The following is a 72,089-nucleotide window of genomic DNA, read 5'->3' as shown; positions in this document are numbered from 1 at the left end:
GCATGTCACTGCACCCGGAGGAGAAGCAGAAGAAGAGTGAAGATCGTGTCACCCCGAGGAGCTGGACAAACGGAGGTGTGTCACAGACAAAGGAAGGAGAAGCAAGAGGACTCATAGCACCACAAGTCAAGAATACCTCCAAAGACACCAGACAGCCACCAAGGCAGACTGACGGCCCAGGCGACAGCACCAAGGGAGAACCACACGTAAGCCGCAGCACGCGCAAACAGCGTTGCTCCCATCGCTTCACAGTGAGACCGTCTAGCCCCGAGTGTCGGCAGTTGGAGTTGAGTGCCATCACTGCTCCTGACTGCAAATGCCAGAGGTGCAAGAGAAGATACAGAAGAAGCAATCATGTGGCTACGACGTCCATCCAGAAGCTTCATCTCCTAGTTAATCATCACCACCTGTCGTCCAGTCCCAATGGCGGCTATGTCATCAGTGCCATGTGCATGACACCGCACTCAGCAAGAAAACGTGGAAGTATGATCAGAGGGTCCGCACCGAGAATCGGACAACCAACTGAGGCCAGAAGGGGAAGTCATGAGTGGCAGGGCCGGACGATGAAGAGAACCCAAGCTATAACAGGAGTGAGTCCTGACACAGCGACAGCAAGGGAAGAGGATAATAGCCCGTGAAGGAACTGGCAGCCGCACAGCGGGCGTCCGAGAGTAAGCCGCATAGCCTGCGCAAACAGAGTCTCAAGCTTTACGTTCCTCAGCGTGTTCATCACTCCTCCGTCATCAAAGTCCCAACAGCCCAAGAAGCACCAGTTCACAAATCCCAATGCCTCCCCTGAGAACATGGAGGTACCTGGCCACCCCCTGCCTCAGGTGATCGACTCCCGACTAGATGCCTGCATCCATCAAGGCAAGTCATCACCCGCCATTGTCCAGATTCACCACACGCCTGGCAACGCCACCATGCCAGTCCTCAAGTGCGTCAACCGACACAATCTCGAAGACACATGGAGTGGAGTCCTATGCTATTGCCAATCCAGCCAACAAGAAAACTCAGAGGCTACCTGCTAACCCAGGTCTGCACCTGAACTGCGGCAGCGAGAGCATGTCCTGACCAAGATCCATACACCCTTGAGGTTTGTGCGAGAGACTGGCTACTGGCTCCTCGGCGGCTTACAGCTGCCCCCAGCCGGCACAGACGCAGCCCCAATCGCAGCCTATTAGCAGTCCCGTGGCATGCCCGAAGAAGGGCCTCCCCAGGCGGGAGAGCTGGAAGAGACATTGTCCCACCGACAGGTCACCGGACACAGTAAGACAGCCTCATAGAGACTTCCGGCTATACAGAAATAATCCAGTGAACTTTCACCATGGACTCCAACCATGATATTGACGCACCCAGTTAATGAACCGTTGTTAATCACCATCTACCATCCTCAAGGTCAGCGAAAGGAAGTCATCTGGGACCAAAGGACATGATTCCACAGACACGTTACTAGTGTGCCGTGGACATCTTCAAGCAAGCATTCGTGTCCTGAATCACATAGGTTAAATGATGAAGGCCCGCCGAGATTGTCCTGCTACCATTGGAGTCACCAGTCCTGGTCTGTTGTCTTCTGAATGCCTGACCCGAAAAACTGATGGACCCTGTGGTGTATATTTCATTGTTATTTCTCCCTACAGATTGAACTAGGGAACTTTTGTTTTTATTAAAATTTGGGAGGAATGTTGTGTCCTGCGAGACACGTTCTAGTGTCTCGACAGGCACAGACTTGGTAGCCACTCCCATATGGGAGTGGGCACACTCACACCCCACACCCATCCATCACCGGTGTCACGAGTGACGTGACCCGGTTAATAAAAGGGCCAGAGTGCACGTGCTCGGGGCCAGTTGAATAATGATAGACACTGTGCCCGCGTCAGTCCTTTAGAAGCATGTGGGCCTAGGGCCCACAACACAAAAGTACCCTCCTGCTCCCCCCTCCAGGTGGGGGTGATTGGTCCTGAAAAATTGCCAGGACTGCTTTGGGTACCCAGTCTGGTCCAGCCCTGCCCCACAGAACAGTTGCCCTTGCCATATTTTTAAAGGGTAAAAAGCATGGATATTCAATTTGACCACTTTGCGATCCCTGTTAGTCCCCTACGGTCCTTCTAGGGTTCCCTTGCTTTAACAGGACACAATCAGAAAGGGCTAAAAGGTTTACCTTTGCTTTTTTAAGAGAACATAAGTGCAGGGCAAATTGCCTTTAAATACGCAATAAAGGTTTGTGATTTTTTTTCTATGACTCTCATTTGTCAGACAACAGAGCTTTATGGCTTTCCTCTGCTTGAATCCAGACCTGTCTCTGCTTTCAGTTTTGTTCAGCTGACATTTAACTCATGTGGCACCTAAAAGATGGCTCTCTGACAGATTAGAAGCAGCTGTGTTGTTCTCCTCTCTACCTGTACCTCAGGAAGAAATTTAGCTTTCCACTACCAAGCACCTACAGCAAATGCTGCCTGGTAAAATGCAGGTGGGTGCTTTGAAAGGAGCTGAACAGAGTGAGATGCTGAAATGAAAGGGGCTAATGGCATGCAATGCAGACAGGTCTTTTATAATGTCTAGGTTTATTCTATTTTTTAACGCTCCAATATTCAGTGAAAACCACTTGAACGGGTTAGAGGCAGGTCACGTAGCATAGTAGGAGTACTGTGCAGGTCTACTGCATGGATTCTCTGATGAAATGATGCAGTACGTTAGTGTGCCCTCAAAGATGTATCTTGCTTAGTTCACATGTTGTCTTCAAGATTCCTTGGATGCATGTGCAGACCTAGAGGTGGCAAGAGTAGCAAGCCTCTAATGTTTCTTCTTTCACCAGTGGCGGCTGGCTTAAATAAAAAAAATGGGGTGGAAAGGTGCATGGCTCTCCATAAATTCCAGAGCATGACCGGTGCAGTACTTTTGTTTGCTGTCCATAAGCAGGAAAAGGAAGGACTTCCTTACTACTCGTGGAACGCAATTTCAACCAATCCTGGAGCTGCTCTCATGCTGTGAAGGCTTGGTGAGAGCAGGCTCACCCAATGATCATTTTGAGGCTGGGGGTCTGTGCCAGTAATCCCCAGGCTGTTTCACAGCATTTGGATTGATGATTTTACAGTGCGCATTTCGGGTTGGCCCTCACAAGATGGACAGTCAATCTGACATGTGCACTGTAGAACAGTGCTGTCCTCCTGCATGTGCAGGATTCGCCCCACCCTCGCGCTGTACACAGTGCAAGCCACAATGGTGGAAGATAAATACAATTGCACTGAAATGCCATTTTATTTATTTGTGTTTACCTGCTGCACTTGCAGTGGGGGGGCGAGGGCAACGTTCCTCCGCTCCTGAGGGGGAGTCGTCCCTGTCTTGTTGACAAGACTCCTCTTTCACTTCATTCAAGGATTCTGAGATTTGTTATCTTGGCTCAAAATTGTACCAATTATATTTTATACAACTGAAAACAATATTTTGCAAAGGCGAATACTGGAAACATACTTTCATGCTGCAATAGGGTGAGCTGGCAGGTCAGACAATTGCCTGCTTTACTCAGTGAACGTGTACATTTGGTGGATGAAACAGGCCACATGCCAGTTTTAGGGGCTTCTCACTGCACATGAACAGTTCATAGAGAACCTGGCAAGTTCCATTAAAATGAATTCTTCAGTTAGTAGTCAGACCTAGGTGTGGAAACTCATTATCAACGCTTAGGCATTCCTTAGTGCACTGACACACATAACAGATAAAACATACGTGTTGGAAACTGAGGTACTGGTTTAGGAGGGTGAAACCCTACCCAAGCAGGAACCACAATTTCTGCCAGGGTGAAACATAAGCAAACCTCAAATTAACCTGTGCTTAACCCTGTGGTTGCTTGGCACAAAACAGTCAGGCTTAACTTAGAGGCAATGTTTAAAGCATTTATGCAGCACTTCAAACAGTAATAAAGTGAAAATACAACACAAGAAAAATCCCATGCTAATTTAGAAAAATTGAGTAAAATGTTATCGATTATTTGAGCACAAAACAACCACAACACAAATGGGGAGAGGAGTTGGCCTAATGGCTAAGGCGGTCGACCTTGAATCTAGGGAACCGGGTTCGAGTCTCGGCAATGACGCTGAACATCTTGTGATTCTGGGCAAATCACTGAATCTCCCCGTGCCTAACAAAAAATGAATGTGTCCTCATGTAACGCAACTGGTGCTATGTAAAGCGCTGTGATACCCATTAGCTTTGGGTCAAGTTTGCGCTATATAAAACTCAGTTAAAAAAATCTAATCAGTAGAACCGAAGATATGCAATTTTAAAGATTTAAGTGGAAATAGTGCCTAAAAGCACAAAGCGCCAACTGTGCTGATCTGGATGCGCAGGACCAGGAGAAAGTGGCATGTCCAGGTCAACCGTGATGGAGCGAGGGCGGGATACAGGGACCAAGTTAGGCCCACTGAACAAAAGTACCTGTAATACTGGTTTGCGGAGTGTTGCAGGATCCCACTCTGAGGATGTGCTGTGCAGCGGCAGTTCAGAGGAGTTGCAAGGCTTCAATGAGAGTTCCTGATTCATTGTCTAGGATACCATTGACAAGGGGCTTACAATGCGAAGCCTGCGCCAAAGATGAATTGTGCAACGGTGGTTCCTAGGAAGCTGCAGGTCTGCGATGCAGAGTCTTGTGTCGTCGCCGAGGATGCCATCAATGAGGGGCTTATGATGTGAAGGTAGACCTGTGTTGAGGATGCATACCTTAGCAGCAGTTAAGAAGAGACTGCGGGCTACGGTGTGAAGTCTTGCATAGGGGTTGAGTTGCACATTGGCGGTCCTGAAGCAGAGCTACGAGGAGATGCTTTGCACTGCTTCGGTTATGCCGACAGGACAATAGCTGGGCTGGTAGAGCTCTTTCAGGCCTACTTCCAAGGGTCAAGGACTAGGGTGGCACCATGTGGGGGGTAAGTCTCACAGAAGACAGAATGCAGGTACTGGGTTCAAGGTGGTTGGAGCCTATTCTGTTTCTAAGGCTCTACTCAGGAGGCCAGCCAACTAGCCCTTGGAGTCACTCTGATGGTCCTGGGTTTGAGATCCAGGTCCAGTACTTTTACTCAGGCAGCAGGGCACAAGAGTAGCAGGGCAGTAGAGTAGCAGTTCTTCTTGCAATAGGAAAGCCCAGAAGTTCTTCTGAGTCTTCCACAGGTCCAGAGGTGTATTGAAGAGTTGGGTCTGAGAGTCCAATATTTATACCTGATGCCCACTTTAAAGTAGGAGAAGGTTCTGGAGGTTTCCACCCCCGGAGGTCTTTAGAATTTCCTGCCTTCCTGCCCTATCCCCAGCTTGTCTGGTGTCACAACACTTTGTGAGTGTGCTCAGCCAGAGCATGTATGATGTGCAAGTGTGGCAGGTGACAGCTTCTACCGATCATCAACATAGAGATGGCCCATATTGGCAACACCTATGCTCCTTTGTCTCACTGTCTGGGAGTGAAACAGGAAACAAGCTGCAAGCCCCAAATGATTGGGATTAGAAAATGTCAACTTTCTAAAAGTGGCACTTTCAGAAATGTGACTTAAAATCTGACTTTACCATTAAAGGGGGGTTTAAATTAAAATTCTTTCTACACCAATCTCAATATTCCTACTTGCTCCCAATTGAAGGTTAGCACTTATGAACTGTAATAAGGAAACCCAATGTTATCCTATGGGAGAGATAGGCCGTGCAGTAATGAAAAAAGGTTAAAGAGTTTTTCACTACCAGGACATGTAAAAGTTAAAAGCACATATCCACCTTTTTACCTACTCTGCCCTATGGGTTGTTTAGATCCTACCCTAAGAGTGACCTATGTACTTAGGTGTACTAAAAATTATGGTTTAGGCCTGGAAAAATGCTTACTTTGGCAAGTCGAAATGGCAGTTTAAACTGCACACACAGGCTGAGATGGCTGGCCTGGGACATAACCCCTTACAGGCGGCGAGTCTCCCTGCTCCGCTCCCCTTGCCCTTCAACGCCAACTGTGCGCTTTTACCTTAAATCACCACTGACAACTTTCTTGGGTGCCTGAAAAGGTTGCAGTTTATTCATCAAACATCAATTTATACATTTCAATAGGTCATGGTACTCATTTCTTATCCATGTTACTTCTTTAATTATCTTGTTGCTTAGCATTTTCTTGCATTATGGACCCAGCCTTCTCAATAACCTGGGAGGGGAGGGACCCCTTTTGGGCTTCTGATTCACTGGTCTAGGCTTCAGCTTGCTACCGATTTGGAGGGTGTCCGTCTGGACCTGTCTGGGCCACAAGTGCCGTCCCGCTCGCCCTGTACCCTTTCATGGGCCCTCCCTTATCCTAGAGGTCCCTGCTGTGTGGCATCCCAAGGACCTTTCTTGAGCATCTACACTACTTTCTTGCGGCTGAGTCCTTGCCCTCTTCTCCCTCAGAACCCCTGCCGTGAGGCATCCCAAGGGTCCTGCGGGAGCATTACATCTATCCTTTTATGGCGGCATGCCGCCCCTTGGCTCCCTCAGTGCCCCTGCCGTAAGGCATCCCAAGGACACTGTGAGAGCCTTCCATCTACCTTCTAGTAAGCTTTTCTCCTTTTTTACTAATTTTGTTGGGTTTGCTCCGTCACGCTCCCTACGGTTTCTCGATCAGAGGGAGCTCCCCCCTAAGATGCCCTCTGCCTTTCCCTTTGGTTATTGGAAGCCCTTCTGTTCTAGTACCCCCACAATATTCAGCAGGAACATGTCCATTCCCACCCTCGTGAGGTGTACCCCATCTTCCAGGTGGTATCCCGGGGATCTTAGGTTTATGAACCCATGCCTCACGAACCCCCACCCTTTGGCCCTGCACACCTTGGCCATGGTAATATTAAGTTTTCGTCTGGATTTTTCCACCGCCCCCAGGTCCAATGCCCCCCGCCAGGCTTTCCGTACTATGATTTCTGAAAAGATTACTTCATCGGGGCGTATCAGGCGTGCCACTGCCATTAGGCCTTTGTGCATTTCTTCTAGGAGTGCCCTCCGCCCCAGTGCTGCCAAGTCATTGCCGCCCAGGTGGATCACTAACGCGTCCGGTTTGCCACCTTATTGTAAAGCATCCCGCACTTCCCATTTCATCCCCGAGCATCCCCGCCATTCTATTTCAGCTTCCCGCAGCCATATTCCACCGAAGTTACGTCTGGCTGCTGCCCATCGTTGAGCCCGCATTACGTAGGAGTGCCCCATGATCCACACCTTCTTCTGTGAAGTGTTCGGACCTGGAAAAAGGGGGGGGAGGAGTTGGGCTTAGTACATCGTCGGGCGTATGTAGCGCTTGAATGCGCTGGACGCCCAGCGCCCTAACCCCTTGATCACCCCACTTTCCAGTCTTAGCCCTGCTGCTGTGGTGGCCGCCCCTATTCTAAATGAGTGTGACCCATACTCGCGCGCAGGGAGCCCCATTGCATCCAGGGTTTTCTTCATCACCGCTATGAACTGTGTTTGAAGAGCGGCCCTTTTCCTCCCTGCCCATCTCCCAGGTGTTCTTTCAGTAGGCACACCGGGCAGCAGTTTGCGTCTTTGGTGAAGTGTATCCTGGTTCATCTCCCCTTGCCTGCCTGGTCTGTCTTGAACCGCCGTAGCAGTATGTCCATGCAACCCTTCTGTATTTCGACGTCCCCTCTGTGTATGCATGCTGATCCTGGGTCTACCACTGATGGGGCTTCCAACTTGCTGACCCTGTATGCCCCAAAGAATACCACTGTGAAAGCTGCCCGGAATAGTGTTTCCTCATGTCTTGACAAGCAGATCCCCACCAAAGCCCCCAGCATCCCTTGCAGTATGTTAAAGTGGGTGGGGCGCCTTGCGTCCTCTGTTGCCCGCTGGATCCTAACCCAGCCCTTCATAGCCATTCTGCATTCAAATGCCTACGTCGGGTCTTCCCGCCCTGCCAATTTTGTGTAATATGCCACCGCACTTAAGTGTGCCTGGGCCCATGTCTTCAACTTTCCCTCCAAGAAGGCCCAATCAATGAATTCTAGGACCTCCTTCTGTGTGGCCCATTGTCCCCTCCCCAATACTGTCTTGCCCTTGAATGTTTCCCAGCACTTACTGTAACGGGTGCTCGTCTTTGGGGCCAGTGCATTGTTCAGTAATAGCCTCAACCCAGTTCCACCCATGCCCATGCCTCCTCTGGCATTGGGGTCATCCTTCTGTCCGCATCTGGGGCCATTTGCCTAAATTTCTCCCACTGGAAACGAGAAATGGCATCTGCAACCAAGTTTTCTACACCCAGAATGTGTCTTGCCCTAAGCGCAATGTTTTTTTTTTTTTTTTAAACCGTTTATTACAAGTCTCATGAATATACAAGTATGGGCCTACAACCTTCCGGCCGGCCGCTAGCAATGACAGGAGCATACGACATACATTTATAAAACACGTGGTGTTGCGGAGGAGCATGCTCAGGAGGTAACAACGTCAAAAGCCACATCAGCCAGACCCCACTATACGGTTTCATTTTAAATTAAGAACAACAAGAAAAACCACACCCACAAGGCAACCCACAATCCCCTAGAGGGGGGATCCCAACTATCCACAGGAGTCTAAAGAGGGGGAAGAGAGCAGAGCGAGGACTGGGGGAACCCAATGCCCGGTACCGGGGGAATGAGTCGGCTAAGGGGACGGGGCTGGCGAGGTATCAGGCAGCAACGGTGGTGCACAGATACCCCCGCGGTAGGCGTTCCAGGGGCCCCATACTTTCACCCATGTTCCAGGCTTACCCCTCGCCACATACACCACCTTTTCTCGAAACATGCACCAGTCCATGTGTTCTTTCCAGGCCAAGACCGTCGGGGGCCTCTGGGATCCCCACAGTTGAGCAATATCACGCTTGGCTATCATATATCCCAGAGTCACCCACCACGTCTGCGGCGCCGAGTAATCAGTCGGTTCCCACACATTCAATAGGCATCTCCTCGCTTCAGGCAACAGCGCCACATGCGTAACCAGTCGCAGCGCCTCATGTACACCACGCCAGAACCCTTCCACCTCCGGGCACTCCCACAAAATATGCAGAAAGGTCCCCAAAGCACCACACCCACGCTTACACAACCCATCTTCAGCATAGCCCATACGCAGAAGCTTTGGCCCCGTCATGTAGACCCGGTGGAGTATCTTGAGCTGGACGAAGCGAAGGCGAGCCGGTATGGCCACCTCCTTCGGGGAGGCCACCGCGGAGGTCCAGTCCTCGTCGTCCAACTCCAGCCCGTCGGCAACCCAAGCCACACGAAGGGCAGTCAACAGGCCCGAGCGGTCGTTAATCAGCTTTTTGTATATCAGTGAGATCGTGCTGTCCGGGACGTGCCCATCCAGCATTCTATCCTCCAGGGGGGAATATTCCGGGATGGAGGCAACTTCCGAAAAGACGGAGCCCAGCGCATGACGGACCTGCAAATACCGAAAGTATTCACTGCGCTGCAACTGAAATTCCGTCTGCAGCATCTCGAACGTTTTAAATCCTCCCCTCGTCCAGAGATCCCCCACTTTACTAATGCCTATTATGTCCCACTTCTCAAAGCCCTTAGAGGTCCACAGGGAGCCCAACCGCTCAGACGCGTATAGTGGTGACGCCCGGGTCAAACGGTCCTTCCACCCCATAGCTGCATTGGCCGCGTGCCACACTTGCACCATGACACGCGTGGGGCCCGTCAGACGAGCGTCGGGCGCGCTAGAATAGAGCGCTCGATTGTAGTCGCCACCTGGCAGGAGCATCTTGTCCATTTCGAATGCCGGGTTTAAGGCGGGCCCATATAGGCCATGGTTAATTGCAGCTAGCTGGGAGGCCCAATAGTACCGTTTAATATCCGGGAGGGCAATCCCCCCGTCATACCATGGGAGCGTCAACTTCGCCAGGGCAATACGCGGCCTCCCGTCCCAGAACAGGCGGCGTTGCAGACTCTCCACCTCACGGAAGTAGCGCGCCGGGACTAAGTCCATAGTGTTCTGCAAAGCGTACAGGAAGCGTGGCAACGACATCATCTTGAACAATGCCGCCCGGCCGAGCGGCGAAAGCGGCAGGCGCCGCCAGCGTGCGACGTCCTCCTTCAGGCGCTGGAGGGGGGGAAGCAAGTTCCGTTCGTAGCGGGCCTCCGGGTCCAGAGTAATGAATACACCCAGGTACCTGAACCCCCGCGAGGCGATCTGAATCGGACAGCCCCGCGGGAGGATGGGAGCCTCCCCAGAGAGCACATACACACATGATTTAGCCCAGTTGATGACAAGGCCGGAGTTGCGACCGAATGAATGTAAAACATCAACCAGTACTATTAGTGATTTACGTGGGGAGGCTAGGTACAAGAGGATGTCATCAGCGTATAGGGACACGCGGTCCTCATACTCGGGGGTCCAGCGGAGACCACGGATAGAGGGATGCCACCGCAGCCACTCCGCCAGGGGCTTCAAGGCAAGCGCAAACAGGAGCGGCGACAAGGGACAGCCCTGTCGCGTGCCCCGGCCCAGCTCGAACGGGGCCGATACTCTTCCGTTCACCACCACCTGCGCCAATGGGCCCGAATACAACAATTTGACCCAACTGATGAACCCTGGGCCAAATCCAAACTTCGCAAGCATCGCCCAGATGTATGGCCACTCAAGCGTATCAAACGCCATGGTGGCGTCTAAGGACGCCAAAATGGCCGGTTCCCGTATGAATGGGACACGTGCGAGCACCCCATGCAAACGCCGCAGGTTAAGGGCTGTGTTGCGATGGGGAATAAAGCCGGACTGGTCCTGATGAACCAGATCGCCCACCACGCCGACCAGCCGATTGGCCAGTACCTTGGCGAGAATTTTGGGCTCCGCATTCAGTAGCGAGATAGGCCGATAGGATGTAACCCGGTCCCGAGGTCTCCCTTCCTTGTGGATCACCACGATTGTAGCCAGACGCTGGTCCAGCGGGAGGGAGCCCAGCGAGTGGGCCGCCAGGAACATTGCACGGAGGTGGGGCGCCAGTGTATCCGGTCGCAACTTGTACAACTCGATAGGGATACCATTCGGGCCCATGGCCTTGCCAGAAGCGACCGAGCGTATGGCGAGGGCGATTTCGTCGGAGGTGGGAGTGGCGTCCAGCGACACCCTGTCCTCCCCGGAAAGGGACGGCAGCGCGATATCCCTGAGCAGGGCACGGGAATCCTCTTCAGAGCAGGAAGAGACCGGGGAATACACCTCGCGGAAATAATCCGCGAAACAGGAGACAATTTCTTCTGGCTCAGTTACACACACACCATCCGTTTTCTCAATCAGCGGGACCACACGATTCGCTCTCTCCTTTTTGTCCAACCACGCTATCAGTTTACCAGCCTTATCACCCACATCATACAGTCGCCCCTGTTGCTCTCTACTGAGGCCCCTGGCTGCCTCCGTGACGAGGGCCCTATAGGCCGCTTGCTTGAGTTGGAGGACATGTAGTGCAGCATCCGTCACCCCACCTTCTAGATTACCCTCCAACTCGGCTATTTCAGCCTCCACCCGGGTCACCTCCTCCCGCTCGCGCATCCGGGCGTGGGAAATAAGGGATAGGGCCTCCCCTCTGAGTACTGTCTTGAAGGCCTCCCACAGGGAGATAGCCGAAGGCACGGACCCCACATTCTCATCAAAATATCGCTGCAGGGATTTAATCAAGTCAGCGCGAATGGTGGGGTCGCGCAGGTACCAGGAATTGATTGGGACTACCCTACCCTCACCCCTCGGAAAGACATCGAAATGTAACAGGAGCGGGGAGTGATCCGAGATACCCCGTGCCAAATGGCGCACCTCTCCCACCCTCCCGACATAGGCCGCCGGGACAAGGACATAATCAAGCCGTGAGAGACTACCATGGGCCCCCGAGTGGAAAGTGTACTGCAGCTGCGTGGGATGTTTAAAGCGCCAGCAGTCCACCAATCCCAGTGTATCCAAGAGGCCGGATAGCCACGCCTGTGCCCGGGGGAGGTCCCTAGGGGGGTGACGATCCACAGTCCCAGAAACCACCGCATTGAAATCCCCCCCCACCACCAGAAGCCCCCCCGGAAGGCCAAGGAGGAGGCGCCCCAGGTCTGCAAAGGTGGTCGACTGCAGCCCCGGTGGGACGTATACTGACACTAAGACAACCACTTTGCCCTCCATTCTCCCCACCAAGACAGTGTAACGTCCCCTATCATCGTGGAGCACCTCATCAATTTCCAACGGGAGCGAGTTCTTTACCATGATGCCCACACCCCTTGAGCCTGACGTGAAGCCCGAGTGGGCCACTAGGCGGTAGCCACGCCGATTCATGGCACAGAAGGAATTGCCAATAAGGTGTGTCTCCTGCAGAAAGACTACATCGGGCGAGAGTCGCTTCAAAAACTGCAGGACCACACCTCGTTTGATCCTGTCCCCCAGTCCATTAACGTTCCAAGACAACAAAGTTAATTCCCTACCCCCCATCATACATAGAAGCCATCATTCGTCCCCCCGAGAGCACCTTAGAACCAACACAAAAATAGGTTTGCCTTGTGATAAAAACGAACAACACCCCATCCCTGCCCACCCACCCCAACAGAACTCCCCCCTCCCTGCACCCAAACAGCCCCCCCAACGTGCAGTGTGCCTGTCTCCCCATAGATAGTTAAACTAACTAGACCCCCAGAGGAGGAGGGAGAACCCCCAAGAGACCCTACACAACCTCCATAGGAGGGGAACTTACACGAACAGACGCATGGTCAAAAGTGGCATCATTTTCGTCCCGAGCGAGGCCTAATATTGGTCCCTCAGTCCTGATCCGGCGAGCCCTCTCCCCCCACCGCTCCATCCCCGCCCCCCCGATCCCGATCCCCAGACAGAGTATCCAGCCAGTCCCCGGCCGCTTCGGGACGATCAAAAAAGTGCGTGCGACCATCCACCTCCACTCGCAGCTTAGCTGGGAAAAGCATGGCGTATTTGAGGTTTAGGTCCCGAAGACGGCGTTTGACACCGAGGAAGCTCAGTCTCTGCTTCTGGACCGCTGGGGTGAAATCAGGATAAAAATTAACGTCCATATTTTCAAGTCTAACCGGTCCCTGCAGTCTGGAGGATTGCAGGATAGCGTCTCTGTCCCGAAAATTGAAAATCCGGGCAATGAGAGGTCTCGGAGGGGCTCCGACCTTAGGCCTTCCCCCGGGAACCCTGTGGGCCCTCTCCACAGCGAAAAATTTACTCAGCCCCCGTGGCTGGAGATGGGTAACAATCAGGTCTTCCACGAAGAGGTCCGCCGCCGCCTCCTCACGTCCCTCAGGCACCCCGATGATGCGGATGTTGTTCCTCCGGGCCCGACTCTCGGAGTCCTCCAGGCGGCGATCCATCAGCGCACTCGCCTGACTAAGCCGGCGCACCTCCGTTTGTAGGGCCGCCACATCTGTCGTAAGGCCCGATGCGGTGTGGGCCAAAGAATCGACTCGGTCGTTGGTTTTGGAAAGATCGGCCCTTACCAGGCCAACATCCACGAGGACCGAGTCGACCTTCTGCGCCAGTGTATCGAAACGCTGGCCCACCGAGGCCTTCATCTCGGCGATGGCGCCCATGACATCCCGCAGAGTCAGATCCGTGGGCAGATCGGGGGCATCAGTAGGGCCCTCAGGGGACCTGCGTGGCACCTCGGGAGATCCCTTCTGGAGGGTATAGCGGTCCATGCTGTTGGACTGATGGACTGCGCCACGCCGGGTCGATTTTATCTTTGCCCGGTCACCATCTTGTTTCGTGGCCATGGTCCCAGTCTCCCGGTCGCACCAGCCACGTCGTGAAGGGCAGGCAAGCCGGTTCACGGGCTCCGGGGGGGGGGGCCACCTCAGATCTGTGGGGTGGATCACAGCCGGCGGGCAGGCAGGGTCTCCCAGCGAGGCCACACCAACACACAAAGCCCCGCGACCCAACCTCGCAGAGACAGCAAGGGGGGTGCGAAAGCGAAAGTGAAAGTGCGGGGTACGCGAGTCGCCAAGCCCTGCCTGCCGCTGTTGTTCACTTTGTCACTGGATCGCCCCACAGCTCAAATCCGGGGTTCGGCGAGGAGAAGGCCGCAAACCTCAATCGGTGCTCACTCCGCTGTCCGAGGTCCGATTTGGAAGCGGGAAACGGGTGCCACCTCAGCTCAGGCTCACCAACACAGTCCCCTCATCTGGGACAGGATAATTTCAGGATAGTCGTAGGAGGTCGCGGAGGTCCTCGGGAGCCTCGCACCTACGCGGCCATCTTGGTTGCGCGCTAGGCTCCTCCCCCCTAAGCGCAATGTTGCCTTTTAACTGGCAGCCTACCAGCTTCCGCAGCAGGGTTGATACTGCTGGGCATTGCGCAGCTCCTGTGTTAATCACTTGTACTACTGCGTGGTTGTCAGACCATAGCGTAATTTGTCTATTCGCTAGCTATGGGGCCCAGATGTGGAAGGCTACTACTATGGGGAACAACTCTAGCAATGATATGTTCGCGGTTAGCCCGGAGTCGTGTCATGCAGCCGCCACTCCCCTGCTGACCAGGCGGTCCCTAGGATTGCTCCAAAGCCGTACCCCCCGGCTGAGTCAGTGTAAAGCTCCAGCTCGCTTTCCTGTACCCAAGGTTCTCGCCATATCAGGGTGCCGTTAAAATCTGCCAAGAAACTCTCCCATTGTCCCAGGTCCTCCTTCACCCCCTGCGTGATGCGAACCCTGTGGTGCTTATGTGTCATGCCGCTAGTTAGCCATGCTAACCGCCTGGCGAAAGTGCACCCTGCGGGGATTACTCGTGTGGCAAAATTCAGTTTTACTAGCAGCTGTTGCACTTCCCCCAGTGTTGCCTTCTTTTGTTGCCTCAGCCTCTTTATTGCGCTCAGTAGGTCGGCTACCTTCTCTGGTGGCAGTCTGCATGTGCCGGCTGCTGAGTCCAGCTCTATCCCCAGAAAAAACAGATTAGTTGTGGGGCCCTCTGTTTTATCTTGCGCCAGTGGGATGCCCAGCTCCTGGGCCATCTTTATGAAATTGTTTAGGAGAGTGGCGCAGTCATCCGTGTCCACCCTACCAATGAACAGGAAGTCATCTAGGTAATGGACACGCCCCCCCCGCCATGTGCGTGTTCCCAGTTCCCACTCTAGAAAACTACTGAAAGCCTCGAAGTGTGCGCATGATATTGAGCAGCTCATCGTTAGGCACTTGTCATAGTAGTAGCTTTCCTCCAGTTTAAAACCTAACAGATGGTAGCTGTCTGAGTGCACTGGCAACAATCTGAACGCTGATTCTACGTCTGACTTTGCCATCAAAGCCCCTTTCCCTTCCTGCCTAATGAGGTCCACTGCATCGTCAACAGAAGCGTAGGCCGCCGTGCAAGCCCCTTGCTCCAGCCAGTCGTTGATCGATCCCCCTTCTGAGTGGGAAAGGTGGTGAATCAGCTGGAATTTACCCGGCTCTTTTTTGGGCACTACGCCAAGTGGCGATACTACCATGTCATTCAACGGTGGGAGAGGGAAGGGGCCCGCCACTCGGCCCAGCATCACTTCTTTCTCCACCTTCTGTTTTGCTACCTCAGGGTTGTCTCTGACTGACTTTAGGTTTCTGCTCTCTCGTGCACCTTTGGGGCCCTTGTATAGGAATGGAAAACCTTGCGTAAACTCTTCAGCTAACAGCTGCCGGTCTGCTGGTTTGTGATAGTTTTGTAACAGATGAAGCAGCCTGCCTGTTTTTAAGGGTGTTGGAAGCGTCTGTCCTCCGCCTCCTTCCCCCCTGACCCCGCCTATCGGGGCCTGTACCTCATTTCTTTGGGCCTGTCTTTGGTTTGTCTGTCCCTGGTCCTGTAGCCCGCCTGCATCGTATGGTAGGGTGGTGTCCCCCGCATGACCCACATGCATGCTTGAACCTGCATGATGCGCCCCATGTACACTCGTCTTTGTCAAATTTCCAGCATGCCTTGCTTGACTTGTTAACCGTCTGGCTTTTCGCTTTAAAATCTTTTCCCTGTCCCTCGAACCTGCCCTTACTCCCGTAGGGATGAAAATGACCCTCTTTTGCGCCAACCCCCTCCCTGGCTGCCACCATGTGTTTGGAGTAGCCCTCCATGTTTTGGCAGTCCCAGCCTATCGTTAGCCATACTTGCATTTTTTCCCTAAAACCTTTGTCGTATTGTAGCCATGCATCCCCCTGGTACTGTTGCTGTGCCTCGTGCACCTTCTGTTCATAGAGGATTAGTGCTGCCGCGCTTTGTGGGAATTTTTCAATGAACACGCGTGTCCTGAAAGCCTTCAGCCAATTTTCTATTGATCTGTCCACCCTGGGTTTCCTCGGGGCCATCTTTTTTATCTTGTGTTGTTAGGTCTAAGCCTGCCTGTCGCACTTCGAGCAGTGAAAAAATGTCTATCAATTCCTTTCTCCAAATTCTCTCCTTTATTGTGAGTGGGGTGAGGTTGGCCAGTCCTAACATCTTTGTTGTTGTGGGAGTGTCACTTGGGGAGGGGCGCAGGTACTCGCTCGCTGGCTTCCCATTACCGTCCTGCCCCCACTCGCTCTGGTTGTACTTGGGCTCTCTCCCCCAAGGGTCCTCGTGTGTTCTTGTGTGGCCGGCTCGCCCCCTGCCTTATCGCCCTGTCCTGCCTAGCTTACCCCACTAGGCTCCTCGCTTGATGCCCCTTCTGCTTGTACCCCTGTGTTAGCCTTCTTGCTTGCCGCCGGGCTGTTTTCTTGACCCCCTGTGCCCCATGGTGTGTTTCCAGGGAATGGAACCCCCCTCCCTGGCCATTGCCACCAGGGCATCCATGGTGGTGGCTGCATAGATCCTTCCAACCAGGCTTCCCCTTGGAAATCTGGTCTTACTTGGCCTATGCCTGTCTGCCATGGTAGGTGCATGGGCCATGTTCCTTGTATTGCCACGTTGTTCCCCCCATTTGGGTTCCCGTGTTAACATTTTGCCCCATTCTGCTTTGGGCCCCCTTTTGCGGCCCCGCTTGCTGCTTAGCATTCCATGCTTACCCTGAGCGCCTTTCCAGTGTCTCTCCTGATGACCGCCGTGCTGGCCACAGACCCCTCCTCATCGCTGCTGTCGTCTGACTCCGAGCTGGCCACCTGCTCCGGCGCCACTGCGTCTCTGTTTCTGGCCCCTTCGGGTGCCCTTTCTTTTGCTGCATGTCCCAGCTCCGCTCCTATGCGGGCCGCCGTTTTGGCTGCAAGCCCCCTTTTTGCTGCCTTCTTGGCTGCGGCAGTGCCGGGGATGCTTGGGTCCTGATCCCTCGTTGTGCCTCTTCTGGCCTTTCTTTGGTGAAGCTGGCCTCTCCTGTATATCCCTGAAACGGGCCGGGAGCTGTGTCTTCCTCCCAGTTGCCTTCTTCCTGCTGGCCATCCTTGTTTTATTCCTGAGCCCACAGATGCAGCACCTGTGCTGCACTAGCACAGCTGCTCTTGTCTGTTTGTCCTTTATTCCACAGTGGTTCTCAGGCCCAGCGCGCGCAAGCCATCGCTGTTCTTGGGATGGCAGAAGTTTCGTAGTTTCGTGCTCCTGCCCCTTTAAGAGAGTGAGCTTCCTCCTGTTAGTGCCGCCCCCTGGCTCTGTTAAGTCCCGGTTACTCTCCCTTTGTTCCCGGGTGGCGGCGGGAGGAAGTGCGCGCAGCGCCGGTCGGCTTGAATGGATGGCGGGGGTGGAGGCTCCGATCACGCTGCCCCCGTCGCGCCCACGAACGACCAACGGCGTGGCGAAATCCCGGAGGGGGGAAAAGCGGGAGCGGGTGGCGCTTACTTTTTCTTGACGGCGGGGGTGGAGGCTCCGCACACACTGCCCCTGTCCGATTGAAGACGAAAGGTCGCTGCTCCCGATCCGCCGCCTGACGTCGTCCGGTCGAGGAGGATGCTGCTCCGGTGATCCCACGACGGTGAGAAGCCTTCTGGTCGCTCTGCTATGCGGAGGTGGAGGTTCTCTCCTCGCTGTCTCCCCTGAATCCGGCTACCCACTGGGGATGGCAGGAGTGGCGGCTCTGTTCACACCGCCCGGGGTCCCTCTCACCGCTGGAAGATGGCCACCAAGCCTGAGGCCTGAGGTGTCTTTGTCCCGGGAAAAGTGGCACGAAACCATCGGCTGTCTTCTTCTCCGCAATTTCCTTCAGCAGGGTCAGTAGGGTCGTCCAGCCAGCAGATTCTTCTCCTTCCTATCCGAGGGGGGGATGTGTGTGATTAACTGGGCCGTATGGCCCCTTTTATCCCCCCTCGCTCCCTAGTTCGCACCCTGATTGGGGGGGTTTGCCTTGACCGAGGGGGGCCAATCCTGGCTCCCGCCGGCCTAGCCGGCATGCTAATGGGGGCGGGGGAGGGTCTCCCGCCTCCGGACGGCGTTTTGCCTGGGCCTCTATTGGGTCCGGCTTCGCCTCCCCGGCCCGGGTCCTGTTTCAAAGGCTACTTAAGTGGGCGACACAATAAGTGCTCACTAGTGCTCCAACGTCCACTAGTAGCATTACATTTACAGGACCTTGATACATTTACTACCACTTTACTAGGGAGTTACAAGTAAATTAAATGTTGCAACTGAGTGTAATCCAATTTGACCATGTTTACAGGAGAGAGCACAAGCACTTTAGCACTGATTAGCAGAGCTAAAGTGCACAGAGTCCTAAAAGCCAACAAAAATGGTGTCCGAAAGCAGGTGGGTGAAGTCAAATGTTCGGGGATGACCCTGCAGATAGGGCCAAGTCCAACAATACGAGTCTACCTCGGGAATGCCTTAGTGCACCCAGAGCCTGAAGTATGTCTGCCTCTATATACAAAGTACTATTAAAAAATAAACTATATGTAATATAAAAAATCATTTCACAGGTCAACTTTCTTTGGGAAGCAGTCAATGTAGTTGTGTCTAATTCCATGTAAATAAACCATTCTAATGTACCATTAGAAACACAGAGAAACGTTTTTGTGATGTAATACATTGGTGACACTTAGACATAAAGTAGTAACTGAAAATATGGTGTAGGTGATATCAATTTGTGAGATTTTCAGCTTTGTCCACTGTCTGGATGGAGCCATTCAAAGGAACGAGTATTTTTATAGTGCCTAAAAAGCCAATGTGATTATTGTGCATAATGGATTTATTCTTTGATTTGTGTTATGTATGTGAGCCAGATAGGATTGCAGTGCAATGGCACAGCAGTGTGATCCAAGTTAGACTCAGAAAGAAGCAATGCGAAAGGTCAGGAATAAGGTGCCCTTGTTTCTTTTTTCATCTCAGTCAGTGTGGAAATTGGTTGTGCTGATGAATGGAATTGGGGTGTCTTTGCAGTTGCTCGTTCTCTGTTCATGAAATCAGGAGCTACTGAAGGGTGGAACTAAGCTGCATTGACAGAGCTTGCTTGTCTCTGCTCATATGGAAAAATAGGCTGCTGAAAGTCCGCATTTGTTGAACAGAGTCTTGGAACATGCTTCACATAACTACAGATTGAATGCTAGGGATGGTACCCTGACAGGTAAGGCGTAAATTAGGGTCATCCTTGCATGACCCGTCTGGGCTCCGTATATAGAAAGAAACATTGGAAATGTTTTTTGTATCAGAAGAATAATGCATTCAAGCACAGATTGCTAACATTAGCCTCTCATAGGCCTTGAAAGGAATTATAAGCAATATCATATGAATGAGAATGCCGACAGAGAAGAACTAATCTACCCCCTATAGTGCAAAGCAACTGGGGAGCCATGTTTCTTCTTAAAGCACGCAGTTAAGCACGTTGTTTATATTCATTCAGATGAACATGTCTCAGGGCAGTCATGTTCTTTAAGAAAACCTCTCTCAAAATACACATTTAGCTTTTCCATTCATGCATCCAATGCAACCAATTGATAAATGTTTCAGATTGTGATGTATCCGAGCCACAAAAGTCATTTATATCTCCAAGACCCCGCTGTGCGTCGTTTTTTGATAACATTTCTATTACTTTATAGGTGGTACGATAACACCACAGGCCGTCTGCTTGCAACAGAAACCTAGGAGAAGGCATACATCCACAGCTGCACCCCCTAGAGAAAAGACTCATCATCTCACACATCTAGTAACACTACTGTCACTAAATCCAGACTAGGCAAGTTGGTTAGTGAGGTTTGTTATATACATGGCAAGCATAATAAATATTGCAGTTATCAGAATATTTTGTCAATAAGTCTATGCTACACAAATCAGTGATCAGGCTAAGCATGATGTCACTAGAATAGACACCCCAGTTTCTTCAGTACACAGTTGGCTGCTTGGGGCAGAACCCACAGAATCTGGCATACTTTGTGAGCTGAGTGACATTCAACTTGTGTGCAGACGAGTTCTGAGGAACAGAGGAGCCTGCACACATGGTTCTACCAGGCTCTAATAGGCTAGTAATGCTGTGAGTGAGAACGGGGGGACGTTCTTTCAGGGCGCTGGCATTAGCCCTCGGGAACTCCCTACCTGTGACCATCAGCAGTATCCACACCCTGCGATGTTTAGCGCTGGGATGCTCCGTTGCTGGGGCAGCTACATGCTTTATAAATCTAGTAACATGACATTGCATAACATGTGGGGGAATATGATGATTATGCCTGAGCAGATGGAAGGGCCGTACTGCTGGCCTATTGCCTTGTCAAGGTCTATATTGTATGCACATCTGCCATACCATGGCAGCACCCTATTTAATTTACGGTTGTAACTTGAGTAGATTATTTTCTCCTCTATTATTTTTTCTGTATATTAATATTGCTTTTATTGTAGGTGTTTTCAAAGTTCAGTGATGTTACTTCCTGTAGTATCAAATGTCAAATGATTAAACTTTATGTGATGTAATCAGGGTCACAGGTCATGTGAAGAAACTTCCTCTGAAGTCATAAGCGGAGATGTCAAAGAGTGTGATGTCACTTCCGCTACCCCAGGCATTTTGTTGAATTAATGCCCAGGCAAAGAAACTTTCTTCTTTTCAAGACTTAAGCTCAATGTTCCTGAAGCCTTTTTCAAGGCATTGCCAGAATCTAACCCTGATAAAAGCATGTTCCAACAGAAGAATTTATGTTTCAAGCTCCCCAACTATTTCCCGAAGAGGCTAAGGATATTCCACTGTACCTTCTGCACCAAAATCGTAACAGTGAGCAAGTGGCATACAAGTCTTTAAACAAACTAGCCAAGTGGCGTACAAGTCTTTAAACAAACTAGCCAATCTAAAAAAAAACTCACAAGCAAAACGCACCTACTTTACTACAATATGAGATCACTAACATTCTATATGATTTGCTCAAATGCCACTTTGTAGGAACAAATGCATTTAAAGCAACACTTCTTAAAGAATATAAAAAATATTTTTCAAAATACAAAAACCTGAAACTACAGCTTTGCTTCCAAGAAAAACAAAGGTAATCCAATGGGTCTGTCACTTCAGCACACATCTCTACTGTGGATCACTAGAGTCAACAGGTCTCTCTCAGTAAATGCATCTTGCCCAGGGGTTGCTCATACCTGTGTGCCAGCAAGATTACACTTAATGAACCTGTGTGCCTTTTGTTATCAGGAATGATTGGTTCTGCCAACTGGAAGAAGGCTCTTCCCTAGGTACCATAGCATAAACCAATGGGTCAGCTCCTCAGTGCAAGCAAGTAATTCTTTTTCAGAATACCTGCATGTTTGACAAGCAGACAGACAGACAGATAAACAGACAGGTAAAGCAGAGCTGGGGATTCCAACATTATTTTGGGAAGAGTCAAATGCAAGCAGAATTGGTAAACCACTGGAATACATATGGAAAGATCCACAAAGCATTTATACGTAGAACTACTGGAGTACTCCTTTACGTTTTCCTACAACCCTTTATGGATTAACCCTGCCCCCAGTACATTTAAACCTATGCTAGTATAGGTGCACAGAGGGCACAGTCCTTTCTGCTTGTACTAAATTTAAGTGACTATTCGCTGAATATATACATTGTTCCCATTTTAGATGTTTGTGGCCTATGCAAAAAGGCATGTAGGAGTACATAAAAGAGTACTCATTACCGGAGTAGTGCGTTCCATACTTCACACTGCCTTATAAATTAGGCCGTGTACATTACAAGTTCTTTAAAAAAATATATAAACAAAGGCCTGTGATTCCTAAACGTCTACCGTAGCTCTCACTATTGTTCATCTGATCTTTAAAATTGTCTATCTTGTCATCAGTTCTCTTCCTCCTTACCCACCAACCTTTGTTTGTTCCATGACAGCTTTGATTGTCCCATTACAGGCATGTAGGTCTATGCCTCCTGCATATCACAGTCAGATGAATCCATGCATGTCACTGTGAAGCTTGGGCGTCTGCAGAAATGTTTTTGGGGGGGCATAACTGTAACATCATCCATCCTCCGACATGATGTGTGCCAGGTGGGGCACAAGAAACACTGGTGCACAGGAGGAGCCACGGGGCGCAGGAAGCAGGCCGCATGTGTTCCTTTACACCATAGGTATGTTGTGCCACATCCATCTCTTTCCTTTGTGGCCTTTGGTAGATATCACACCTTCTAGCAGTTGGCAAAGTAAAAGGCAGAGCAGAGCTGCAGGCAGGAGCAACTCCTGGTCAAAGGTGAAAAAGCGCAGGCATGCAAAGGGTTTTAAAACCTGATGTAAAAGCTTCATTGATGGATTAAGCTGCCATTGTCTGATTAGCAATTTCTAATCTGTTTTTATGTTACTACTATTGAATGCACCACATTATTCATAAACACATGATCAAGGCCCCATAACTGAATAATTACAAAAAAATAAGTAGAATCTGCATTTGGTGTTACCGTGTACAAACAAATGATAATTAAAATATTTAACAAATGTATTTATTTTGAAAATGTATTAACTTGAATATATTAAAATAAATACAATTAAATATGTTAACTTAAATAAAATAACAACTGTTCTCATAAAAATTAGAAAATAAAACATATAAACTTAAACTGGACAACTGTTACAGGTTAGGAACTGCAAACATCTACACTCTTGCTCAAATTTAACAATCACATTTTTCAATCAGTAGTTTTATAAAGTTTTTGTTCAGTGGTTAGTGATCTCGAAAAGGAAACGGTAAATGTCTGTAGTCTTGTGCGAATGTATCAATTACTTTTTCAATCAGCTGTTGTTTGTTTTAATTAATTGTTGCTCTATGTATGCTCATCATACACAAACCCGATAAGCGATCATCTGTCATTGTCGACCTCAACTAGGTTTTCGCCCTTCTCATTGTGCTGAAAGACCTTTCCACTGTACTAGTGGTCACAGGTAATACGACAGCAATGAGAATTGCTTGCTGGACTGATGGAAACAAATCTGTGAGGTTTAGCAAATCCAGAAATCCGTTGTCAAACTGCTCATCCTTTGTTGCTCAGCTCTCAGACCATGTGACTGCTTCGGCTTCCAGGTCTTCAATGTCATGCATTTCTCTGATGATTGCAATCTGACATTTGTATTGCTCAAGAGTCATTTTTGCCAGGTGTTTTGGGTAAAGGCAGAACAGACTGAAATATTTCTTGTTTTCATTGCCAAACTGGCTTTCTAATGATGCGATGATAGAGTCCATGTATTGCACATAGACAGACTGGCAATAGTATTTTTCCACAGAAGACGAACCAAAATTAGAATTAAATATTTGCCGGGTACACTATCTGGGAACACAAAGTTCGATGTTCAATTGTTCTGCCACTGTTTAAACATTTGAAAAAAAAGTCCATAAATTGCTCTTCTGATTTTTGTCTGTGATCACAGGACACCGTCAAAAGGGCTTGCAAGTGATTACACGCCTTAAGGATATCAAGCTGAACAGCTGGGAGAGCCCAGTTTACAGATTCCAATCTTGATGAGTAATTTTAAATTATGGACAAGCAAAAGAGAAAGCTCACTGTCCTTGAGAAACATTGCAATTGATCCTGATGTGTTCTCCCTGATGCTATAGTAACCAGTAAGCTTAATTACTTAAAAATCTCTTCAACGTTTGAGCTAAAAATTGTAATTCTATTGTATTTTGCCGTCCATCTTGTTTTACTCAGCAATGGCACATTGGGAATAAGAGATCTACTTTTTGGACTTTCACAGAAAAACTTGATGATTGCTTTCACTGTGCCAATAGAATTCCGTATATTAGGAACAGCATTGAGGTCATTAACAACCAAATTACATCTATGTGCAGCACAGTGAGCAATAGCAGCTTTAGGATATTTTCTCTTTATTATGGCTTGAACGCCACCTTCCTTTCCTGTCATTGTAGAGCATCCATCATATTCTTGGCCATGGAGTTTAATCCAAATTTAGAACATGTATCCATTATCATATTTGCAATTGAGATAGCATCCATTTCTTTTAAGGTTACAAATCCAAGGAATTCTTCTCTGATGACAGCTACGGTGATACTTGTGTCTACAAAACGTACTCCAAGTGACATCTCTTGGATGTTGGCACCTTCATCAGCAATGATTGAAAATCCATTTGACATATTGACTTACGATCTCTTAATGTTTCCTCACATAATGTAATCAATTGCTTTGTAACTCGAATTGCTCTGTAACATGCCTTAACTGGTGTATTTTCCAAATGGTTCTTTAGGATCATATCTCCTGCTTCAATGCAAAATTAGTACAAACCTTGCACATTTCTGGTTGCACCTTTTTCCCACATAAAGCAATGTCATGTGTGCCACAAAATAAGATAGTGGACAAAATTGGAAACAAATATTTCCAATTTTCTTCAACTTGCCTTTTTCACAGCACTGTGTATTTGGCAAACATTACTTGTTTCCGGTTTCTTTCTGATCACTAGAAAGTGATTTGCATTCACTTGTGCGTTTAATGTGGCAAGACGTTAAAACATAGTTGTGTGCACTTTCATGGAAGTCTTTATATTTAGTGAACGGTGCAGTTATGAATGCTTCTTGTGTCCCACGATGAACTGGCTGTGGAAAAACTGTGCAATACTTACAAATCACACCTTTCAATTGTGGAGAGTAGCTAAGCCATGGTGAATATTGATTTATCCACACATGACGGAAAAAGCATGGTGCACCTCAATCAATTCATACTTTTCTGGTGGGGTATACATATTTATTAGTAGATTGTATTTAAAATCGTCTGTTAGTTTTTTGATGGATTCAAATACACTCCAATATCATTTACAAGAGCATCAACATCATGGCTATATTCTGTTTGCGCTGACACTGGATCTGCAGAACTGCTTGTGCTTGGTTCTACTGCCTCCTGTTCACTATGTCTAGATTATTTTCTTGCTTCCTTAATAACAGATTCTAAATCATCCAATTTCCGTTTTGAAAAAGATTTGTGGATGTCCATTTCTAAAAAGAAATGAGGATCATTAAATACTCTGCTCATCACCAGGCTGGCTGTATTGAATAAACTGTGAGTTGTAGATGAGCTGGAGGGAGTTAAAAAATCCCTTTAATTTTCACCTGCAAGGAGAACCAAGCTTTCCTTAATGCATACTTATATTTGTAAGATGAGATTTGTGAGCTTCAAATAACTCACCTACAATGCACTATTTATTGACTACAGCCCTGTATGCAGTAATCAAAAGTTGAAAAAGGAAAAGTGCATGTGTGTGGGTATGTATACACATGCATGCACACACACAATATATATTGGATTTAACTTGCTACAGCACCAGACTGCACACGCAGCAGTTGCAACAGCACCGGATTGCACCCAAAACATTTGCCACAGCACCGGCTATAAACCCACAGCCCTTGCCTTTGGTATAACCACACAACACCAGATAATCAATCAATCAATCAGGGGAATTGTAAGCGCACTACTCACCCGTGAGGGTCTCAATGCGCTGGGGGATGGTTAAGCAGCTCCGTTCAGTCGAATAATCATATAACCCCCCATGGTGGCACAAGATATTAATATTGCTTTTATTGTAGGTGTTTTCAAAGTTCAGTGATGTTACTTCCTGTAGTATCAAATGTCAAATGATTAAACTTTATGTGATGTAATCAGGGTCACAGGTCATGTGAAGAAACTTCCTCTGAAGTCATAAGCGGAGATGTCAAAGAGTGTGATGTCACTTCCGCTACCCCAGGCATTTTGTTGAATTAATGCCCAGGCAAAGAAACTTTCTTCTTTTCAAGACTTAAGCTCAATGTTCCTGAAGCCTTTTTCAAGGCATTGCCAGAATCTAACCCTGATAAAAGCATGTTCCAACAGAAGAATTTATGTTTCAAGCTCCCCAACTATTTCCCGAAGAGGCTAAGGATATTCCACTGTACCTTCTGCACCAAAATCGTAACAGTGAGCAAGTGGCATACAAGTCTTTAAACAAACTAGCCAAGTGGCGTACAAGTCTTTAAACAAACTAGCCAATCTAAAAAAAAACTCACAAGCAAAACGCACCTACTTTACTACAATATGAGATCACTAACATTCTATATGATTTGCTCAAATGCCACTTTGTAGGAACAAATGCATTTAAAGCAACACTTCTTAAAGAATATAAAAAATATTTTTCAAAATACAAAAACCTGAAACTACAGCTTTGCTTCCAAGAAAAACAAAGGTAATCCAATGGGTCTGTCACTTCAGCACACATCTCTACTGTGGATCACTAGAGTCAACAGGTCTCTCTCAGTAAATGCATCTTGCCCAGGGGTTGCTCATACCTGTGTGCCAGCAAGATTACACTTAATGAACCTGTGTGCCTTTTGTTATCAGGAATGATTGGTTCTGCCAACTGGAAGAAGGCTCTTCCCTAGGTACCATAGCATAAACCAATGGGTCAGCTCCTCAGTGCAAGCAAGTAATTCTTTTTCAGAATACCTGCATGTTTGACAAGCAGACAGACAGACAGATAAACAGACAGGTAAAGCAGAGCTGGGGATTCCAACATTATTTTGGGAAGAGTCAAATGCAAGCAGAATTGGTAAACCACTGGAATACATATGGAAAGATCCACAAAGCATTTATACGTAGAACTACTGGAGTACTCCTTTACGTTTTCCTACAACCCTTTATGGATTAACCCTGCCCCCAGTACATTTAAACCTATGCTAGTATAGGTGCACAGAGGGCACAGTCCTTTCTGCTTGTACTAAATTTAAGTGACTATTCGCTGAATATATACATTGTTCCCATTTTAGATGTTTGTGGCCTATGCAAAAAGGCATGTAGGAGTACATAAAAGAGTACTCATTACCGGAGTAGTGCGTTCCATACTTCACACTGCCTTATAAATTAGGCCGTGTACATTACAAGTTCTTTAAAAAAATATATAAACAAAGGCCTGTGATTCCTAAACGTCTACCGTAGCTCTCACTATTGTTCATCTGATCTTTAAAATTGTCTATCTTGTCATCAGTTCTCTTCCTCCTTACCCACCAACCTTTGTTTGTTCCATGACAGCTTTGATTGTCCCATTACAGGCATGTAGGTCTATGCCTCCTGCATATCACAGTCAGATGAATCCATGCATGTCACTGTGAAGCTTGGGCGTCTGCAGAAATGTTTTTGGGGGGGCATAACTGTAACATCATCCATCCTCCGACATGATGTGTGCCAGGTGGGGCACAAGAAACACTGGTGCACAGGCGGAGCCACGGGGCGCAGGAAGCAGGCCGCATGTGTTCCTTTACACCATAGGTATGTTGTGCCACATCCATCTCTTTCCTTTGTGGCCTTTGGTAGATATCACACCTTCTAGCAGTTGGCAAAGTAAAAGGCAGAGCAGAGCTGCAGGCAGGAGCAACTCCTGGTCAAAGGTGAAAAAGCGCAGGCATGCAAAGGGTTTTAAAACCTGATGTAAAAGCTTCATTGATGGATTAAGCTGCCATTGTCTGATTAGCAATTTCTAATCTGTTTTTATGTTACTACTATTGAATGCACCACATTATTCATAAACACATGATCAAGGCCCCATAACTGAATAATTACAAAAAAATAAGTAGAATCTGCATTTGGTGTTACCGTGTACAAACAAATGATAATTAAAATATTTAACAAATGTATTTATTTTGAAAATGTATTAACTTGAATATATTAAAATAAATACAATTAAATATGTTAACTTAAATAAAATAACAACTGTTCTCATAAAAATTAGAAAATAAAACATATAAACTTAAACTGGACAACTGTTACAGGTTAGGAACTGCAAACATCTACACTCTTGCTCAAATTTAACAATCACATTTTTCAATCAGTAGTTTTATAAAGTTTTTGTTCAGTGGTTAGTGATCTCGAAAAGGAAACGGTAAATGTCTGTAGTCTTGTGCGAATGTATCAATTACTTTTTCAATCAGCTGTTGTTTGTTTTAATTAATTGTTGCTCTATGTATGCTCATCATACACAAACCCGATAAGCGATCATCTGTCATTGTCGACCTCAACTAGGTTTTCCCCCTTCTCATTGTGCTGAAAGACCTTTCCACTGTACAAGTGTTCACAGGTAATACGAGAGCAATGAGAATTGCTTGCTGGACTGATGGAAACAAATCTGTGAGGTTTAGCAAATCCAGAAATCCGTTGTCAAACTGCTCATCCTTTGTTGCTCAGCTCTCAGACCATGTGACTGCTTCGGCTTCCAGGTCTTCAATGTCATGCATTTCTCTGATGATTGCAATCTGACATTTGTATTGCTCAAGAGTCATTTTTGCCAGGTGTTTTGGGTAAAGGCAGAACAGACTGAAATATTTCTTGTTTTCATTGCCAAACTGGCTTTCTAATGATGCGATGATAGAGTCCATGTATTGCACATAGACAGACTGGCAATAGTATTTTTCCACAGAAGACGAACCAAAATTAGAATTAAATATTTGCCGGGTACACTATCTGGGAACACAAAGTTCGATGTTCAATTGTTCTGCCACTGTTTAAACATTTGAAAAAAAAGTCCATAAATTGCTCTTCTGATTTTTGTCTGTGATCACAGGACACCGTCAAAAGGGCTTGCAAGTGATTACACGCCTTAAGGATATCAAGCTGAACAGCTGGGAGAGCCCAGTTTACAGATTCCAATCTTGATGAGTAATTTTAAATTATGGACAAGCAAAAGAGAAAGCTCACTGTCCTTGAGAAACATTGCAATTGATCCTGATGTGTTCTCCCTGATGCTATAGTAACCAGTAAGCTTAATTACTTAAAAATCTCTTCAACGTTTGAGCTAAAAATTGTAATTCTATTGTATTTTGCCGTCCATCTTGTTTCACTCAGCAATGGCACATTGGGAATAAGAGATCTACTTTTTGGACTTTCACAGAAAAACTTGATGATTGCTTTCACTGTGCCAATAGAATTCCGTATATTAGGAACAGCATTGAGGTCATTAACAACCAAATTACATCTATGTGCAGCACAGTGAGCAATAGCAGCTTTAGGATATTTTCTCTTTATTATGGCTTGAACGCCACCTTCCTTTCCTGTCATTGTAGAGCATCCATCATATTCTTGGCCATGGAGTTTAATCCAAATTTAGAACATGTATCCATTATCATATTTGCAATTGAGATAGCATCCATTTCTTTTAAGGTTACAAATCCAAGGAATTCTTCTCTGATGACAGCTACGGTGATACTTGTGTCTACAAAACGTACTCCAAGTGACATCTCTTGGATGTTGGCACCTTCATCAGCAATGATTGAAAATCCATTTGACATATTGACTTACGATCTCTTAATGTTTCCTCACATAATGTAATCAATTGCTTTGTAACTCGAATTGCTCTGTAACATGCCTTAACTGGTGTATTTTCCAAATGGTTCTTTAGGATCATATCTCCTGCTTCAATGCAAAATTAGTACAAACCTTGCACATTTCTGGTTGCACCTTTTTCCCACATAAAGCAATGTCATGTGTGCCACAAAATAAGATAGTGGACAAAATTGGAAACAAATATTTCCAATTTTCTTCAACTTGCCTTTTTCACAGCACTGTGTATTTGGCAAACATTACTTGTTTCCGGTTTCTTTCTGATCACTAGAAAGTGATTTGCATTCACTTGTGCGTTTAATGTGGCAAGACGTTAAAACATAGTTGTGTGCACTTTCATGGAAGTCTTTATATTTAGTGAACGGTGCAGTTATGAATGCTTCTTGTGTCCCACGATGAACTGGCTGTGGAAAAACTGTGCAATACTTACAAATCACACCTTTCAATTGTGGAGAGTAGCTAAGCCATGGTGAATATTGATTTATCCACACATGACGGAAAAAGCATGGTGCACCTCAATCAATTCATACTTTTCTGGTGGGGTATACATATTTATTAGTAGATTGTATTTAAAATCGTCTGTTAGTTTTTTGATGGATTCAAATACACTCCAATATCATTTACAAGAGCATCAACATCATGGCTATATTCTGTTTGCGCTGACACTGGATCTGCAGAACTGCTTGTGCTTGGTTCTACTGCCTCCTGTTCACTATGTCTAGATTATTTTCTTGCTTCCTTAATAACAGATTCTAAATCATCCAATTTCCGTTTTGAAAAAGATTTGTGGATGTCCATTTCTAAAAAGAAATGAGGATCATTAAATACTCTGCTCATCACCAGGCTGGCTGTATTGAATAAACTGTGAGTTGTAGATGAGCTGGAGGGAGTTAAAAAATCCCTTTAATTTTCACCTGCAAGGAGAACCAAGCTTTCCTTAATGCATACTTATATTTGTAAGATGAGATTTGTGAGCTTCAAATAACTCACCTACAATGCACTATTTATTGACTACAGCCCTGTATGCAGTAATCAAAAGTTGAAAAAGGAAAAGTGCATGTGTGTGGGTATGTATACACATGCATGCACACACACAATATATATTGGATTTAACTTGCTACAGCACCAGACTGCACACGCAGCAGTTGCAACAGCACCGGATTGCACCCAAAACATTTGCCACAGCACCGGCTATAAACCCACAGCCCTTGCCTTTGGTATAACCACACAACACCAGATAATCAATCAATCAATCAGGGGAATTGTAAGCGCACTACTCACCCGTGAGGGTCTCAATGCGCTGGGGGATGGTTAAGCAGCTCCGTTCAGTCGAATAATCATATAACCCCCCATGGTGGCACAAGATATAACCCACTGCTTTCTCCTCCTTTTGCCTCCTTTTTCCTCCTTTTTTTTCTGCTTTCGTCTTGCTCTCCCCAATTTTTCTGAGTGCATTCTCCTGCTTTTGCTTTGCTTTTACTGCTTTCTCCTTCCTCTCCCCCTGTTTTTCTGAGTGCTTTTACCTTGTTTTTTACTCCTTTTTTTCCTTACCCCTATTTTTCTGAGTGCTTGCTTTCCCTCGTTTTCATTTTTACAGCTTCTTGTTTTTCCTCAACAGCTGTGCGCAGAGTTTCTAAACTGCCCAACAAATGTCTGAGGCAGCAAACTATGACATACAGCCAGGATTGGTTGGGGCCAAAAAGCGCTATGAGTCAGAGCCACAGAGCCAATGAGTAAACGGGGGCCTGTTGTCCAGTGTCCCTGCAGTGCACGACACAGATGCTACTACTCTCTGCTGAAGTACTGGGTAATTTAGACCCAGCGGTGCAGGGACACACACCCTATGACTTCTGGGTTCACCCTGTTCCGGACCTACAGAAACACAGAGTCTTCTGGGTGAAGTCAAAGAATCGTTTATTGGCTGCAGACCAATGACAGGTATCCTAGAAGTACAACAGCGTGTATGTTCTCAGGAGACTGCTGAAAATCATAGGAACGGACTTCATCTTAAATACGCTTTTCCTTGCCTCAAGCATACATTCCTAGGTTTTATGATACGGCAATATACAAGTGTACATTACAAAGAAAAGGCAGAGTCATGATGACCATCCCACATTCCAGTTCGGCCAGCCCACAATGATTTACACAGTAAGATTCAGATCCCACGTTTGATGTAAAGAGACCCCCCAATAAACATGAGCATCTCCTGTTTTGGGAAACAAGTCATAAAGCAGGAACAAGCAGGTGTGGAAGAGATTAGCCGGGGGATTGTGTAGAATGAAAGGGCTTTATGACAGGTCAAACCCTGATGCTAATCACAGGTGGACGGAGGAAGGGGAGCTCGTGAGACCGGTTTGCCCCGGGGCAGCAGAGCCAGCTGCCCAGGTCACAGAGAAGTCAGAGGGGAAGCCCATGTACTGTGAGGCCCGTATTAACTCCATCATAGCCTATGTGAGGGCAATGACAAGATGGCCACTGCTTCCAAAATGGAACCCGCGTAGTGAAGCTGAATAACGTGTACACAGTGCGTTCATAGCTAGAACGATATATAAAGCACTCGTACATGCCGCATTTACCATTTGCGGTTCGCTAATACCAAGATAGACAGGGGTAGGGCCCTGTCCCCTACGCGGTCCCGAATATTAAAGTACGACAGACCCTCCTTTTGCCCTTACATAGGCAATCACTATACTCATCTTAATCCGAGTCTAGGTCAATGTTCACGAAGTCATGGAGATGTTGCTGTAGCATCATCCTATTACTTAGCTCGTCCCTCGATACAGGTTTCCTTACACATAAGGTAGTACAGAGACCACATATCGCGGGAGCACACTGTATACACAGACAGAACAGGAAAAGAATGGCTAAGATCATTCCAATGACCATCAGAACTTTCCAACCCCAGGCAGATATCAATTCCCAGAACCATCCCACCAGTGACCAATCTCCCTTATTCACGTGTATGGCTTCAGATATTTTATGGAGTTTGGAGATGGCTTGATACACTGTTGGAGCATTATCTGGTATGAAAATGCAGCAACTGGATTGGATGACCTTGCATACCCCACCGCGGTCTGCAAGAATAACGTCTAGAACCATGCGGTTCTGCAGAGTCATAAGGCGATCCGCTTGGAGCTCAGCTGTCAGATTACTAAGGGCACCAGCCGTTACATTGACAGTGGATTCAACCACACGAGTCAGCTGTCTCAGGTTCCTACTATTGACCATAGGTCCCCAAAACGGCAGGAAACCCAAGAAGAAGTCTCCTGCTTCCTGACCGGCAGTGTCCTCCTTACTAATCACACCTCTCACGACTCTGGTCTTGTGATAGTCAGAGGCGGCAGTAAATGTCGGCGGTAGCAAGTTCGCAATATAACATGTGCCCGAGAAATCAGGGGGCAACCATGTATATGCTCGGTCATTACAGATGAAATATGTGCCCTTGGCAGCCAAAAACGCTGGGGAAAACTGTGACGGGAAAGTGTACGTCTCAGTACAGTCACTTCTTCCCAGTTGAGCTCTAGGATTCTGACCATTACCCTGTAAGCAGAACCGACCCATGTGGGGTACGACCCAGATTGGAGATGAGATTTTTCGCTGTCTTTCACCCAGACTAATACTATACCCCGTCGCGTTCCATCCTACATAAGGTCTCAACTCTTCTTTGGGAATAGAGGAGTATGCATTAATATCCCTACTCATATCGGCAACTCCTTTCATCAAAGCCTTATTATTGGTGATGGGTCTGATGGAACGCGGTTGGCGAGGGGAGTATGTATCTAGAGCATAGAGAAACATGGTTTGGAATGCCCATGACGATCCATTGTAACTGTACGGCAGCACCAGGTAGGGAATACCCTTGTTAATGGTATGGGGCATTAACCCACACACCCAGCAATTGGTCGTATTCATTACCAGTTGGTGCTGGTGCAAGAGCTGGATAAACGAGTTATTTACGAACTCTGATCGTCTGGTCTGTTCGTGCTCAGGCAAAGGGTGAAAAGAGTGAGAGGAGGCAGTAGAAGGAGATATAGGCTGTTGAGTGGGTGCAATGGGCTTTTGAGCGGAGAAAAACACAAATCCTACAATAAACATTATTATGCTACACAGTGTAAAAAGGCACAAAAATAAAAAACATTTACTTTTTACAATTCTACACATCCTTGCGTAAAAGGTCATTTCCTCAATCGGTCTCTCCATCTTAAAAAACTCCATCCTCTACTCGGGCCGCTCGCGGTGGATGAGTTTCTTCTGCTAAGGAGTACGCCTGTCAGTCCAGGGAAACGCCCTAGACCAACCAGAACCGTCGACCTAGCGTCTTCGGCCTGTACCCCAAAGTCTTGGCACCGCGACCCTGCGGCAGAACCCGGATGGTGGTTCGAAAAACAAAAATCAAGAAAGTCCTTCAGATGGGAGAGCAAAAAATGTCAAAAAGGAAATAGTAAGGAAATCTTTATTTGTCCATGGGTCTTGGTCTCAAATTATAGCGGAGACGGCCAGGTGCTGTTTGGTCTTGAAACAAAAGTTCGGGCTCAGTGGTGTCCAGTCGACTTGATGGTGGCACAGCTTCCTGCAGAATATTGTCACTCTCTTGGTCTGAAACTGTGTCTTTTAGGCGTGCGTCACTGAATGGTACAAAGCGAGGTACAATGTCTGTCTCTGAGTCGGCGATACCCTCCTTGACCCACTGGTCATATGGCAGAGGCAAGGGGACTACCTTGCAGTGAGTACCATGAATCCAGTGCTTCTTCCCTTTCACTCGCACTGCTGATCTTGTCGAAAGAAGAACAAGATGAGGGCCGATCCAGCGAGGCTCGTCGTTGCTCTTGCGCTGGAAATTTCGGACCAGGACCCACGAGCCAGGGTTGATAGGGTGTCCAGGAGGTTCAGAGGCTTGGGGAAGAGTATCATGTACCTGTTGGTGCAAAACACGCAGTTTAACCGTCAAATCATACAGGTAATCGAGCAGTACTGGATGTTCTATCTCACTAAATTTCGCCGGTCTTGGCACGCCCCATACATTAGCCGGGCGGCCAAAGACGACCTCATAAGGGCTAAGTCCCACTCGTGAGTGTATGGTCATTCTGGTGGACAGGAGTGCTAGAGGCAGAGCGTCAGGCCATTTAAGACCAGTGCTCGCCTGGATTTTGGCCAGCTTGAGCTTTAAGGCTCCATTGTAGCGTTCTACTAATCCAGCTGATTGGGGGTGATTTGCAGCGTGGAACTTCTGCTTTATCCCTAGCCCTTCACATACATTCTTCATCACTTTACCCACAAACTCACTTCCATTATCACACCACACCATTCTTGGCATCCCAAACCTAGGGAAAAACTCCTTCACAAGGGCTTTGGCTGTGGATAGGGCAGTGTTATCTTTCAGAGGATAAGCCTCTATCCATTTTGAGAAAGCACAAACAACCACCAGTACATATTTCAGGTTGTTGCATCTTTCCATGTGAATAAAGTCCAGCTGCAAAACTTCGAATGGACATGATGGGGGTGCAAAGTGACCAGCTGGAGTTGGGGTTCCCCTACCAGGGTTGTACTTCAAGCATACTATGCAATTCTTGACCACATTCTCTGCACACTTGGGAATCCCAGCATTCTGCCATACTGGAGCCAACAACTTGCATATACCTTTCGTACTGATATGTGCCATTCCATGTGCCATAGTAACCACTGGAAGCACATATGCATCAGGCAACAACCATCGCCTATGTTCTGTCAGATCAATCCAACAACCATTCTCATCCAACTTACCCATACTTTCTCTCCACTTGCTTAACTCTTCCTCTGCGGCTTCAGCTTGAAGCGACTTCACACTCTCTATTGTGTTCTCACACATCCCAACATCATTAACCCATCTTGCGGGGCCTGCAACATACATTCTAGTCTTTACATTCTGTGCTGTTTCTTTCGCGGTCTCATCAGCAAACGCATTCCCACGTCCAACATCATCTGTGACCTTCCTGTGCGCACTGCATTTCATGATCGCAACTTGCAACGGTAGGGTCAGTGACTCAAGGAGATCATTCACCAACTTGCCATTCTGAATTTTAGCTCCATGCGACGTCAGGAACCCACGCTCCTTCCACAAACGCCCAAAATTATGAGCCACGCCAAAGGCGTACTGGCTATCTGTGTATATATTCACTCTCATTCCTTCAGACAACATGCATGCTCTTGTGAGGGCGATTAATTCTGCTGCTTGGGCCGAATTGTGTGGCACTCGTGCAGTTTCCACGACCGTGTGCAAAGTCGTGATAGCATATGCAGCAGTCGTGTCACCATTAGGGAGCTTAAAACATGACCCATCTACCCATAAAGTGCCATCACACTCAGTCAGGGGAGTATCTTTCAGATCTACTCTCCCTTTCGTCTCTTCTTCTGTTCTGAACAGACAGTCATGCTGCTCAATCTCATCTGAGTCTGCTGGAATTGGCAACAATGTAGCTGGATTCAGCGTATTGCATCTTTTTATGTGTATGTGATTAGCTAACAGTGTAAGTTCGTAGCCCGATAATCGTGCACTAGTCAAGTGTTGTGTCTTGGTCCTATTTAATAATGTGTCTACAGCATGTGGAACCATAACAATCAATGTGTTGTCCATTACCAAACCAGCAGATTGTCGGATAGACATCGCTGCAGCAGCTGTCGCTCTCAGACAGCTTGGCAATGCCCTCGCTACAGGGTCCAAGGTAGATGAAAAATATGCGCATGGGCGCGGTCTGTCGCCAAAAGGCTGTGTTAACACGGACAACGCACATCCATCTTTCTCGTGAACATACAATGTAAAAGGCTTGTTATAGTCAGGAGTGCCCAACACAGGTGCTGAACATAATGCATTACGCAATTCCACAAAACTTTTCTGGCACTCTTCAGACCATGGGATAGGATTCGGTGTGTCTTTGCATGTTAAGGCTAACAAAGGTTTTGCCAATAAGGAAAAACTAGGGATCCAATGCCTACAGTATGAAGTGATGCCCAAGAAAGCACGCACTTCTCTCTGTGTTTTCGGCACACTCAACTGTGTAATAGCTTGAATTCTTTCTGGGGTCAGTTTCCTTCCCTCCTTCGATAAGAGATGACCTAAGTAGGTCACTTCTTGTCGACAATATTGCAGCTTAGAGAGAGACACCTTGTGATGGAATGCGGATAAATGGCGCAACAGTGACAATGTGGCTTCTTTACAGATCTTTTCAGTATCCGCGGCAATTAGTAAATCATCCACGTACTGAATCAGGATAGCGCCACTGGGTAGAACAAGTGCATCAAGCTGCGCTTTCAAAGCTTGACTGTATATGGATGGACTCTCACAGTAGCCCTGGGGAGCGCGTTTGAAGCGGAAGCTTCGGCCTCCCAGACTAAAGCCAAAAATGTCTCTGCTCTCTTCTGCGATTGGGATGCTAAAGAAAGCATTCTTTAAATCGATCACTGAAAACCATACAGCAGAGGCTGGAATCATCGTTAACAAGGCAGTTATATCAGGGACAACTGGAAACTGTGGCACAACAATCTTATTAACCTCTCTAAGATCAATCACAAATCTGTAAACAGGTGGCTGTGAAGGGTCCGTTCGTTTTAAGACAGGTAAGATCGGACTATTGCAAACGTTGCCTCTTGTCTCTTCAATCACACCCTTATTAATCAAGTCGCTGACAATGTCTAACAATGCTTTCTGCCCTTCATTAGAGATCTTGTACTGGGGAATACGTGGCAGTCTGACATTAGCCTTTAGAGTCACCACATATGGCGGTATCTCCAAGAGGCCCACATCATTGGGACCAGTAGCCCAAAGGGCATCCGGAAGGGATGACAATTCAGGTGGCATCGTATTTTTAGACAGGTACATTGGGGAAATCACTTTCCTACCTAATGTAAGTTGTACTCCTGAAGGAGAACAATACAGTGTAGCGTGCAATCTTTTCAACAAATCTAATCCCAGTAAATTCTCACCACAACCTGTTGTCAGGATCAGGGGTGCTTTCAGCTCGCAAGGTCCAACAGAAAGTGACATGGGACTGGAAATCGGGTTCCTAACCGGGGCGCCAGAAAAACCTACTGAAACATTTATATCGCCAGACAAAGGTGCGCCAGGGAGTTTTGAATGCATGATTGAACTCTTTGCAGCACCAGTGTCTAGCAGAAAAGGCTCCGTTACATTGGCTGTAGTCACCTCAACATACGGTCCACTCTGATCCACTGGCACTGAAACAACTCCCTCTCTCTGTCTATGGCTGTCCTAGTAATCATTATTCTCTGCATCACCGTCCTCTACATAATAATCATTATTATAATACTGGGCCGTATTGCTAATCGCGTTAGCTTGCTGATCAAAGCTATTGATGGTACTTTGAGGCGGCAGAGGACGCGCGTTCTGGGGAACACTTCCACGCCCTCTGCCTCTAGGAGCTTGCTGACCACCTCTACCTCTTGCGCCATGCATATTACCGTTCCGCTGCATTAATTTAGGGCAACTATATTTATAATGACCTTCCTCTTTGCAGTATGAACATTGGTTGGGACCTACAGGGACACGTGGTTGATAATACCCGTTCATTTGCTGGTTGTTCTGAAATTGTTGAGGTTGGTGATAGACACCTTGGGGTTGCCTATAATTATTCTGACCTCCACGTGGTGGGTAAGCCTGCTGTAAAAGGACCTTTGTCTTTAATTCCTTCGTTTTCTTTTCTGTTCTATCTTTCTCGTCTTTATCTCTATTTTCATAATACTGTGCAGTAGCCAGTATTTGCGCTGAAGAAGAAACAGCCCAAGACCTTTCTGAATCTTTCAACTTCTTACACAGGTCAGGAAGTAAATTCTGCACAAACTTATCCACAAACAGCCGTTGGCCACCCTCAGTACTCATATCTTGCCCACTGTGATCAATAAACGTTTCTTCAAACCTAGTAAAGAAGTCTGACACTGTCTCATCTTTCTTCTGCTTGCATGCAGATAACTTGTCCCAATTTACGCGCATTGCAGGCATTAGTGTCTTCATATACGTGATGATTCTACCAGGGAGTTCAGCTACTAAAGGTTCTGGTTTCGCGCCACCAGTTTGTCTAGCATCAGCAGCAACAATGTTAGCCCATGTATCCCCTAGTTCTGCATTGTGATCTACATTACGAATTGACCCCCATAGTGGCTGTGGAACAACATTACCAAACAACAGGTCTATGTCGGCCAGATTCATAACGCATGACCCTGCCGTCTGTGACAACTCCTTATAATAACCTGCTGGGTTTTTACGGGGATCAGGTAAGGACTGCTTAAGTGCTAACACCTCAGAGCGCTTCCATGGAACATGCACCCAAACACGCTGGAAATGTGCTGGAGCAGCAGCAATACCTCGAGCGGCATCAGCCGCAACTGCTTCCTTCCATACCGGGGGAACTTCTCTCATGGGGTATTGTCGCGCTTTTACCTTTTTCCCCACAAGGACATCCCGTTCAAACAATGACTGTTGACAATCATCATTCCTAAAGGACAATACAACTGCAACTGCTTTATCTATATCGCGGTCCACAATTATACCAGTTCCAAAATCGAACCTCACTCTACACAATTCCTGCGGACTCGGATTTTTACCATTATCCTCCAATTCTTCACAGAGAATTTCGCACATTTTCTCAAACACATATCTCTGTTTCGGGGCATCCCATTGATGGAAAGTATTGACAACTGATTCCACATCATACAGTGAAGGAAAAACGATCCATCTACGCGCCATGTGATCTATTACCTTTTTCTCATCGGGGTTAGGCAATTGGCTGCACAGCTGCTTACGCTGTAAACCAGGAGTTGCACCAGATGACCCAAAGAGAGGAGACATTAATGTAGTAACCACATTAGCTAAGCGCTGTCGCGCCGAAGGAGAAGCTGAGGCGAGAACAAGGGGAAAAACAGAGGGAAGAAAAGAGGATGTAGAGACAGGTACTGGAGTGATGGAAGGAAGAGTGTTAGGGGAGGCAGTTACTGGATTAGGCAAAGTCGCAGGAAGTGCGGGGGCAGTTGGAAGCACAACTGGCGGCGCTTGAGAGGGCTGCGCTACAGGGATAAGAGCCGGCTGCAAAGCAACTGGCGGTTGCGGCAAGGCTTGCAGTATATTCACTGGAGGTGGCATATTTACAAGCTGGGGAGGCGCCGTGGCAGTTTGAGCATACGGGGGTGGCGAACTCAACAAATGTGACATCAGGGGATCTTTCTCCTTTTCTTCTGACTCATCCTGCTTAGAATGTGGTAAAGCTGGGTAACATTTGTCAATCCCTAACTTACGCTGCCTGTGCAATTGCTCATTCATTTGCTCCTCTTCATTGTCTTTAAATTGTACAGCTGCTTGCATTACTGACATACCTCTCTCTCTCTTATTCTTTTTCGCTAACTTAATTTCCTTCTGTTTGGCTTCCTTTCGCCATAAGCGGAAAGAGTCAAACATCGCCGGCCGGGCTTTCTTCTTAAACAATTTAATTTCCAGATTATCTAAAATATCGGTATCGAAACCACCATTTTGGGGCCATTTTAAAACACCATCTTTCCTAGTGTAGTGGATCCATACTTCGTTATATGCAATGGGGCCTACGCCATGTTTCACAAAGAGCTCATAAGTTGGAGTTCCAACCGGAGGAACCGGACATGATTCCTCTAGCTGGAAATCTTTTCCACAACCCAAACAGAATAATCTACCAAATAGTCCAGAACCAGGCATCTTCGCTCACTAGTCTAGATCCAAACGTCAAAGGATTATCGAATACGATATTCTCGTGAATACACGAGTCCTCTGGTTTTGGCGTTTGCAAACTCCAAATGACTAATTCAAAATGATCCCGAAGGATACCAAAACAAATGGGAGACGCTCCACTTATACTTAACTGAATATTGCTGATCAATGGCGTCACCAGAAGACTCTCTCGATTGTTTCGCTCTCTCAAACTCGTCAAGGGTCCAAAACAGGTCGATTAATCAGGGCAGCAGTCCTTCGTAGCCGTCGGGACGCGGAGAACCTCGCAGAAAAGACTTTCGGACCACGTCGACATGCAGGGGTCGATGAAGTGGCGGCCTTCCTCCGGAATTTCCACACGAAGCTCCTCACGAACCTGTGGCTTGGACTGGTACCGCTGAAATCGTCCCGAGTTGGGCGCCAAACTGAAGTACTGGGTAATTTAGACCCAGCGGTGCAGGGACACACACCCTATGACTTCTGGGTTCACCCTGTTCCGGACCTACAGAAACACAGAGTCTTCTGGGTGAAGTCAAAGAATCGTTTATTGGCTGCAGACCAATGACAGGTATCCTAGAAGTACAACAGCGTGTATGTTCTCAGGAGACTGCTGAAAATCATAGGAACGGACTTCATCTTAAATACGCTTTTCCTTGCCTCAAGCATACATTCCTAGGTTTTATGATACGGCAATATACAAGTGTACATTACAAAGAAAAGGCAGAGTCATGATGACCATCCCACATTCCAGTTCGGCCAGCCCACAATGATTTACACAGTAAGATTCAGATCCCACGTTTGATGTAAAGAGACCCCCCAATAAACATGAGCATCTCCTGTTTTGGGAAACAAGTCATAAAGCAGGAACAAGCAGGTGTGGAAGAGATTAGCCGGGGGATTGTGTAGAATGAAAGGGCTTTATGACAGGTCAAACCCTGATGCTAATCACAGGTGGACGGAGGAAGGGGAGCTCGTGAGACCGGTTTGCCCCGGGGCAGCAGAGCCAGCTGCCCAGGTCACAGAGAAGTCAGAGGGGAAGCCCATGTACTGTGAGGCCCGTATTAACTCCATCATAGCCTATGTGAGGGCAATGACAAGATGGCCACTGCTTCCAAAATGGAACCCGCGTAGTGAAGCTGAATAACGTGTACACAGTGCGTTCATAGCTAGAACGATATATAAAGCACTCGTACATGCCGCATTTACCATTTGCGGTTCGCTAATACCAAGATAGACAGGGGTAGGGCCCTGTCCCCTACGCGGTCCCGAATATTAAAGTACGACACTGCTCTGAACTCCTCCATCTTTCTGATTGGCAACTCGTGAACCTGCGCAGTGCGCACTTTGCTGAGAGTTGCGGCCGGGCCAGGTCAGACCATGATTGGTCCAACTCAGGAGTCTGGACACCATGAAGCAGCTCTCATTGATAGCACTCAGCTACCACTGACAATCCTGCCGGACTGCAGTGGCGGACTGAGATCAGACTGTCAATGTTAGTTGAGCGCTGCGCTACTCCAATGAGAGTCTCACAGGAAGCGTAGTGTTCACTTACCAATGACTGTCAGTAGGCTATTACCACTGGTACACTGCATGCTGCCAGGAGGACCTACCCACCCGCTGTGACTCAGTTTTTCCCAGACTGTTTTTGGTGCAATTATGCCACCCATAATACTAGACTAGTGCTAGTGCTAGTGCAGCGTAACACTACAGCAGGCGGCGGCCATAGTGTTAAGCTGCACTGCGCTGTCTATATATCCACCAGGCTGCTGTGATCCGGGGAGGGCAAATGCCCCCACCTTCCAGACGCCCATGCTGTGAAGGCTCACACTGTGAAGTGTTACATTTTTATGTTACGCTTTACGTGGTTCAATAACAGTAGTCAAAACATCCATGCAGGGCACTGAAATTCCGGCAGATATTTAACTAACCATTAGCACTTGTTTCCGACAACTCGATTAAGGTAATTTGCAATTATAGGGTCTCCTATAATAAGGGTAGCATTGGTGACATGAATACTGTGTGTTAAATGGCCTGCCGGGCCACAATTAGCTATTTTGCATATGGATAGAGCAAGCGACATTAGTTTGAAAATATGCATTATGAATCCTTCTTAAGGCCCGTCTGTGCGAGTCATGTTTTTGGTAACTGGTGCCAACTGGTGAAGCACATTTTAAAGTAAATGAGTAACATTGAAAAGAATAAAATTCAAAATTTACTGTACTGGTGACAAATCCTAAATGTCGTAGCAAACACCTCTAATTATAGTTTTAAATTAAAGGGAACATTTATGACAAAAAGGAATTCATCATTACTGTAGACTTGGCCATCTCTGCAGGGTACCCCCCAAACCTTTTGCATTCACCTCTCTTGTTTTCTGAAATTAATTTTTGTTTGCATTAGGACTCTATGCACTACACTACCGCTAACCAGTGCTAAAGTGCTTGTGCGCTCTCTCCTTAAAACATGTTAAAATTGTTCTACATCTGATTGGCACACTTAATTTACTTATAAGTCCCTAATAATGTAGTACTACAGTCACAAAGGGTGTGAAAATTAAATGCTACTAGTGAGCCTGCAGCACTCATTGTGCTACCAATTAAAGTAGCATTTTAAAATGTGTCTCAGGCTTACCACTGCAGCCTGCAGTGCCGTCTTAAACTGCCATTTCAACCTGGTAAAATAAACCTTTCGCCGGCCCCATACCTTCCTTTTTCATACATATTGGCTACCTCTAAGGTAGGCCATAAAGTGAATTGTATGTAAAAAGTAGGACAATGTTTTTATGTTTTTAAAATCCTGATAGTGAAAAACACCTAAACTCATTTTTCACTACTGTAAAGCATATCTCTCTTGTTGGATAACATTGGGTTACCTTATTACATTTAATAAGTGCTAACATTTGATTGGAAACAGATGGGAAGGTCGTTTGGACTCAAATTGTCACTTAAAATTCACTTTAATAGTAAAATCGGACTTTAAGTCCCTATTCTGAAAATACCACTTTTGGAAACCTGGCATTTTCTTGTCCTAGCCATTTGGTACGAGATGCCTGTGTCCTGGGTCACATGACTTTTAATAGTTCGGCACCTGACCTATGTGTATTCCTTTCAGGCTGCGAGACAAAGGGAGACTAGGTGTTGGGAGGATGGGCCATCCTGCAAGAATGGATGGGGCAGAGCTGTTCCAGGCCCTTACATTCAAAGGGCTGCCTCCAGCGAATTCCCAAAGAAACCTAACACCAACATTTTTGTCAGCACAGACTACTTGGAGCCTTGGCAGGGGAAGGGAATAACTTTCCGGAACCCATGTGGGGGTAGCCAGGATGTCACCCCCATTTCAAAGGTCGGTAACTGGTATAAACATTGGACCTCTTCAGCACACTCCTGAACCTGTGGAAGACTTCGGAAGGACTACCTGGGTGCCCAGAGGACTGCCCAGTGTTTTAAGACTGCCTTGTTCTTTAGAGGACTGCCCTGCTGCTTGAAGCCTGCCTTGCTGCTTGAAGGCGAGAGGACCATCTGCTTGAACACTACCAGAGTGACTCAATAGACTAGTTGGTAGGCCTCCTGTGTGAGCTACAGGGACATAACAAGCTCCAGAGATCTTGAACTCTTCACCTCACCTCTCCTAAGCCCCAAGTGGTGCCCCCCAGCTCCTGGACCCTTGGAAGTGGTATTGCCTAACCCTAAAAGTTGGGACTTAGGAAACTTTTCACCAAAAAGTGCAATAAGAGCCGACAGAAGACCTGCCAGCCGATCCACCCAAAGTGCATCGCTAGTCGGCCTGACCTCGCGGTAGCTCCCGCTACGTTCTTCTCCACAGCAGCAAATCCTGTTTAGCAGAACTTCTGAGCAACGGTATCTGGCCCCATGGATCCCTCTTCAGCTATAGTTTCCAGAATCATCCCCCTAGAGGTATTTGACTTCTAAACATTTGTCAAAGTCTGAAGGTACAAATTTTAACCGGGCTCGACAGACTCCCCATCTAAGACAACCTCCTCCTCGACTTGGTGATCCATGTTCTCCCGCTCGAGGCTTTCTCCTGCCATTGTCGGCGGCTTCACAGACACCTTGTCCAGCACTCCCCAGTGATGACGACTCCTCCTCTGACATAGCATGCTGCCTTGCCCCACTGAACTCTACCTTCTCCTGTACTTTTGCCATGGATTTCTTCTATGTGCGAAGGTAAGCAGGGACTGGGTCCAATCCACCTCATGTATCCGAACTATGCTCCATCATGATCGGCCTTAATTTTTGACTTCACCTCAGTCTTGCCTGACCATATACCTGGGATAGGCACTTTGATCCTCTAGATGGTAGTTTTTGCTAAAAAACTTTCAAAATTCATAACTCTGGTTCAACTGATTAGCTTTAATTCATTTATGTGTCATTTTATTTATTACAAAAATTCTACAGGCCGGCTCTCCAGTCCTCTTCAGGGACCCTGTGTATCTCTAGAGCTACTTCATGTGCCTCAAACCACTTGTCTATGTCATCCCCCACAGCAAAGTTAGGCACCAGATCCTTGGGGATGTGGACCCTCCTGCCTCCACCGGACACTGGATTATCACTCCCACCATTACTGCTGCTTGAGTTTGAGATCACACTCTTTCTGACTCATCTCAGGAGCTAGCAGAATTTTCACCTTCTCCAAAGCAAGTTTATATTCCTCCAAGGCCCTTTGGGCAGATGCCTCCTTTATTTTGAGTTAAGGTATCATTTTAAATAGTTCAATCCTGCCTAGTATCGATGGGGGAGGATCACCTATTTCCATAAAACCTGGTTGGTATGAACCATTAAGGGAGTTATCATTGTGAGTTTAGCGTTATGAGTATATCTATGAGAAAATGCCCCCGTTTGAATGGTCATCCCCATTTTTTGCTGAATTGTATTGTATTGGTTTTTAGAGTCTACACACTGGGGCCCTGATGCCTAGTGCCCAGTTTATGTGTTTTAACTACTGAAGCATGTCGAAATTGGCTAATCATTGACTGGATTATTTAACTTTCTTATAAGGCCATAGTATGTGGTGCAGAAAATACACCTGTGGCATTGATAGTGAAATGTCGCCTGTGGACTGCAGTACTTGTTGTGCCATCCACCAGTGTGGCATTAAAAACATGGCAGCAAGAAAAAACTATAAGAAATCTAGTGAAAGAGACAGCTGCTGTAGAAGGGCACAACACAGTTGTGGACGAAAACCCTCACTCACCCGAGGGTGACATGCTTCATCATTGGGTTTCTCCAACACACAAGGACCGCAAGGTACCTTGTGTGGGCTACAACTTAACCCAAGAGGGAAGGAGCAGGAGTGCAAAGCACGTGTTGGAACTACCAACTCGAGAAGGTAAGGAGGGGCAGAGTGCTGAAAAAAGTGAAAATAGTGTCTTAAAAGACTACCTACTTAGGGGTCACAACTTTATTCCTCCTGCCTAAGTGGTAGTGGTTAAAATGCAAGTGAATGAAGGATTATGGATGTATACCCTCAAAAATGATCAACATGTTTCTGCCATGGTGACGTGAAGGTTCAAGGCATTCATCAGGATCAAAAGAAGTCACTCTGCCACATAAGGTGTAAAAATAAATGAAAGAAATTGATACTTAGGCCTCTAATCCTTAACCGTCATGCATTTATGTTGGTCAATATGATCGGTCAGGTGGCTCTAAGTGTAGGATATATGTTTCAACTCAACCTACTACCGGCTCTCTTGACGTGTCGGTTGATCTTCTGAAAAACGTACTGTCTCCTAAGAGGAGACAGTGCGTTTTTCAGAAGATCAACCGACACAACTGTGTCCACAACTGTGTTGTGCCCTTCTAAAGCAGCTGTCTCTTTCACTAGATTTCTTATAGTTTTTTCTTGCTACCCTATAATTAGTGGGAGATTTATGACACGGAAGCTTTATAGGATAGAATTGGTTTCCTTTCTATACTGTAGCATTGTTCTTCCTTTTGGCCCCCTCTTGTGAGTTACATTAAAAACATGGCTTCAGGCCTACCAATGTAGCCTGACTGCTACAGTTTCAAGCTGCAGTCCGACCTGTCAAAATAACTCTTCTGACGGGGTAAAAATGTTTCCTTTTAAATTTAATAAGTCACCCCATATAGGTCTGGTAGCCCACAAGGAAAGGTGCATGGTATTTAAGAATGGGACATGTAAAAATGTAGCGTCACCATGTCTCTGCAGTGACAAGCCCCCAAAAGCTATCTTCACTATGCAGGGCCCTGGCTGCCTATGTAAAAACCGCAGTGCAAATTAAAATATTTATTGTATATTTCGGGTTTGAGACCAGCTAGAAAAATAATTCAACTACTCCTTTCAATATGTATTAAAAGTCCAATTAAATGGTGAAGTTTGATTTTTATTAAATAGTTAGGGAAAGTAACTTTAAAAAAATTATCTTTTCCTGTCTAAAGTGCTTGGGGGCTAACTTTCATTAGTGTTCCAATAGCTGTGAATCAAGTGCTTGGCCTTCAAGAGATGTGAAAACTGCTTCCAGAGCAGGGACTATGGCCTTGGAGGGGGAGGTGTTTGCTTCCCCTCTCAGGAAGACCAGATGGGGTGATCCATGAACCTATTAACTTCGAAGGGGGAAGCCCTGTCGCAAGTAAAAGTAAGGTGACACCTTGAAAGGCCCAGCCTTTGTCCCCATTGTAAGTCTGGCACTAGACCCAATAGGAGGAAAGCTGCCCCAAAACCAGTTTTGAGTGAACACAGATTAGGTATCTGATCATTCCCCTGGCCACATCTCTGAGTGGGCACACAGACTCTGCACAAGGAGAAAAGGGTTTCCACTATCCTGTTTTTTTTAATAAGGTGCACTTTGGCATTGTTTTGAGCAGGTCAGACAGGAACTGCTGAAAATGATGGTGGGCTTGCCTCTTAGAACCTTTATCCCTTTGGTTTGGGAAGAGCCAGGAGTCACCACACCCATTACTTTGTAGTAGGCATGGTTCCACTAGATACAATGAAATCTCCAAGTCCCACTTGCTTTTCACTTCTTTATTTGTTTTCCTCACTTTAGCATTTAGATTGGGGAGGGAAATTGTCCATGTAATTTTGGGGTTAGCTAGAGAGTCTCTGAATTATTTGTCTCCCTATGAGTCCTGTGAAGGTGATGTGTTTGAGCTTCTTCCTGGTTCTCACAGCCTCGTTTATCTTCTCTAGGTTTAGAATTTCCCCATCCAGAATACCTTGGAAAAACAAGGGTAAGCACAGGTAAGTAGGCTATGTGATTGTGACATTTCTCTGTTCTTCTTCCTTTCCTAACTCCTCTCTATCTGCTATAATTCTCTCTGTAATTACTTTCTTCCCTTCATCTTTATTCTTAATGGGTTTATGTCTTACCCTTTTTCCAATAGGCATGAGTCTTTCTGATTATTAATTTAGAGGTTGTATGATAGTTGCACTCTCTGTTTCCCCCTTCCCAGTTTACTGCTGGTATCACAAAGCTTTTTTTTCACTGGTTTGTTTCAACTGAATCTACACTTTCAATATGGGTGGGGTTCATGGGCAAAACAAAATAAAAAGAAATCTCTGGGATCTTCACACCTAACTCGCTTCATTTACATCTAAAACAAATTGCAATTGGAATCTTCGCAGTCTTAGAAGTTAGCACTCCCTTTTCCTTGAAGGTCTTTTTACTTGTGTGTGCTTCCTCTTAATTCTTTTACTCTCACTGCACCCACCACCCTTGTAGCTTCGCATTAACCGGAGCAAGCCACGTTCCTCCTGGAGAAAAGGAAGACTGAAGGCCTCTCCGGAGGGCTCCCTTCACATGAGGCACTTCGGCGTAGGAGACAGCCTCCTGTCTCAGCGAGTTGAAATCAGTCCCGGGACTGTATGTCCAGACGCTGAGCTTCTTATGTCTCTCTCCTTCCTGCGGTTCCCTCACCTCCTCTTCCATGTATTCTTTTTCTTCTTGCCACACACACCCTCCTCTCTTCCGTGCCCTTCATTTCTTTCTCTTACTCTCTGTTCGCCCTGTCAGGGAAACAAAAATATTTATTCGATGTCTGTGGAGATATGTCCATTCTCTCTTTCAAGTACTCTGGTGTGTTCTTTTGGTGGGGGGTGAGGAATCTGGAACCCAGTGAGGAAGATCAGGCAAATCATCTTGGGGTTTCTATTCCCAGGATCCGCAATACATTGGTGTTATGCATAAATGTGGAATCCCAAGGCACCCTCTTCAGAATACATTCTGAACCTGTGGAAGAACAGAAGAAGGGCTGAACCTACTGTTTGAGACCCGTGAAGGGCTGGACCTGCTCCCACTTGTAACCAGGGCAAGGAAGTGGACTCCAAGGGTCAGCTGGCTGATCTTCTGTGTAACTAGGAGAGACAATAGGTTTCAAGGTGCCTTTTCCCTGAAGTGCAAGGCTAAGCAGTAGCTACAAGACCGGGAGAGGACACTGCTATTGGTAGCTGCCTGGCACTATGAAAGTCTCTAAGTGCCTCCCCTGATATCCTGAGATCCTTTGAAGTATACTCCTTTGGTTGTCTGGGCACCAGAAGAAATTTTGAAAACTTGTGAACACTTTTCCTCCAGAGCACCTGAGGGACCTACCAGAAAAAGTATCTGACCAGCAGCTCTACAGTGATAGATTGAATTTCAGCTTTGTCCCACTCTAAGATCCCAGCACCTCTGAAAAAATGACTATTTCCCATTCTGGGTTGGGACTTGGAAAATTTATAGTAACACGTTTCCAAAGGTCCTGAGCACCAGCTGGACCAACCTACTTCAGGTACCAGGCCTTTGGTTCCATGGAAATGGCTACAGTTTCAGAAGAAACCCGCTCTGGAAGGATTGTTCTTCTCAACAAGTGACATAAGACATTTGTAGTAATCCCTTTCTGAAGTGGGATTTAAAATCTCTTTACATTTTTTGACTTCCAAACTTTCACCTTAACCAATCCACTTGGTGTATTTTACTTATGCTCTATTGTGGTCAGCCTTAAAATGCACCTTGATCACAGTCTACTGCAATCATTGGCTTACATTGGTGTCTTTATATTTCTTGGTGCTGTTTCCAATTACATCACTTTGCTTATTCAGTTTGTTTTCCATTCTTATAAATTGGACTGAGATTGTTATTGTGTTGTGTCTTTGACTTTTTAATTGTCTTGGTGCTGCTAAGTGCTTTATGCATTTTCTCTAATTTGAGCCTGTCTGCTCTGTGACATACCGAGCAGGGGTTGAGCTCAGGATTAAATTAATGAAACCTTTGACTGGGCCTAACAGGTTAGTAACCTTATTACATGTGGCGGACTGCCATCATCCCAATTACTCATTCACGTTCTTACAATACCAAGTACTTAAAGCTGCTGGTTTGGACCTGGAGGGCAGGGTGCCATGTTATCACATAGACTCCTTTTCCCAATGGCACCATGACTGAATTGTTCCATTTGACTGCAAGTCCAGCAGTATCTTAGTAAAGTTTCAATATTTTCATGATTCCAGCACCCCATCATGGGTTGATCATATAGGAAGCAATAGACACTGTCAGCGTATAATATGGCTGTCCTCCCATCAAAACCCCACCAACCCACCAAAGTATCATTTCTGATCCATTCGACCAGGAGTTCAATTACCAAAACAGGAGATGGGAGAGAGGCATCTCTTTCTGGTGCCTCTTTCGACTGGAAAAGGATCTGACATTGGCTGTTACTTCGACCAATGGTGATGATTATAGGATCTTAATACAAGGTAGGAACCAAGGCCCAAAGTTCCTTTTTGTAAGTACTTGAAATAGGAATGTCCAACTTATGGAGTTTAACACATTTTTTAAATCGCTTTAGCGAAATTTATGTGGTTCTTTCAGTTCATGTCAACTAGCCAAATCCAGTTGCAGTCTTCTGAGGTAGTGTGTGGTACTCTGCTTTGGCATGAAACCATTTTGATCTCTGTGTATCAACAAAGTCATTACACTTGCCAAACAGTTTACCAATATCTTACTACTGATTTTTGCCTCTGTGTTTATGAGAGATATAGGCCAGTATGATGGGCAAACTTTAAAGGTTTCTCCGAATTTGAAATAACAACATTTCTAGCCCTAAGTAGGTCTCTGGCAGCAGACAAGTGTGAGTTGTTTCTTGACACAAGTATTGGCAATAAGGACTAGTTATTGATAAGAATTTTTCAAAGAAGTACACCAGGAAATCATTAGGATATGGTGTCTTCCCATTACTGTAAACCTTTTACCAATTTCCTCAAGTGTTATAGGTAACTCAAGATCATCACAGTTTGTTGCATACACTGTTGGCTGCATACACAAGGGGATCTGTATGTAGATGGCGTCTTGTTAACCTATGAGGAACTAGCAAGCAGCACAGACATATCCCCGGGAAATTTGTTACTGTATAATTCACTGATGGCCACGCTGATGCGTGCATGGCGAGATTTGACAAGCGCGCGTAAATCCCATCTGGTGGTACAATACTTACAAGTCATGGGAACGGTTAGCCACATAGTGCACTGGCTAACAGCATCATTACTGACACACATGGAAAAAACACTTCTGCCAGTGCGCATCAAGTGGGAGGAAGAAAGGGGTAATTCCTGGACAGAAAAGGAGTGGGAAACAATATTAGCCAGACCCACATATATCCCATGCAATGCTAAATTCCGACTTATACAGTTCTACATTATACACAGGACACACTTAACACCTTATGAAATAAACAGATACTTCCACCAGATAAACGCTGCATGCTCTCGATGTAAAGAGGTTGGAGCAGACCTACTCCACATGTTATGGCACTGCCCCCAGCACTACGTGCATATTGGCAAGATGTCACATCCTGTTTGTCCACCTGCACAGCTCGTCAGGAGCTACACACATGGGAGGAGTGTGTGTTGGGGTTGTTTCACAGGCCTAAAAAAACACAGATTAAATTCAAGAATAATTGATCCAGGGCATGGGCATTTTCCTGGAGGGCCGCAAAGTTTGGTCTTTGGTGTGACCGAGGGCCGCACTGATGGCAGCAGGGCGAGGGGGTATAAAGTGGGTGTAGTGAAAGCGAAGCATGAATAGCTAATGGCTGAACTCAATTGCGCAATGTGAAACCAGAAAACCTGGGATGAATCACGGCTTTTCCACTTGACCAAACTGTGTGATCCTGGGCAACTGTTTTATTTAAACTTCCCTCCTTTTTCTTCATTATCTCATATAAGAGAACCTTGAAATACATGACTTCAGGATGCGTGCTGGATGTAATCACTAATGGCATTGTTGTCACGGTAAGGGGGGTGGGAAGCATGAATGTCTCTAAATTCCTGTTTGAAAACCATCACTTCAAAAAAATTGTTCTGAATGCACTGCTATAATTTGATTTACTAAGGTTAAATGGTTCTACAGGTCAATGAAATACACTTTTTGAATTTTGAAAAGACGATCCTATTTCTACACGTTTGCGGTCTTTAAAAATGATGGTGTTCCTAAAGTTAAGGGCCTAGTTACTTCCATTCTTTAACTTATTTACATTTTTTAGGTTATTGCTGAGTCGAGTAAACAGCAGCCCAGTGCTGCTGCTGCCCAGAGGGCTACAAGTAAAGGTCAGGAGGGCCGCATGCGCCCCCCCAGGCCGTACTTTGAGTATCACTGATCTAGGGCTTATAACTGCCAAATGAATAATAACTCGTAGGTAGGAAAAACCCGAACCCCCCTTTACCTAAGGCCTGGAAACAATCACTCCTGGTCAGGGCCGTTTCTCATGTTTTGCCGCCCTAGGCGAGAATTGGAAAATGCCGCCCCTCCCTTTTACTACCATCACTCTCTCCCCCTGTCATCCAGGCTAGAAGAATTAATGCATTAGATATTCCCAAACTCTTTTTTTTTGCCGCCCTCCCCCTTTTGCCGCCATAGGCAGCCGCCTAGTCTTGCCTAATGGTAGAAACGGCCCTGTTCCTGGTGTAGGCCCAAGCGGAAAGCACAGCATTGCAGTCATGGGGACATACGCATACAATCTGCCAAGCTCGACTACACTGGGAGTGAGGTGGGTGGTGGCACAGGTGCAATGAGCAAGGTGCAGCGGCAACACGTGTGTAGGCAGGATCTGCTAACGATATAAGGTCTAGTAGGATGGGGGAAAGGGGGCGAACCCAGAGCAAGTCATCGCAATAGTCTCAAACTCAGCGCATTACAATGTTGTAGATATGTTACAACTTTTAAGAATCGAATGTTTGTATAAAATCGAAATGTGGGTGATGAAAGCCACATTATAAATACTTGAAATGTGAGGCCGTCCTGGGCGCTAAACGCGCAACAACCTTGGAAGACTTTGGCTACACACAATACGGGTCATCAGTAAATCCTCTCTGTTTTTAATTTATGAAGGGAAAGTGTGGGCAGTTGTAATGGAACAGATGACTGCTAATTATCAATATTGCTATGTGAGCTGTAACTGTATGAAAATAAGAAAAATGCAAATAAAGAGATTTAAAATAAAGGATTAACAATACCCAATTTGGCAAATGTATTTTGTGCATTTATTAATGTTATTTAGTGGTCACAAACTGCGAAGTGCATTGCTTGTGACTGCTAAATATTTTTCAAACTCAGGCCCAGTGTTGGTCCATTGTCTTCTTCCTAGTGCTGGAGGGTGAGGAGTGAGTTTTTCATTCATAAAAATAATGTTTGTGGGGCACATTACTAAAGAACAAAAATCTCTGTCGTAATCTGGGAGCATTTCTATATTCTGCGCATGATTACCACTTGTTTTGATGGTACATTGCCTGTGCAAAAGGCCATTCTGTTATTGTTTGCAAATTGTGTATCCTTTCCACATACCAATAGGGATTCCTTATTTGCAAATCGTAAATAAAGAATCACTATTTGGAGTTGGTACCATAACAATTCACAATTTAAAAAAATCACTAAAAAAGGGTACAAATTGTATTTTGTACTCAGCAAAAGCATATTTGAGCAGTTTGTGACTGGTAAACGAATCGAAAATATTTCGTGCACCTGGCCATTAGATATTAAAGTCAGCGTAAGGTAGAGCATTTGCAATCTAGGATACAATACAATTGCTGCACAGGATGGATTGGAAAGAAATCTCTGTTAACTCAACATGTTCCCTGCAGAATAAATCAAACCAGGGTTATATGTCACAATATCGATAACAGAAATATCATCTAACACAAATATTATGTCCATAATATCATTTTTGAAATATTGCCCCATTGGGTGCCAATTTTCTATTATTAACTTCAATGAGGCGATATTTTTGTAAACGATATTTAAGAGACAATATTTATTTCAGAAGATATGCAACAACGATCTACTGGCGCACCACCAGTCCAAGACATAACAGAGCACCACTCTAGTCACAAACACACAAACATAACAACGCTTCCAACAGAGGATGACAGAAAGTACAACACTCTTTTTTATCCAAGCACCCACCCACAGTCTAACATGCATTCCGTCTGCTGATGTGCTTTTACGCCCAGCAACGGGGTTTGCAGCACTATACAGATGCAATATACGTACTATAAAATATAGGAACCGGTAACTTGATTTGCCTCTGAAAACTACGGTGGTATTACAGATTGTGCCCCGGGGGCACAACAAGCGTGTGCACCTGTTTTTTGTTTGTGCCCCCGGCGCACTATGATATCACAATAGGCGCCAAAGACGCTTGTGAGGCCCCTTCTATAATACTGATAGTGCTGGCACACATGTAGAGCCAATGCTATTTTGAGAGAGCCTTCCTTCATTCGCATGGGGCATGCCACATGCAAATGAGGAATCACTGTGACTCTACACACACATCGTATTATGGACATAGGCGCAGAGGCAACATGCCCTTTAGGAGGTGCACTGACAGTGCGCCACAAAAACGTGGTGCTTAGTCAGTCTTCCCTCTGAGGGTATCTCTCTGGAGTGGTGAAAGGGATCCCCAGACATCCCTCTGCAGGGGGGTGCACCTGCCTGCAGAGGGATCTCCCTTCTTCAAAGTGCAGGCGGGTTGCTACCTCCCACTATGAAACACGAAGAAGCTTTGAAGCACCCACTCTGCATTTCACTGAATGCACTGCCCCGGGGCAACACAAGTTCAAGTTTGTGTCTGCCTGGGGAAAACGAATTCATTGTAATAGTGAGAACTATCCCTCATTGCTCTCGGTGCACCTGTTTAAAGGTGCACCGTGGGGTAAACAAAGGCAGTGCGCCCTATCCCTAATATTGGTCCTGGAGTTGTTCAAATGCCCGCCAACTGGTAAATGTGACATGTGGTAGATATAATCCAAATTCCCTAAATTACAGATTTGTTGGTAGCTTTTATATTTTTTTCAATGAGGCACTTTATCCTCTCCTTTTGAAGGACTTATTATTTATTCACATTATTAAATGAGCTAAACTGTGATAATTGCATAACAATTTGTTTTTAGGAGGTCGTTCAATATTTTTTACATAAAGAAACTGATTTGCAATCCACATCTTTCTTTGCCTTATACGCTCTGTTTCAGGCTCAACGAAATTCAAATATTTTAAGAGATTAAACATATAACATAAAATATTTTGTTGAGACGCATCTGAATATGATTTGTCTGTAAACACAAACATTTTTCAAGGTCTTTATGCAGAAACGTGCACTTGTTTTTCTAAAAAGAGCAGAGGAACACTTGGCCAAACTGCTCTCTGACTACACTGAGGGCTACTAATGAATCACAACAAAAGCAAATGTGCAGAGCCCTGCAGTTCTTCCTTGCTGGTAGAGTGCACGTGGCAGTCAAAGCTCACGACTCACCCAATGGGCAGTCCTTTCTTTAACCAATCCGCCCATACCTCCCTCTCACTCTGCATCCTCGGCTCCTGTGAAGCCATCTTGTGTGCCAGCATCAGAAAGAACACATCTCAGTGTGTCATCGTCTCTGAAGCAGTGTGGCTTCCTGTTGATGTAACAGCTGCAAAGGATCACACCTGTCACTAATCACAACCTTCAAGACAACCAGGCATCAATCAGGAGTAATTGTATTGTGAGGTGTTGGGTCAGGATTGCCAAATACTTCAGGAAATGATGGAGAGGTTCTCGCATTTATGCAAGTGTCGAAAAGGAAGTTTTAGAACAGGATGTAATTTTGTATTTTGGTTTAAATAACACTGCCTCTTTCAGAAAAACAACCTTTGATAATTGAAGTGCAAGTTAATTTGTAGGGTTAGTTATTTTATTTTAGTTAAATGTAGGCCTGGAGCAAACAGAGTCTGTCGGTCCTGTGGTAATAGGGCCAAACTATGCAATATTGTCATGCCACTCTCTTCTCCTTTTAAGAAGTATGCTAAACACATCATTCTAGTAAAATCAAAAGGCCTTGACTAACACAGACCTAAAAAAGAAAAGTGGTCTGGCATTAGCTGCCAGCCTCTTCTTGCCTTTGAGAAAAAAAGCAAGAAATAAACAGGGAAAGAAAGAAATCAAGAAAGAAGGAAAGGAAGGAAGGAAGTAAAGAAGGGGCGAGGGAGGGTTGAAATAAGGAAGGAAGGGCGGGGGAGGGTGGAAATAAGGAAGGAAGGAAGGGAGGGGGCATAGAAAAGGTGGAAATAAGAAACAAAGGGAGAGGGAGTAAATAAGGAAGGATGGAAGGGAGAGGTAGTAAATAAGGAAGAAAGGGAGAAAGCTGGGTGGGAGGTAAAAAGGAAGGAAGTAAAGAAGGGAAGAAAGAAAGAAAGAAAGAAAGAAAGAAAGAAAGAAAGAAAGAAAGAAAGAAAGAAAGAAAGAAAGAAAGAAAGAAAGAAAGAAAGAAAGAAAGAAAGAAAGAACAGTTAGGGTTGTCAAGATTGATAGAGTACACTTGATTAGCTTATATTCAGAGATCATGTGAGCTGATTAACAAAGGCTACTCAAAAGGAATTTACAACAGCATTAGCAGAAGATGGGATCTGATAAAGATGAAATTGCCCGGTGCTCACATTAAAAGTGACCTGCTAGCACATCAGCGTCTAAACACAAAGACGTTACAACAAACAAATGATGGACGGAATGCTGACAATGCAGACCTAGGATGCTTGATTCCGGTCCAGGGAAGACATGGCTTGGCAGTTCGGGCTGGACTGTTCCCATGAGGCACAGGGTCAAGACTGATTTGCATATGGCCATGTCTAAACTGGGGTGGCGTAGTGGGCAAAAGAACGATGGATTTAACCCAGATCTCTTGACTGGGGGAGAATGTTTGCATTGTCAGCATCCCGTCCATCATTTGTTTGTTCTAAACACAAAGACAACACTAAAGTAATTATAAAGTAAAAAGAAAAACACTGGCACTGAAGGGAACTACCTTGTGTGCGGATGTGCTCCTTGTGAAAGAACAAAATACAGTCACTCAACATAAAGTTAGCCAATGGGTTACGTATGCCGGCCCATTACCCCATGATGTATACTCTAGTAGGTGGATGCAAAATATGAATGAAACAAGAAATGACTAATGAATAAAGAGAGGTGGCTGAAAGGCCCTTTAAATAAGTATATTACATGTATATTTTAGTGAAATCAAAAGGTCTCGACTAATGCAAGACCTAAAAAGTTCAAAACATTGCATTCTGTTTGTGGGTAGGAATAGAACACCCAATACATAACCATGACTGGATGAATGCAGAGTTTCTCCCAGCTCATTGGATATATTTGAAACATAAGTGTATGTGAGACCAACGTGGTTTCAATGGCATTCTTACATTTATGCCAGTGTCTGGCCCGCCCAATGGATTTTCCTGGTGGTGAAGCCAACTGCATCTTCACCATCTGAAACAATGCCTTCCACTGCACTGTAAAATAGTGGTTAATTTGAGACAGTGGGGGCCGCCGGCACTCATTTTTTAGGACCAGCACTTATTTTTCCTAATTTGATAGTTCCCGAGAGCTAGGGGGGAAAATCAATGGGGGAAAGAAACAGAAATAGAAAGATGGCAAAATGTCATTGAGGGAGAAAGCCGAAACCTGCAAGAGTGTGATAAAGGTGCAAGGAGTGTGTGGTGGTGGATTAAAGAAACATGAGGTGTATTTCAGACTACACAGCTTTTATATTTAGCATGCTGAAATGCACTAGCCACAGGCTTCTAAGCAGAGCTTTGGGCACCAGCACATTCTTCAAATTAAACACTGTTGTAACTTGAACGAGGTGGGTGAACCGTTACAGCCCTTATCAAATCAGCCCACTAGGTGCCTCATTGGTTCTATTTTATCTTAAAGACAATGTTCCTTCACAACTCTTCTGATGAACCCTTTAGCTGAGAAGTTTATATGTTTTCTATTAACTATAGTTAGAACATGTATATCTTAACACTGATACGAGTGGGCCTGGGTGCCTGAAAGTAAATGTTGCATTTCTGCTTGCTGTGCATAAATCTCTTTTCGTTTCAGGCACCAGAGTCACCATATTCCTCAAATGTATTTCCTGTTAGCTTACTGTGCGAAGGTCATGTTTGTTCAAATAATTGGTTTAATGATTTAACGACGATTCTCAGCACTTGCACAGGATGGGGGACAGAGGAGGTGAATGCTCCTTTGTGAGATATCGTGAAGTCTCTGATGATGGAAGAATCTGGCACTATATTATCCATGAGATGGGGCCAACACCAAGTACAGAGGGAACACAGATTTTTGATTGATTCTTACTCGGTGGGAACCTATATGATGTACCATTTTGACTTAATTTCATGTTTTAACTGTGTGATGCTGAGTTAGTTAGTTTGAAGACTTGTCCCTGCCCACCTTTTCAGGTAGACATGTCCTTTCATCTCTCTGGAGACCCAGTGTTCCTTATAATTCTGCTCACAGACTTACTTTCTAGAGCACATACATTTCTCCTTTTCTTGATTGGAACCTTCATTTGGTTCTACTTTCAATGTTATGTTTACTGATACCAGCTGCTACATATTTTCCAACTTACCTGCTCTACAGTTAGGACAGTGGAAGTCCCAAAGCTACCCCCCAGGGGAAAACAAGCCCAAGTTGCAGGCATTGCAAGCAAACAGAAAATAAATCCTGTTTCTGTCAAAGTCCCTGTGAAAATAGATCCATTTGACGAGGACCATCAACTTGTGATATGTGACTCCAGCCAAGTAAATCTCTTAGGAAGAGATCTTTTAGGCAAAGTTATCTGCCTGATATACTGTACACTGGATGCCGTTGAACTGCAAACACATGATGAAGATGCCAATTTTAAATTGAACACTCAGAAACCCTTTCTTGGGCTATTTTCTATTTAGACAAAAGAGGACTAGCCACCTGACTTAAAGGACTCTGTAAAGGAAGAAGTCTGGGATTACTCTGGCAACTATATTGGCCAGATTAAAGGTGTTGAACCTGTAAAGATCACTATTAAGCCGGATGCTAAATTGTCTCTAACACCCCAGTATAACCTCTCACCATAGGCATTAGCTGGAATTATCCCAGTGATTGAATCCATCTTATAGCAAGGTATTTTAAAGGAGATCCTAGGAAGTGCCTGTAATTCTCCGATCATGGGGATACAGAAACCAAGCAAACGGTGGCAGGTCGTGCAAGTCCTGCGAAAAGTTATGATTATTATTGTCCCTTGTTGTCCTGTGGTATTGAATCCAGATGGTGTACTTTTCCAAATCTCCTGCGATGCTGAGTGGTTCACAGTCATAGATCTGTGCAAAGCGCTCTTTTTCATTCTGTTTGCATTGTGTCAAGTTCCTTAATGATATACAGAGAGTCCCTAAATCTTCAACCAGATCTTGAAAAAGAATCTGGAGACCCTAAAGCTGCTATGTAACTCTGTCCTGATTTAATATATTGACGACCAATCGGTGGCGTCGACACAACAAGAGGCATGCTGGCAAGATACCATAGCTCTGTTGAATCATTTAGCTAATAATGGGCATAAGGTGGCCAAACAACATTACTGTTTGAAAGAAGTCCTGTATATAGGACATCACACTGAGAGCAAGAAAATTGTTTCAAGGCAGAATCTCTGACTCATTGAAAATGAACCTTCCCAAAATGCAGAGAGAAGTCGGGATGTTCCTGGGAATGGTGGGCTACTGTCCTCAGTGGATTCCCAACTTTTCCCCAGTGGCTAAGCCTCTACAAAGGCTTACAAGCAAAGATGGGTCAGATCTGCTTCCATGGGACAACCATTGGGAAAAACCCTTCATTGAGCTGAGAGAAAGCCTCTGCAGTGCCCGGCTCTAGGAAAGCCCAACTATGAGAAGCCTTTCATTCCGTACTGTTCTGAAAGGGAAGGCTGCTTCCTCTCAGTGCTAACTTAGACCCAAAGAAACTACAAATGCCCTGTTGCTTATTTTTCCACCACTCTTGACCCACTAGCCGCAGCACTACCGGTTTCCCTAAAGGCGGTGGCTGCAGTTGGTGTCAGCATTCAGCAATGTGAGGAGATCATTATGGGATATCCTCTCACAGTCATGGTCCTCTATTCAGTTGAGATCCAGCTGACCCGCACTTGAACTCAACACATGACCAATAGACAACTTACCAAATTGGAGCAGATTATTCTTGCTGCAGAGATCATTACTTTGCAGAGGTGTTCTTGTCTCAATCCTGCCACCTTATTTCCTTTAACTGTTGTTGATGAAGATGACAATGAGGTACACCATGACTGCCTCAATGTGACCGAATTGTATCCCAAACCAAGAATTTGATATTCAAGTGGTCCCTCTGGAAGAGAACGTTTATATCTTGATTGTGAAATGGGCACTATGCTACGGAACTTTTTGATACATTGCAGATACTTGCTGAAGTGGGAGTTGTTAAGTGTGCAGCACAGCAGAGCAGAAATTATTTTGTAACTACTGGCAACCACCATGCAGTTGAGGACACACAATCGATGGACGGAATGCAGAACAAATCTAAACATTCCACCCCAGTCCAGAGATCTGGGTTAAATCCATCATACTTTTGCTCACCATGCCACCCCAGTATAGACCTGGCCTTATGCAAATCAGTCTTGACCCTGTGCCTCATGGGAACAGTCCAGCCCGAACTGCCAAGCCAAGTCCTCCCTGGACCGGAAACAAGCATCCTAGGACCGGTTACGGGGTTTCACCCCTCTTCAGCCAGGATAGCTTGATTCCAGTGGCACAGTGAGCCCAGGACCCACGTCTGGGCATACCTGGCGCACTTAGGGCGAGAAAGCAAAAGACACAGAATTGATGGACGGAATGCAGAACAAATCTAAACATTCACCCCCAGTCCAGAGATCTGGGTTAAATCCATCATACTTTTGCTCACCATGCCACCCCAGTATAGACCTGGCCTTATGCAAATCTCTGGACTGGGGGTGAATGTTTAGATTTGTTCTGCATTCCGTCCATCAATTCTGTGTCTTTTGCTTTCTCGCCCTAAGTGCGCCAGGTATGCCCAGACGTGGGTCCCGTGCTCACTACGTCACTGGAGTCAAGCTATCCTGGCTGAAGAGAGGTGAAACCTCGAAACCGGTCCTAGGATGCTTGATTCCGGTCCAGGGAAGACATGGCTTGGCAGTTCGGGCTGGACTGTTCCCATGAGGCACAGGGTCAAGACTGATTTGCATATGGTCAGGTCCAAACTGGGTGGCATGGTGAGCAAAATAACGATGGATTAAACCCAGATCTGTGACTGGGGGTGAATGTTTTGCCAATGTGCCGCATTCCGTCCATCATCTTGTGTGTTTTGCTGTTCACCCTATGTGGGAAGGGTATGTCCAGACGTGGGTCCCGTGCTCACTACGCCACTGGAGTCAAGCTATCCTGGCTGAAGAGGGGTGAAACCCCGAAACCGGTCCTAGGATGCTTGATTCCGGTCCAGGGAAGACATGGCTTGGCAGTTCGGGCTGGACTGTTCCCATGAGGCACAGGGTCAAGACTGATTTGCATATGGCCATGTCTGAACTGGGGTGGCATGGTGAGCAAAATAACGATGGATTAAACCCAGATCTGTGACTGGGGGTGAATGTTTAGCCAATGTGCAGCATTCCGTCCATCATCTTGTGTGTTTTGCTGTACGCCCTATGTGGGAAGGGTATGCCCAGACGTGGGTCCTGTGCTCACTACGCCGCTGGAGTCAAGCTATCCTGGCTTAAGAGGGGTGAAACCCCGAAACCGGTCCTAGGATGCTTGATTCCAGTCCAGGGAAGACATGGCTTGGCAGTTCGGGCTGGACTGTTCCCATGAGGCACAGGGTCAAGACTGATTTACATATGGCCATGTCTGAACTGAGGTGGCGTGGTGAGCAAAATAACGGTGGATTAAACCCAGATCTGTGACTGGGGGTGAATGTTTTGCCAATGTGCCGCATTCCGTCCATCATCTTGTGTGTTACACTATGCAGTTGAGCCAGGGATCTTTGGTCTTTAATGGAGAATTTTCAAATGAATCTGAGTATGACATATCTATGAGCCTTTTACCGACCATTGCTGATATGTGGAAGAGGTAAAGAGATCAAAGCAGGGATATCTAAGAATGAAGATGAAGTTTGGATTTCTGTAGATAGTCATCCAGTGCTGCCAGACTCAATGTTACCTTCAATGGCACGTTAATGCCATGTCCTTACGAGTCACTTAGGGAGATCGGGTGGTCCCTTTAAATGCATGCAGTTTGACTTTGTCGAGTTTCCCATTTGTAAAGGGCTCCATTATATATGGGTGGTGGTTTGTCTCTTTTACTGATGTGTGGAGGCATTCCCTACTAGAGGAACTGACAGTCTTACTGCAGCCAAGCTATTGCTAAGGAGATGATCCCCACTTTGAGATTCCAGTTTCTCTGAATTAGATAGTGGCAGTGACTTCAAGAATGAGGTGATTAAACCTTTGTGTGCAGCTATGCAGGTAGATAAGAGTTTCCACTCTAAGGTACAGACCTGAGGCTTCAAGCATTGGGGGAAGATTAATGGGACACTGAAGTCATTTCTTACTAAAGTGTGTGCATTCCATTGATGAGCCTGAGAAGAGTTCCAGATCGAAGGACAGGCTTGTCCCCACATGAAATTCTCATAGGCAGTGACATGAGGCTTCCTGCTGTGCCTGCAACTGTACTTGTGAATAATACAAGTGATATGGTTCTAGACTACTGCATAGCCCTGGCTGATGTGGTGCATCCTGTCTCTTACCAGTTTGAAATGGAAACTCCTCTTACAAGGCAAGAGCCTTGGTGAAGAAGCACATGAGAATGTCAAGCCTGGATCAGAGATGATGTGGCCCCTATCACGTCATCCTGCTCATGAACACTGCTGTTCAATGTGGAGGCTTTTCAAACTGGAGTCATACATCACACACTAGAAGAGTGAGACAAGCTGCAGAAGAAGTGGTTACAGCCACTACAGAGTTGCAAAGCCCAAATCTGGTGGAACCAGAGATCTCAGATGGAGAACAAGGAGAGTGTGAACAAGTGTCTCAACTCAGCTAGAAAGAAATGTAGGGCCTGTGGTAAATGAGCCAAGAGTAGCCACAGTGACCCATACTGAAGAAGCTGTAAGTGCAGTCTCTGAGCCTGGAGAAGGTACAAGCAGCATAACCAGAGGGGGGGCCAAGAAACAAGAAGTGACCAAGGAGAGGAGAAAGACGAGAAATGTATTGTGCCTAAAATACTAATTGCAGACATTGTCTACAAGTAGACAGAGACCAGTGAGCAAAGCGACATTGACACTTAACAGCCAATAGTCAGGAGGGTGACGAGAACTCTGCTCCTGAATGGACATACTTAGCTGAAAGTGAAGCTAACCTGAGAATACATGAGAAGGGAGACTGTTTTGAGAAACCTCCATGATCGAAGCTGCCACATTTTGACTTAGGCTGAAATTTTGATTTTGACTGAACTAATGTCAAACCAACATTTTCAACTGAATGAAATTGAATTGGACTTTGTGATACTTTTAGGACCCAGGCTCCAGTAGAAGAATATTGACAGGTATGGGGGTTGACGTTGAAGCAGCTGAACTTGATATTCTTTGTGAATTTATCAATAGTTTGCAGTTTTGCACAAGCAGAGACAACAAGTAGAAGTGTTCATTTTGTTCTTTTTTTGAGTTTTGATTTTTCCTTTCTGATTCACGAGAAAGTATGGTGACCCTCTTATGAAACCAGTGTAGAGCAATAGTAGTCATAGTATCAATACTCTCTATTGTTCTAGTTATGTGCTTATTAATACATTTGAATACCCCCACAGAGCCAGTTATTCCGAAACTAAATGTACTCTTGGTCCTGTAGAAGAGCAGCCTAGTTGTGATTTGTTGTATTCTACATAAATATTGCGATGAGGGAACCTTCAAGTTTAAATAGCATAGGGGACTGAGTTACCTCAATGCTGAACCTATACTATTTTAAGAGTAACCTTTGGAACTTGGGTCTTATATTACCACGGATGGATTTCTGCTGAAGCCATAAGCGAGGTTGTGTTCCGTTTTCTCAAAAGTCTTATGCTGACCGGTGCTTCTATTCAGGACACTATGAACTTCATTCAGCATGCACTGGGTAGTTCGCACAAAGACTTTTCCATGTGTTTATCACATGTATGGAAGTAAAAATGTACATTTCAACATGACATCTCAAGCATGATTCAGAACACCACTTCAACAAATCCAGGGTCAGGCAAAGTCATGATAAAGGAGCAGATTTGTCAAGACTTTGTACTGGTGCAAGGTCAGGCAAAGTGATCCAAACCTGTGCAAAGTATTAAAAAAGTATTGTCTTTCTAGTTTGAAACAATTTTTTGGTGATGGTCATCCACCTTGGGAGACCTGATGCCTCCCTAAGGGCTGTCCGCCCTGCATGCTTCCTAGTGCCTGATCCCAGGGTGGTCGCCTGGGGCTCCATGTCTCCTGTGATGAGAAGCTGGTGTGGGGATAGACAACTACGCTGCATTTGACTTTGATCTTAGTTTTCTGAGTTATGTTATTGTTTCCAATGAGTAGTTTTAATCTAAAGGCGACAGATACTTCTGGGCTTCAAATATTGTGTGCAGGGTGTTTGGCACTTAGTTCTGTCGATCTGGTTGCACAAATGTACAGTAGATGTCTCGCGGCCCTGCTTTGCGCACGCATATGACAAACAACCTGCCATGACTGTACCAGAGAGTGAAGCATATTTTAGGATACTGCCCTGAAATGTAACTGGATTACTGAACAAGGTTGAAAGGACAGCCATTCTAAGACATGCTCATAGATTGGCTCCGGCCGTCCTCCTGCTACTGTGGTAAATAATTTAATTACCGGGACTTAATTTGATACAGAAACATAATAAAATAGCTCAGTAAATAAGAGGCAGAATCCGTGGTATTAGAGGTTCGGAATGGGCTTTATTCCAATGGTCGATTATAATCGGTTGCTCCAAGTTCCATCACCACGAAGGTTCAGGAAGTGAAGTACATACGTTATTGACAATCAATCACTTTTATACAATAGGCATTACAGTGAAGCAAATACAAGAGGCGTAACAATTGATAGTATGGATAATATATTCGTGCGTAGCAAAAATAGGCGTAACTGGGAGTGATGAAGGAACGTCATTAGATGTGATGTCATAATAGGGTGGTTCTATGAAAGAATTTCGCAATGTCAGCAGAAATACTTGGCAGAAATGCGCGCGCAGCAGCATGACGTGTGATTGACGTGCAACTAGGGGGTGAAGGGGACTTGACATTTAGCTCTACATGTGGCGACAGAAGTCTGGAGGGTCAAGTCAACCTAATCCCAAATCATATCTAACATCCCATGTTTAAAGAACTATGTTATCCAAAAGAGAGGTCTCTTCGAGTAGAATCTTATTCTATACTGACTATACTGACTGTTAGTGCGTGTACAAGCGTCTAAGTGTCTACACTAGATGCGAGGGCGGAAATCTTCCATAGTAATAGGGCTATGAATTACTTGCATAAAGACAGAGAAGCCGAGCCTTTGCTCGGTAGCTGGAAGAATGTTTACTTAAACTGCTAGACAGGAATGCATTGGGCAGGGAACGGAGCAGATAATTTCGAAGGTGAAATACAGTTTTTTGGCAGGTAGCAGGCTGATGTCAGGCTTTGTGAGCCGCGCAGAGAAGGAGACAAAGTTCATGGTCACAGATGCAGGCTCAGACTGGAGCTTTCAGAGGCAGAAGGCAAGAAGAGTTTGATGACAGAATCAGGGCCTACTTGCCTGGACTGTAAAATGGCATAAGTGAACCATATAAAGCCGGTGGCCTTTCATACTTAGGAATGGAATATCCGGCCTATTCATGGCGGATCTGACAGAGGACATGTTGACGGTGGCAACACATGTGTTTGCGTCTTCATAACTGGAACTGGAGGGAACATACATGTACTTGTGATTCATACATGGAACCGTTGGGGTCCAAGATAGGGGACATAACTGATCAGAAAAATCCATATTTCCACACTACGAGAGACCCATGTGCTTGGGGAAAAGTGTTCCTTTTTGGTCCTGCAGGCTACAACCGGGTATACCACGCTGGATTAACTAGGGGGTTGCAAGCAGTGGCCATCTTGCTGCACAGAACTTTCCCCATGGCAGTTACGGAGGTTGGCTAGGACAAGATGGGCCTATACATATTAATAACGTGCTACCCGTTTGGAAGGCATGTACGATAGCCAATGTATATGTCCCCCCACCCTGCGGGTGGACACAATGATGGAGTTGACTAGGGTTGTTGCGGCAACCCCAGAAGGGGGGCTAATTGTGGAGGGCAATCACAATGTCTTACACCCATACATGGACACAGGGATGGGGTGAGAGAGGGGCGACAAACCTCCCTGGCTATCTGGGCTGATTGCCTGGGTCTATGTGGTGAATGGAGGAACTGTAACCCAACAACAAGTGAATACACAGACTATTTTCCCCCAAAATAATTACACTCATCACTGGATTATTTCTTACTCCCCTCCTCTGACCAGGGATAGGATCTTCCCGAGGGTATTGTCTGGCCATTTGCCCATTGAGATACGGTTAGGGCTGCAGAAGCTTATCTTCGACTTCTCCCTGGCCTTGTCAGCAGAGTGGTTGAAAAACAGTGAGTTTCAGAAATAATACAAGACTAACTGGATTTTTATTTCAAGGCTAACTCTATTCTAGATATATCCCCTGTGATACTGTGGAAAGCCATTATAGCGGTCCTCTGGAGTAAAATAAGCACCTTCTTACCTGGCAGAGAGAGAGCAGGAGACCTGGGTACTGAAAAGAAAACATCTTGAAAGACGTTATGCTCAGTCAAGGGAGGAGAATGACCTCTGCTACATTGAGGCAGCCAGAGAGGCCCTTAAACAGGGGATGCTTGGGAGAGCTAAAGCATCCTTCATGGATATGCAGACTAGACTGTATGGATCTGGGGACAAGACCGGGAGACTGATCCAGAGACTGGCAACTAAATCTCTTTAATACAGGTTCGTCCCCCATATCGATATGTAGTCTGGTACAGTGCCTCATGCAGCAACTGAAATAGCTGATACCTTCTCACATTACTATGAGCATCTGTATAGATCGACCCCACCCAGGCAGGCAGAGCTACAAAACCCCATCACTGCGGATCTAGTGGTGTCACGGCTGTCTTCAGAGGCCAGAGACAACCTGGACAGGTCTCTTAAGAGGGATGAGCTTTTCGCTGCTCTGCAGAGTATGCAACCGGGAAAGGCACCAGGTCTGAATGGCTTCCCCACAGAATTCATAAAACGGTACGCTTCGATCTTAGGATGACCTGGGAGCTACCGTGGAGATCATTCCCAAACAGGACAGGCCGCCTATGGAATGCTCATCATAAAGACCAATCTCATTGATCAATGTGGAGGCTAAATTGCATGCAAATACCTTGGCAAACAGTTTGGTCACACAGATCTGACACACTACAACAAGAATGGTTTTATGCACGCCAGCCTAATGAGGCTGGAAATAGTCTTGACCCACCTGAACACTGTCTCCGATCTCACGGCCCCCATGCAACTGGACTTTGAGAAGGCATTCGCAATGTCGAATGGCCTTTCCTCCATGCAATATTGGAGATAATGAACTTTGGCCCAATATTCTAACCGTACATGACATTTTTATACACTGATCCCTGGGCAAGAGCCCGAGTGAACGGCACCATGTCCCGGAAACTCGGCATAAGTAGGTGCACCCAGCCGGGTTGTCCCCTTTCATCCCTCCTATTTGCTCTGGCAATGGTACCACTGATGGAATTGATTAGGAGGGACGCCCAAGTGTGGGAGCATCATTGAGAGGGAAACATTGAGGATTGTATTTACTTAAACGTGGACAACGTCCTACTAAATATCCAACGCCCTAACCAATCGATCCCTCGACTGATGCGTATGCTGGAGATATATGCAGAGGCTACTGGCCCGAGAGTAAACTGGGAGAAAGTGGCCATAATTACATTGGTCTTTGCCCTCACAGAGATGTCACTGGAAACCCAGAAACTCTGGCTCAGAATGGGTCACTCAAATACTTGGGGATGTATATTAACAAAGATCATAGGGCCTGTTGAAAAAGTAACATCGCTCCTTTGCTCCGCAAAATCTAGTGACACCTGGCCAGGTGGAGAACCCTTCCCCTGAATATGAGGGGGTGTATTGCTTTCTTTAAAATAGTGGCACTCTTTGCAATTGCTCTATACCTTGCAAAATTATCCTTTTAAGGTTCCTGATCATTGGTTTAATGAGCTACAGAGTTGTATTAATACCTATATATGGGAAGGATGAGAAGTGCATCCAATCCCCCTTTGACGAGGGTCTGAGTGCAGTGTCCGTGAAACCATACTACTGGGCATCCCAGTTGCTTTCAATCAACGATTGAATCTTTGGGGATCGGAGCGACCTGAGCAGATGTCTCAAACGTACTGCCCTATCAGGGAATGCGCCTTTGGTCCTGGCTTTATGGGTAGGGTCTCCCCCTTGATCTTTTGGAGAGCACCGCCATCCCCATCCTTAGTTGGAGAGCAGAACTGCTTCATATTGAGTGGCACAAGGTGCTCATCAGGGAGACACCACTGTGGGCAGGTACTTGGCTTTTCGAGTTAGCAAAGCTCTAAAGGTTAAGGAAATGGGTTATTCTAGGAATCTCCAAATTGGGGGACATCTGGCAATCTGATCATATAGGGTGTCATACGAACAACTACCTGCATAAACCACAATTGATCCATACAAATATTGCCAGCAGCCCAAGGCACTGTTAGAGTACAGTCTTCTAGAAGATAAACTAATGATGGAGGTTATTGAGGGGAAAGGCATTTAAAGTTTATATAGGTCTCTGGTCTGCAAAACCCCGGATCCACTGATCAGTCTAAGGGAGCGATGGGAATCTGACTTGGGGCCCCTGGAGGAGGAGTGGACAGAAGCTAAAATGGCAGCTCGGGAGCTAGTAATTCCGGCACACCTGCGATTGATGCAATTCAAGTATTTCCAGAGGACGTACCACACCCCAGCGTGAATGTGGAAAACGGGTCTTGAAGTGGCCTGATACCATGCACACGCTAATGCACATAGTGTGGGAATAGATATTTGCGACCTAGAAACAGTGGCCGGATTCCCTATAGAGCGATTCCCTAAACTGATAAATTTAGGTGTGTTGCCTGGGTGGGACGGAACAGGAGACATAAGATTTTGGTTGGAATCGGTTGCTTGCTGGCAAAACAGGAGATTGCGGGTCACTGGAGGTCCACGGAGACACCTTCAAAGGCCAAGTGGCTACGTGGGATGGACTATAGCTCATTGGTTGAGGAGGCAGTGTACAAATCTAGGGGCTTCCCTCACAAATACCTCAAAGTCTGGGGACTATGGAGGGAACAACATGATATTCCATAATTATCACAGGGGGTGACTTGATTCACAGGTGGGAGGGTGATATAACATTTGGGATTCCGAATACAAGAGGAGGGTGCACGGCAACATCAGACAACTCACATTACTCAATGTGGCATGCCATGTGTGGGGGAGGAGGGGGAAAAGGGTAAGGGGATACAAGCTGAGATGTAACTGCTGGGATTTGATCGACTGTTTTTTTATTAAATGAGCCCTCCAGTATTGTATGTGGAAGCATCACTTGCAACTTGATCACCACATGAATGTGAATACCATGCAAAATATGCACATTTCTCTGCATTCCTAAGTAAGGAACATTTTCAAACCCACCTCTTAATGCTAGATTCTAGAAAATGAAAAATCCACTTTAGTGGAAGAATTTCCATGTGTGCAGGGTGAAAACCCACCGCTCCTGATTTTTTTAATATGTATGGGGTTTTACCACCTCAAATGTTATTGTTTATAAACCTAGGGCCTTATCACATAAAGGAAGCACTGTGAGCACTAGGTTTAGACACAGTTTTATGCAGACTGAGTGTTAAAACATTGAAGAGCAAGAGTGGTAAACGGTTGCATGCCTTAAAAAATGTAATGTGCTGCTTCTGGCTAGAAATGTTGCAGTATAAGTGACATTTCTAAAGTAAACAGCAGGACCAGCCGCGGTCCGTGGAGGGAGTTCCATGGGGCGGAAAGGCGGGGCGGGGGAGGGGCAGGGTGGGGGTACTAAACACCGGAATATGGATAATTGGAGGTAAGTAAACAATTAAATAAATAAAACGAATTTCGTAGCGCGCGCTGCATCACAAAATGCGATGTAGCGCGCGCTACGAAATTCGTTTTATTTATGTAATTGTTTACTTACCTCCAATTATCCATATTCCGGAGATTAGTACCCCCCACCCTGCCCCTCCCCCGCCCCGCCTTTCCGCCCCACGGAACTCCCTCCACGGACCGCGGCTGAGCAGGACATATACAAAGCAACAAATCAACACAATTAGAACATAACAGGGCACATTACAACAAAACAATCAAACCAGAAGGCCACAGAAACTACTTCACTTTGCAATACTGCAGCACAAAAACACAACAGCATAAATAACATAAAACAGCACTGTTGGACTTGACCCCTTTTGCAGTGTCATCCCAGAACTTTTTGCCTTCCTCCTGTATTTTTTCTGACCTGTTGTTGGTGGTTTTATGACTCTGGGCACTTGTTCACTGCTGATCAGTGCTAAAGTGCATATGCTCTCTTTTGCAAATTGTGTTATGGATTACTGTTTCCATGATAGGCTATTTGATTTACTTGTCAGACCCTAGTACAGTGCACCATGTGTGTCAGGGCCTGTAAATCAAATGCTGCTGGTGGGCCTGCAGCACTGATTGTGCCACCCACAGAAGCAGCTTGTACAGTGTGGCTCAGGCATGCCATTGCAGAGCCTGTGTGCAAACTGGGACTGCCATGTCGACTTGGCAAGTGCACACACTTGACAGTCCCCAAACCTTCCCTTTTCTGCATGTTAGTCACCCCTAAGGTAGGCCCAAGGTACTCCTGTGGGCAGGGTGCATTGTATGTGAAAGGTAGGACATTCCCTGATGTATGTGGCATGTCCTGATAGTGAAATACTGCCAATTTTTTTTTTTTTTACTATTGCAAGGCTATCTGTTCCCATAGGACAGAATGGGTAGTTTGTTTATAACGTCTTATAAACATAACTGACCCTGGGAACAAGATAGAAAAGAAGAGTTTAGTATGCTTGAACTCAGAATGTTAAAGTGCATCTTTTAGTGAGGGTGGTTTTTACATTCTGTGTTTGAAAATCCCACTGTTAGGAAGTGGGCATTTTCTTGCCTAACCATCCACTGTGCCTCTGCTAGGTTTGTGTATTGCATGTCTGGCTTTTGGATGACAGGGGCTGGAGAAGGGATGTGGCTCCAGAAGTCTGATGAGTCAGGGCTGGGCTGAATAGGGCTGGGCTGCATTTAGAGTAGGGGAAGGAGATTTCCTTTTCACCTGAATGGGCCTGGTCTGCCTTCAACAATGCCAGCTCCACCACCTGCCAGGAAGCTGCACCAGTGAGGACAGAACTGGTTTTGGCTGAGTACAGACACTCTCTGCCTTCAGTGAACAAAGGATTTTTGTGGATAAAAAGAAGGCCCCAGACCCAAGACTTTTAGATAACTTCTGGGTATCAAGAGAAACATTTGCCAATGAGAAGAGCTGGAGAAGCTGAGGAGGAATGCTGCCCCTGTGCTGTTTTCTGTCTGGGGTTGGCCTGCAGTGGCTGCTGGCTGCCAAGGAAAGGAGAAAAGGACTTTGCTGTTTGCTTTGTCATCTTGAGGAAGATTTCCAAGGGCTTGAAACTGACACAAAGACTTCACCACCAGCTCCCCTGAATTTCCTTGCGGGGAATTCCAACCTGCAAAGAGGTGCCTGCTGCTGTTTAGGACCTCTAGAGACTGTTTGTCGCTGGGAGCTGGAAGATCGGCGCAACACCGAAGAAGTGTGTCGCACCCGCACCTGTTTCCAACGCGTCGCCGAAAAAACCATCGCAGCGTCTGCCGCGGCTCGAGAAATCGCCACACGGCGCATCTGGTGCAACGATCTACGAAATCCGAGTTCACCGCACCGCTCCCAACGTAAGCCTGCTGTGCGGCTGCACGAAGTCTCGCATCACACCAGATCGACGCATCGCATCAAGGCGCCAAATTTGTCGCATCATTGGGGGACGCAGTAAGAAACCGACGCATCACCTCCCCACGCGGTAAACAGACTGACGCATCACCTCCTCTCATGTAAGGAACGAATGCATCACCTCCCCTGCGCTGTAGTAAGGAACTGACGCATCCCCTTGCCCGAAGCAAGGCACTGATGCATCACCGTTCATGCCTGTAAGGAACCAACGCATACCTTCCCTGCGGCCATTTGGTTTGCTTTGCGTAGCGCATCCAAGGTACTTTGTGAGAAACATGTCGCATTTACAACTTGCATTGAACTGAACTATTTCTACCATTTGAAAGCCTTATTTTTAATACTGTATTGTGGATTT

The sequence above is a fragment of the Triturus cristatus genome, chromosome 8 (genome assembly GCF_964204655.1).
Source record: "Triturus cristatus chromosome 8, aTriCri1.1, whole genome shotgun sequence".
NCBI lineage: Eukaryota > Metazoa > Chordata > Amphibia > Caudata > Salamandridae > Triturus > Triturus cristatus.
This window is presented reverse-complemented; position numbering follows the sequence as displayed.